This window comes from Phaseolus vulgaris, chromosome 2 (assembly GCF_000499845.2).
Source record: "Phaseolus vulgaris cultivar G19833 chromosome 2, P. vulgaris v2.0, whole genome shotgun sequence".
In the NCBI taxonomy this organism is placed as follows: domain Eukaryota; kingdom Viridiplantae; phylum Streptophyta; class Magnoliopsida; order Fabales; family Fabaceae; genus Phaseolus; species Phaseolus vulgaris.
Genome location: NC_023758.2, coordinates 23992733 through 24060413, shown reverse-complemented (window position 1 = coordinate 24060413; position 67681 = coordinate 23992733). Strand labels below are relative to the sequence as shown.

General features: G+C 30.6%; 3 protein-coding genes and 1 non-coding gene across 6 annotated transcripts; all 4 read left to right on the top strand.

Annotated features, from left to right (window-relative positions):
- Window positions 1–2042: 2042 nt before the first annotated feature.
- LOC137811001 (agamous-like MADS-box protein TM6) lies at window positions 2043–4874 on the top strand. Of its 3 annotated transcripts, none has more exons than XM_068612540.1 (7): window positions 2043–2704; window positions 2807–2876; window positions 2994–3055; window positions 3161–3266; window positions 4099–4140; window positions 4252–4296; window positions 4467–4874. In XM_068612540.1, the coding sequence occupies exons 1-7, from the start codon at window positions 2517–2519 to the stop codon at window positions 4542–4544; spliced, it is 591 nt and encodes a 196-aa protein (XP_068468641.1). In that variant the 5' UTR covers window positions 2043–2516; the 3' UTR covers window positions 4545–4874. The 3 variants fall into 3 exon arrangements, with proteins under 3 accessions (XP_068468641.1, XP_068468639.1, XP_068468640.1); XM_068612538.1 differs by having other exon boundaries at window positions 2048–2704; window positions 4421–4874; XM_068612539.1 differs by having other exon boundaries at window positions 2161–2704; window positions 4424–4874.
- Window positions 4875–8881: 4007 nt separating this feature from the next.
- LOC137811000 (receptor-like protein 43) lies at window positions 8882–10536 on the top strand. Its single transcript, XM_068612536.1, has one exon. The coding sequence runs from the start codon at window positions 9267–9269 to the stop codon at window positions 10518–10520; it is 1254 nt and encodes a 417-aa protein (XP_068468637.1). The 5' UTR covers window positions 8882–9266; the 3' UTR covers window positions 10521–10536.
- Window positions 10537–12351: 1815 nt separating this feature from the next.
- Window positions 12352–12422, top strand: TRNAG-GCC (transfer RNA glycine (anticodon GCC)). Its single transcript has one exon. It is a non-coding gene; the product is annotated as a tRNA-Gly (tRNA).
- Window positions 12423–21410: 8988 nt separating this feature from the next.
- Window positions 21411–23366, top strand: LOC137810999 (GATA transcription factor 5-like). Its single transcript, XM_068612535.1, has 3 exons — window positions 21411–21962; window positions 22105–22391; window positions 22472–23366. The coding sequence occupies exons 2-3, from the start codon at window positions 22107–22109 to the stop codon at window positions 23144–23146; spliced, it is 960 nt and encodes a 319-aa protein (XP_068468636.1). The 5' UTR covers window positions 21411–21962; window positions 22105–22106; the 3' UTR covers window positions 23147–23366.
- The last annotated feature ends 44315 nt before the right edge of the window (window positions 23367–67681 follow it).

Below are 67681 nucleotides of genomic sequence, written 5' to 3'. Positions count from 1 at the left end.
CTGCCTTTATTTTCAATGGAATTCTGTACTGTTTTTGAGATTTTTTTTTATTAATTTTGCAATTAATTATATAAATATATTTAGTACCAATATCCTAAAAATTTCATTATCCTAATACAGGGACAATAACTATATTTTATTCATAAAAACAAAATAAAAGTGTGTTTATAATATTGATTATTATTATTTATTATTCAAGTAAAGATTAACTAGTTTATCATTATACTCCAGCTTATATAATAAGGGTATTTAATTAGCCAAATAAATCTATTTTGTCTTATTCGCTAGAGTAATCAATATTTTTCTTAAGATTTGCATTTTATCTTCCAAGACAAATATTATGATATGAATAATGTAAATTCAGTTTAAAGATTTAAATATCAACATTCTACTGATTCAAGTCGTGTCTCTGAATAATTTTTTGGGTTCAATAGAGAAAGAAAATGAGAAAAAAGACCTTCTTAAAATTGATGAATGCTTTATTTAGCATAAATTTAATAGTTAATTTTTTAAAATAAAAAATTTGATTTATAGCAATGAACATGTCTGGATTTCATAATTTTTAAAATTATTTGCCACTACTGTCTCTCTTATTTAATTAATATAGGAAAGATTTTATGAATAGATAAAAAGAAATAATCATCACTTTCAAACTAAGCCTTGGGAAATATTTATTTTTTCCACAGTTGTTATTTGTAAATTTTTGTTTAAGAAATAATATTATTTACATATTATAGATAGATTGAGACGATGGAATGATTGATTGATGAAATTGGATCCTTGCCCAAATCATGATGCAGTCAAAACCTTGCAACACCTTAACCTTACACTAGTTATTGCACAACAGAGACATCAGAGGTTCATAGCATACGCTTGATTGTTATCCAGTGATTTATATATTTACTTCTTTGTTGGTAACTCATCACACACATGTCTTTGTGAGTAATTTTCTAACGTAAAATTTATAGCAGAAAAAGTAATTTGTAAGATTAGAGAGGTTGAAATTGAAAGAGTGGTGAAGTATGAATGAGAAGGAGGCATGTGATTGAAGTGAAAAACAGGAAATAGACAGGCAAGAGTGTAGGAAGTGAGTTAGAGAAAGATGGGACGGGTCATATGCAACCAAACAACGTTAATATCTTCGAACTTTCTCCATCACATTTTCATGCCTCGATATTGACGAGAGATAAATAATTTGTAACTAGTATAGTACAGTACCAAGCTAAGCCCGCTAGCTACACCTATATACAATAATGACACCACATGCTCATACCAGTCCACTACTCACAACACCATGTACGTGCTGCTGTAACACCTTTCAACATCAAACTCTTTCTTCTGTTGCTTCTGCACTCCATTCCACCCTTACAATTATATCTCTTAATCCTTCATTTGTCTCATTTGCTTCAATTTCTTCCATCATCTGTTCCCTTCTTAACATAAACACACAGACCAAATGTTGGCCTGGGAACCATACTTAGTATGGTAAAGATATCCATGTGGTCGTGTGTAGTAGTAATTCAGGGTTAAAGATGCTTTGACTCCTGTTTTATTGTGATTAGTGAGTTCATATTTCTCCTCTCACCCTTCATAATGAATTAACTAATATACATAAATATATATGTCTCTGTCTTACTCCGGCAACATTCTGTATCTGTTGAGACATAAATACCTTTGTAATCCCAGTTGTATGATTTGTAGATTAATCTTATATCGAATTAGAATTCCTTTTCCATGATTTCTTGGATGAATACACATGGAGTTGATGTTTGGTGATATCATGTGTGGAGTAATTATAAAACTTCCACTGCACTCATCATGACAGAAATAAAAGCAATCAATCGTGGTAAGGTAGTAGGTTTCTTGGACGGAAAAATGACTAGCAAAACTCAAATGCAGAAATTTATGGTACTATACTATTGACCAATTAAACCAGTGATTACAACCTTAAGCAAATCATTAATCTTAAGTTCTATCGGAAATAAATAGTACTTACTTAAGACTGCACTGATATATATATAGTTGATTTGTACTTTCGCCCTAGCTAGGGTGCAGTTTAACAGAAGATGGAGTAATGATTTAAGGAAGTGAAGAATGAAGGTTATTTGAGAATGTGGCATTGTCCAATAAATTGAAGTATGAAGAGGGTCGCTGGGTATTAATTAAAGGGGTACCAGCTGTCCAATAGTGCGTGGCTATGCTTTCCACACACTTACACCAATTTAGAATTTATTCGGAGTTACACTCCAAGCCTACTTTTTCTTTGGCAGCTTAGCCTTCCAATTTGGGAAAGCCTCTTCACTGCTCTCCACCTTTTTCTTTTTTGTTTGTTAAGAGTTTCTATTCACTGAACTCCTCCTTGGCCTTATTATTGCCTTTGCTCTTCCCTCTATTAATATCTGTGCTTGGAAAGGGAAGCAAAAGAAGATCCAGAGCAGTGTAGAAGCTAAGCTAAGCTAAGCTAAGCCAAGCCAAGGTAGGTTAGTTGTGAGAGAGATCCATCCATCGATCTTCAGATGGGTCGCGGCAAAATTGAGATAAAGTTGATTGAGAACCCCACCAACAGGCAAGTCACCTACTCCAAGCGAAGGAATGGTATCTTCAAGAAAGCTCATGAACTCAGTGTTCTCTGCGATGCCAAGGTTTCACTCATCATGTTCTCAAAAAACAACAAGATGCATGAATATATTAGTCCTGGCCTTACGTCCGTACCCTACTCTCTATCTCTTTCTATCCATCCAATATCTGCTTTCTCATCTTTTCTTTTTCTTTTCTCTTATTTCACTTCTTGTTTCCTGTGAATCAGCACAAAGAAGATCGTTGATCAGTATCAGAAGACTTTGGGGGATATCGATCTGTGGCGTTCCCACTATGAGGTTAACTAACCAACCACTCGGCTTTCTCTCTCTCTTCTTCTCTTCTTCTTTTTTGTGACTATTTTCTGCTTGTGATTTGCTTCCTGATTTTGTTATTATGTGTGCTCTTGCAATCAGAAAATGCTTGAGAACTTGAAGAAGCTGAAAGATATTAACAACAAACTCAGGAGACAGATCAGGTAAATAACATTACACATTAAAATAGTTAATGTCTTTTCTACTCGTTTTCACTGTTTTGGCATGGTTTAATAAAGCTCATTGCTGGAGTTGTGTGAATTGAAAAGGCACAGGATTGGTGAGGGTTTGGATTTGGACGAGCTGAGCTTCCAGCAACTGCGCACTCTTGAAGAGGATATGGTTGCTTCCATAGGGAAAATACGCGAGCGAAAGGTAAAAAAATTCACACTTGCTTCAGTTAAGTAGCTTTTATTCATCGGCAAAAATAACAATTTATAATAAGGGCACTCCAACTCTTACATCAACCTAAACAGTAGCCCAACTTTTGAACAGGATTAACAAGCCAGTGTTAAAAGGGAAAAAGACCTCTTTAATTGTAAAGTTTGAAACAGTCAGAAATTCAAAATCATGATCTAACCTTTATGTAAGGTTCAATAATCTGATTGAATCAAACTTTCTTTCTTAAAAACTAGAGCATTTGTATGAAATCAAAACACACCATGTGAATACCAACCATATTGTCATCCGCAATTGCTTCAGTTGACTTTTCCCTTTCACTAGATTAAGACAACTTCTTAAGTGACCTCTAAAATTGATAGCTGAAGAAACACAAGTCAGACATAAGTATCATACATGTGAAGAGAATATGCAAAGAAAAGAAGGGTGCCAAGATATTCATCCTTACAAAATGAAAAACAAGCAAACCTTATCCAGCTGGTCAAGATAGTGTTTCTTTTGTTAAACAATGGAATGGGAAAGAAATTTAAGAATTGTTGCTTTTCCTCCTTTCAAGTCTGGAGTTTCCCATTTCTTCATCCTTTTGACTAGAATCATAAACTAGCCTTAAATTGGGTCTTGGTTATTTTGAAAACTATTTCTGAGTTTATCTGCCAATATTTCTGTGTTTATTTTCTGTTGTTTCTTCTCAAGAATGAAATAAAGGAGATATAAACCAAAGTGAGGTTGCTAAATTTAACTGCCTGACATGACTATTTATCCTTTAAGGCTTTCAACTGATATGTTTCTTGTGCATTTTATTTCACAGTTCCACGTGATCAAAACTCGAACTGATACCTGTAGGAAAAAGGTCAGAAATATACTGTTCATATGTATATGAACAGTGAGATAGTTATTAATCAACGTTTTTCTTAGTTATGGTTCAATCTTGATAATGTGAAGAACATTGAATAATATACAGGTTAAAAGCTTGGAGCAGATGAATGGAAATCTTCTGCTTGAACTTGTAAGAACTTTGAATATGTTGGTAAATTAAGTTGAGTTGAATAGACATGAAAGTTAGTTACATATACATATGTTGTTGTTTTGATTTGGTTTCATTGATGTGTGATTGACAATGGAATAATAAGAAGGAAAAGTGTGTGATCCATCCACAATTTCTTTTGCACGATGAAGGAGACGAGGAATCAGCAGTTGCACTGGCCAATGGTGCCTCCACCCTCTATGCATTCTGTCAGCACCATACTCATCTGAATCTTCCCTCACATCAACACCAACACCATGGAGAAGAACCCTTTAAAACTGACGATCTGCGCCTCGCTTAATTGACTGCTACTTCAATTTGCATGCCTCAGTAGTAACCCATGTAAATTATATTAATGTTAACTAGCTGCTACCACTTGTTATTTATGCATGCATGCTTTCTGCTATCTTCCTATTGGATCTGTAAACCCAAAAACCTCTCTATCTCTATCCAGGTAGAGAATTAACTAGCTTATATATGGTGTTTGCCTAGAGTGTGGTCTGAAAAACAGCAAGAATGTATTTTATTTGATATTATTTTAAGTTCACATTGAGTGAGTATGTTATGTTCCTTGCTTTTAAGTATATATAATCATATTACTTAGATACACCTAGTCTTCCTAATCAAGATTTATTCAAAATTAAAGACCTACATATTAAAATTAGTTCCAAATCTTAAAATGAGAAATGATATATAACACTATCTTAACCTTAAGATTAACTTAAAAGGGTTAAGATAAAAAAATTGTTTAAATCTAAATCAGCCACCTTTCTACTCTTTCTCCTGTTTGCTTGCAATCTCACAGTTGCATGCTGTTACACACATTTGTATGCAAGTTTCTTCATTTACGTATACTGTAATAAAATTAGAAATCTGTATAAGGATTGAACACTTCACCTGATCAGAGAGAACTAATTAACAAGGGATACTATTAAAAGTTTATTCACCAAACCAGCTCCTTCAACCTACCACTTCAGGTGTCCTTATATATTAAATCGTATCTCGTTTTAGTCCTCCAAATTGTGAATAAAAAATAAGCTTAGGATATGTTAAAGCTACGAATTTAGAAAATTGGGGATTTTTTTTTTATACTTTTTCTTTGGGTGGGCATGCCAATTCAGAATCATTTATTTATTTTTAGGTGAGTTATTGGACATGTTGACACAGCGGCCATTGTTGTAGCACGGAGTGGAACATTGAAATTTAAGAGGAGAGATAGGATAGGAGGGTAGGTAATTAGGTATGTTGAGAACGTGAGAATGTTATTTTTTTATGCTTTATGCATAAATCCTGAAAATACTACACAAATTTTTAGTCTCCCACTCAATAATGGAGTTCAAAAACTGGTTTAGTACAGGCCCGGCCTTAGACAGCCCTCTCTCAAACTGGGCCCAACTGATCAATTTATTAAACGCAATTGCTTCCTTGCACCCAATTTCAATGGAAAAGACGAAAATGTCTTTAATGTATTATTTTTTTATTACAGATTTTCTTATTGGGAATGGACTTTTGATTTTTATCCGGATTTTTATATCTGGAACACACAAAGCTCTTCCAGATCTATTTTTTTGGAATGTATTATTTTTTATTCTGGATTTTCATTTTAAAAATAAAGATTATTTTTGGAATTTTAAAATTATGTTGGGTTTTCATTACCTTTATTAAATGGGCTTCAAAATTGATGTTTCCTGCATCATATCATTGCACCCGATTTTAGTAGAAAAGACGAAAATGTCCTTAAAAATTATACATATAAAAATACATTTCGAATCTCTTTTTTAGAATATGTTTCCAGATTTATTTTCTTTATTATGGACTTTTTTATCTGGAATTGGGCTTTTGATTTTTTATTTTTATTTCCATAACACAATAATCTCTTTTCCATATCTACTTTTTTGGAATGGAATTTTGATTTTTGTTTCTAGATTTTTATTTACTAAATACAATAACCTCTTTCAGATTTATTTTTTCAGAATTATTATTTTCAATTTCAGATTTTTTTCCAGAATAAAAATATTTTCAGAAATTAAAAAAATATGTAAGGTGGAGGTTAAAAATATTGAGTGTAGGAAGAATTTGCGCCTAACTTATTCATTTAATAGGTGACTGTTAGATATGGATAGAAAAAAATATTTAAGTTGTTCAAGTCATGTCAAGGAGGTTGATTGGTAACTGTTTAAGTTGTTGTAAAACTTTCCTTTTCTATGAATAAAATAAAAAGTGGTTTAACTAAGAAAATATGTTTAACGGAATAGGTAATTCACTTGCAACAATTCATCGACTTGACATAAGCATTTTAATTATTAATGGGTAGTTCAATTATTGACATTCCAACACCTGCAGAATTTGTTATAAATGTGTTTGCAATATAGAATACTAATATTAGTGTCAAAAACTAATATAATTTATTTTACTTTTTTTAGTAACTCAAGGTGTTTTTTTCTTCTCTTTCTTTGTCTATTATATTTTTAGTAATGATATTTTAACACTTTTTTATTTCACAACTTATTACAATAATATAATAATATGAATATTTAAATTCAAAAGATGAGTGTTGACAAGTAATATTATCTATACAATCATTTATATAGTTATTTGTCAAAATACTATTTATTAAAATGCTACTATTATTATAAAAGAGTTGTGAATTGGTTGCACATAAAAAATGGGATTCGAAACTACCATTCTCCTAAAAGACAATTTTTAAATGTTATATTATTATGATATTATAGTGAGGTTATTAAGTAATTGTGTTCAGAGTAAAGGGTGTCAAAATATTATTGGTGCTTTCTTTCTTTTTAATTTAATACCATCAATTTTAGGTTGACAAGCATCTCATGTTGAAATTTTGTGTTCCATCCCACTCATAATTATAAATAAATAATCATCTCGTCACTTTTAAAGTGTGGTTTAATTTTTTAAAATTAAGAAATATAATAATTTGTTATTATGATAAAATAGTTATAAGATTTTTCATTTTATATTTTATAATATATATATATATATATAAATTAATTATAAATTAAATAAATAAAAAATAGACAATTTTTTCTTAAATTTAAAGATAAACGGAGAAGAAGAGAATATTTTTTTAAAATAAATATGACAATTTGAAGCGTAATTAATTAATAGAGTGTATGACAATGTTTTTGGGTTAATGATAAGTGTGAGATTTAAGTAAAAGATAGAAGTTAAAGAAAAGTTGGATTTACATAATTGTTGCTCATATAACTATTGTTGTAGTGAAGAAATGATGCATGTACCAAATGTATGACTTAGGGTGACACCTAATCTATCAAATCCTGTGTTTTCTAGCAATGGTTGGTTGGAAGCAACAATAGAAATTATATATTTGTAAAAGATAGAAAAGTGATTTGAATGAGTTTGCGAAAATTGAAAGTTATGATAAAAATGTCTAAAGCACAAATAACTAAGCTTTAGCGTTGGGACCCAAAGTGCAAACGAAAGTTGGACTTTACAACCACGTTGCCTGAATATTCACCAACCTACCGAGTAAGGTGTTAAAGGTAATGATATATTCACACTGATATATTTTTTATATGAAGTTATAATCCTTAATATTATTATTTTAATATTTTTTATATCATTTAATTATTTTTTATTATATATATTTATATCTAAATCATAGCATACAATTTTTATGATTTTCAAAGTATCATTTCTATAAAGAAAAATTATACTTTAACAATCAAATCAAGAGAGTTATATACAATTTTTATATAATGAATATATATAAATATAAATATACATAATAAAAAATAAATTTGTAATTAAATGATATAAAAAAATATTAAAATAATAATATTGTACTGGTCAGACCTCAGACATCGACGTCGGACTTTGACATCGGACCTTGGTGGTTTGGTCACATTAATGAGCAACATAAGTGAATCCCAGAAATAATAATGAGTTATCATCCAGACATAAGAAGGACCTAAATCATGGGAGGGTTCATACACGTGGTGTGTATAGTACGTTCAGGCCTAGCACACACAAGTAAATAATCATTGGAAGTGTTAAGGCCCATAAGAGTTAGGGTTTCCAAGGAAAGACTGCATTCATGACATGTGAATACTTAGGACACCCATAAAACAGATGGCCCCACAGCGCTCTGGGGCATGAGTTGGTACCCTGGCGGCCATACTGTTAAGATTTTGCACTCCAGAAGGAAGAGGAAAGTCCTGTGCAGCGGCTGCGCTAAGCTTGTGCAACGCGTCATACGATGCCTCGCTAATTCCACTTAAGAAAAGATCCTCGTGGGACATGGAGTTGACCTAGACACAACCTATATAAAGGGTGGTAAGAACCCTAGACAGGTACGTCGTTTCTAAGATTTAAATTGCTTTACATACTTATTGTTTCTTAGTCCAGTACTGACTTGATCGTCGGAGTGCAATCAACCAATAGGATCCCCTCTGTTTCAACGAAACCACTCTCGACCATCCAAGGAGAGAGCAAAAACCACCAAAAAAATAGGAGGAGACATCATCTGCTTTTGAGGAAAAAACAACTGACCGACGAAAATAAATATTATTAAATAAATATTATTAAAGTTTATAATAGGATTGTATAAAATATATGAATTTTCAATATATCATAATCATTATAAAATTATTAGGAAACATAACGGCTAAATTTAAATAAATAAATAAAGTACTACTAATCCAAGATTCATACATATAAATATCCACAACACTGGGTAAACCCTGTACAAACTGCCAGAAAAAGGGTTTGTACCTTTCTTGTTTGTATAAAGAATAAAAATAATGTGAATTTAGAAAAGGTTGGTGCACCGGACAAGCATCTGAGTTCAGTTCTGTCGTGAAGCCACTCACCCAAAAGTGGAAGAAGCCTACGCTCCACAAAAACCCACCTTTCTCTCTCTGCTCGTTTCTTCCATCGCCATCAAAATCAAAAAGTGGAAAGCAGGAATGGGGTCTCTCTGTGTCCCTCTATCTACGATCATCGCAATTTGGTGTCTATTATTGGGTGCTGAATCGAAGACACATTGGGGAGATGCAGAGGTTCTCAAGGAGTTAAAGCAAGGTTTGGAACAAGCTTCGGTGATCCCAGGCTCTTGCGTCAGTTCCTGGGACTTCACCCTCGACCCCTGCGACAACCTATTCGCCGACAAATTCACGTGCGGCTTCAGATGCGACGTCGTCGTTTCAGGCCTTAGTCGAGTCACTGAACTTGCGCTGGACCAAGCGGGTTATGTTGGCTCTCTCACCTTCACGTGGAACCTTCCTTTTCTACAAACACTCGATCTCTCCAAAAACAACTTCTCCGCCCAAATTCCTGATTCCTTTTCAAACCTAACTCGCCTCCGCCGACTCAGTCTCTCGTCCAACTCCTTCTCCGGCGAGATACCCCCTTCCCTCGGCACACTCCCCAGCCTCGAAGAGCTTTACCTCGACAGCAACAACCTACGAGGAACAATCCCACAAGGCTTCCACAACCTTAAAAGACTCGAACTCCAATCCAACAATCTCAACACCCACCTACCAAACTTTGACACATTCACAAACCTTAAATACCTCGATTTCAGCGATAACTCCATCGCGGGAGAGTTATCGGCCTCGCTCCCTGTCTCGCTGGTTCAGATATCAATTCGGAACAACAATTTAAACGGTGTCTTATCGAGTGAAAGCTTCAGGAATTTGAAGAGGTTGCAGGTGGTGGATTTCAGCTCCAACCGAATGAGTGGTTTAATTCCTTCGGTTTTCTTCGAGCTTCCGTCGTTGCAGCAGTTGACGCTGTCCTTCAACGAGTTCACGAAGGTTGAAGCACCTTATAAGGGAGTGGAGTCGCGGAGCAGACTTATAGCGGTTGATTTGAGCAACAACAGGCTTGAGGGGTTTTTGCCGTCATTCATGGCGATGATGCCGAAGTTATCGTCGTTGTCCTTGGAGAATAACGAGTTCACAGGGCGAATAGCGACCCAGTTAGCGGAGAAAACGGTGTCTCCCAAAACGGGGGTGACTCCGTTGGAGAGGCTTCTGTTGAGGGGGAATTACTTGGTGGGAGGGATTCCTCGGCCCTTGTTAACATTGAAACGCGATTCTGCGAACGTGAGTTTAGTGGATAACTGCTTGTACAGGTGTCCTCATACTTTCTTTTTCTGCCAAGGTGGACAACAGAAGTCATTGGCACAGTGTAACAGATTTGTCTCAACTACTGAATAATTTTTTATTTTTTTTACTTTCTCCTTCTTGATTTATGATGATGATATATCTTATCTTAAATCTTAAATAATGTACTAATACATGAGTCTATGAGAGGGTTTTGGTCAACGATAAGATTTTGTCCCTCGCAGACGTTGCAACTTGCAGCCACGTGAACCATGTGGAATGCATCGTGACCATTCAATACTAGTCGTCAACATTGCATGACCACTTGCTTTTTATTGGTAAAAACATTACATGACTACAAAGAATCATATTATAAAGTATGGAAAAAAATTAGTCACAAAGTTAAGTTTTAACAGTCTTTTTAAATTATGAAGAATTTAAGGTTTGATAAGCACAATAGGTTTGGCAAATAAATTTTCTTGGTTTAGGACTTTTAATGAATGTACTTTTTTAAATTAGACTTTTAACTCTACGCCCAACAATTTTCAAAATTATTATTTTACTTTTCTTTAAAGTAATTTGTGGATTCTTTCTTGAACATGTTTTACAGAATTTATAAAATATACTCCATAAATTTTAAAACAAACTTTTCAGAATGTATATAATACTTTATAAAATGTGTTTTTCTAAAATGAGCTTTTCATAAAAAAATATTTTTTGCTTACTTCTTCTTCTAAGTGTAACGTTCTCATTCTCTTCTTCTTCTTCTCTAGCGGTGATGGCACAAAAGCAGTTGAAGTGGTTTGTGAGGTGCACAGAGAGAAAAGTGGACAGGGTAATTCAGTCATTTCAGCCAGTTATGGGGATGCATGAAGTAAAAGCCATTAAAGGCCTAGCACGAATAAGATATAACCCATCTTCAAGTAGCTCCAACTTCGGCCTTGGATCAAGCTCAGATGGTAGTCCATTAACAGTTTTCAAACCTGGTCATGGAGTTTGTTTAACAAAATGACTTAGATAAGGGTCTACCTATGGGTTTAAGAAAAAAAGAAAATTAAAATGTGAGGATTTTATAAGTTGTTAAAAATAAAATTAAATAGAAAGTTATTTCTTACAAAGAAAAAAATGTACAAGTACTAATCGGCACGACCGAGACTATGACCTGACCGACATTACAAAGCCAATTACGTTTAAGCAGAAGTAGTGAGACTAATCAACAATCAAGAGATAGGTAATACACTTCTAAACATGACTCAACTCTCTAACATGACCCAATAAGAAAGGTCCATCACAATCATATAAATAGGCACAAAATATAAGAATCAAGTACGTCATTATACAGTACTTAAAATATCGAATGTCGAATACTAAATTTGACTTGAGCGTCGGAGTGTTCTTTACGGGTGTCATCCGAGTCTGGACTTTGTGGAGGTCGAGAAGCAAAGGAAGAAAAGAAGAATGAGGAGCTTGCTTAGAGAGAAATAAGAGTGTATATCGACCAATCGAGAAGGCAGAAAAGAGAAACAACTTGAATTCTTGGTTCCAACCCCGTTCAAAAATAAAATATAATAAAAAATTAAATATAAAACTACACAAAAGTAAAAACAAATTAGTAACTTACATAAGGAAATCAGCCTCCCCTCTTATTAAAAAAAACAGGCTTATTTTTTAAAAGAAAGAAAAATGAGATTATTTTATAAAGTCAAAATATATTCAGGTGTAATTACAATATGTGATAAGATGCATTAAGAAAAGAAAAAAAATGTCAAGAAATTTTAATATTGAGATCTCAATATTTCATTGTTCATATATTCATTTTCAAAACATAGAACTGATGAAAGTATTTTGTTTGTACAAATTAACTTACGAAATCTGATGAAGAATATGAAATATCTCAACATAATACTATGATTAAAAATAAAACAAGATAGATATGTAACAAAAAGCACCAGTGGTCTAGTGGTAGAATAGTACCCTGCCACGGTACAGACCCGGGTTCGATTCCCGGCTGGTGCATTTTGTTTTTTATTTTTTTGTAAAAGCTAGTAGTTGTCAACTCTCTGCCTCGTTGTGTCGCTGTCTCGCTGAACTGTGCTTTTCATCCAATGTTGTGAACCACAACCACATGAATGAGAAATATTTAGTACATCATGTTTATTCTTTATTATGAAATGTAAATACTCCAAGATTATTTATGTATATATACAGGAAAAATATGTTTTTACCCCACTGTTTTGATTTGACATTCTTATAACAACGTAAATAATAGCCATATATTGAATTAAATTATCTAATTAAAAAATAAAATAATTTTTTTTAGAATCAACAAATGAGGATTATATATGTAAGAGAAAATAATAAAATCTTCTAACTGGGGTTATCACCGAGTCATGAGTTTCCCACTTTTGTTATTTCTTAAAGTTGCTGGAAATGAAATGTGTCCTGATATGGTGGCACTATTAAGTAGTCTCACCTTCCATTCAATTTATTTAGTTAGCATACTTAGATGCTACTGCTACACCATTAATTTACAAGTGCTCCTATACTTATATTATTTCAAATATTGGATTAACTCAACTAGTTAAAACAAGAGTGTAATTAAATTGAATAAGACGATATAGTAAATAACATTGAGTGAGGTTCCTTAATAGTCTAAGATTGTTTCACTTCCTCACTCTTTCTTGGTGTTTACTTCTGAGGAAAAAGCCTTTAGTTGGAAGCTCCACAAAGTTCCGTATTCTTTATCGCTTTTTGCCTTTACGTACAAACAAACTCAAGCCAACAAGAGCAGAGTAGTACCATACAACCCACACCCACCTACGTTTAACTTCAACTTACTTATTTTACCACTCATTCTTTCAATCTTACGCTACCAAAACACAACAACCCAATATCCTTACCCTTCACTACATCAAAAATGTTCTGCAAAATTCCTCAGACACATTTCAATAGGTTAAAAAAGTACTCTCAGTCGTATATAAAGCACAATAATGTTAGTTTAGTGTGTTTGAATAATGAAATTATTCATTTATGTAGCAATAATAATTCTTTGATACCATATGTAACGAGGAATTTTCAAGTGTGTAACAACAAATTATGGTATCTCCAACTCTGTTGTCACTCTTTCTTGGAGTCAGGCTTCACGTGCGTAGGAGTTTCCTTTCTCATTCCTTTCTTGCTGGTTTCTTCTCTTTTAGGACTAGGGTAAGTTCGATGTGATATAAAAACTGCTCTGAAAAAATAAATTATAATTTTTACTAATCCTTCTTAAATCAACACTCCATACAGTATCACTTTTGTCGTCCAACCAAAATGAGTTTTTCTTAAATATGGGTTTCACAAGAGTGAATTTTCCACACAAGAATGATAAAAATAGAAAATAACTACTTTGAGATTTTTTTTAAATTTTTCTTTAAAAAACCACATACCAACTCTGTTTTACTAATATATAATAATAATAATACTTTAAAATTATATATATTTGTAATATTCAAAAAATGATATTTTTACTATTCAACAACTAACAACTACTTAACAACCTACATTTAAGAATAGTGTGACTATTAAAACGAAAAATTATATGTTCACAACCCTTTCTTTTTTTACATTAATTGACAACTTCAAAGTTATTATTTTATTAAAAAAAGCAGATATAAAGTGAATGTATTTTTTAATAGTTCGTTAAAGAATTATTTCCCTATTCAAAAAAATATTTTTTTATAGTTGGATAAAAAGATGAAAGACAAATATCAAGTAATTGTAAAAATATATTAGGAAGTTAAAATATCATTGCCTGTATTATTATTATTATTATATTAATAAAAGGAGTTGTTAAGTAAGTATCTGAATTGGTATTTGCAATACATAGAAAACAATTGGATTCCTAGCTAAGTAGACTGTGAGTTGGTATATTTTTTGATGAAAAACTAATAAAAATGCCACATCTAGGCAGTTCTAAACTGGTTATGGACAATGGTGAGTTTGCATTTTTTAATAAAATCATGAATGTAAGTTTTTTATACTTTCAAGCGCGTGAGTCAACTCATATACATAACCGGTGGGTTTTGTGAGGGTAAATGTGAATTCTTAAAATTAAAGTTTATTTAATATGCCTACTATACGACAAATCTTCTTTTATAATATGGATTTTATGTGAATGTGAGCCCAAAAGAGACTGATGTTAACATAACGAGACAAGTTCACCCATATAGGCAAACTCTAATTGTAAGTAAATTGTGGTTCATCTTTTCATTCTAGTTAATGACATCACACCTCATTATATGTTTAAAATAGTTTTTTTTTTATAATTTACCCCTTTTTATACGTTACAAAATCCATGAAATTATGTTTTATAATTTTAGTTATTGAATTACTTTTATCCAATTGAAATTTCTTAATTTAAAATTTTCTATAGATTTTCTCTTTATTTTAGTTCAATTTTTCGTAATTTTTGGTGAGATTGAGAACAACATATTATACGTAGAAAAGGATAATAAAGATAGAAATTGTTATCAAGTATAACTTAATAATGACTTAATATATTTTTTAAATTAACATCGAACAAAATTATCAATAATAAAATAAAGAAATCAAAATAAATAAATAAAATAGAAACAAAAATGATAGATGATTACAAACTAGGAACTAAATTACAGATTTTTTAAAATACAGAAATTAAATTTTAATTAAAGAAAATCGTACTTAAAAATTTGTGTTAAAAATAAAATTTACTTAATCTAATCCAATTCTTCATAGGCGGTAGATTAAACATAATTGCTCTTTTTAAGATAAATATATTAAAATTGTTTTTTTTTAAATAAAAAAACGATGAATTCTTCTTCAATAATCATAGGGAAAAAAACTAAACATTTGAATTATAAAATATAATAACTAATTATATTACTTAAGAAAAATAATATATATCCACTAAATAAAATTATCCTAAAATCAGTAGTTTCTAAAATAATATGCATATACATAAACTCTAAAATACAATACAGAAAGAACATAACACATTCATTTTGTCTTGTCATGCTCCATGTAGAATACCTCTCATTATACAAAATATAATGCATAAGGATAAAATAATATAATAATTATTAATTTTAAAATATTTTTATTTGAAATATATAAAGATAATCAATTCAATACATTCACTCTCTAAACTAAAAAAAAAATCACATATCTATCTACTTAAAAAAACAAACACAACAAAGTACACTTATTATCTTTCCAAAGAATTATGTTAAACATGTTTACTAATACTTAACACATAAAGAATACCATTGATAACAACCACTTTTAATTTTTTATATTCAGGATTACTTGTATCTATTACATAACCTTTAATGTAAGCATCATCTTTAACTTTTTTGTTACATAATGTCTTGATTTATATAATTTGATATTTTGAAAGTTATGATATTTTCTCTCAGGATTGCTAAGAAGTGGGCTTTAAGTCTAACTCGACCTCATAAAACCGGCTCATGAGGTTGAGGTTTGCATCCACTTATATACAAAGAAAGGCTCTATTCTCTAGTCGATGTGGGATCTCCAACACACCCCCTCACGCCGAGACTACCAACTCGTGCGTGGAGATATATGTTATGGGTGGTCCGATAACGACCCGATGGCGGGTGGCACGATAGGCCCAACAAATACTCGTTAGGATAGGCTCGAAATGGCTCTGACACCATGTTAAGAAGTGGGCTTTAAGCCTAACTCGACCTCATAAAACCGGCTCAATGAGGTGAGGTTTGCACCCACTTATATATATTATGAAAGACTCTAATCTCTAGTCGATGTGGGATTTCCAACAAGAATCAAAATAACACATCACATATCTTCATAAAATGATAAACATCATATTATTAAAAATAATTAATATTTTTCTTTTCTTAAATTTCAGAAGCCTCTAAAACATAAATTAAGATATTGATGAAGTAATATTTCTCCATTATTATTTTTAGAATTTTCAGGTGATATTTGTTTTTTATTTCTCTTATGGGCATAATAACGTCATATGAATGTTTTATACACATAATTATTGCTCAATGTTTTAATTATAAAATACAAAGTATATTCGATAAAAAAATGATTAAAAAATTAGTTTAGCAAAAAATTCTTTAAACTAAAAGCTATCCAATAAAACAATTATAGTTTTTATAACACGAGAACTAATATGAAATAATAGAATAATAACATGTATAAATTCATATTACAATGACACAAGAAAAAATTTCACTCGAGCATATTAACAGAAATGTTGTGTTAAACCTTAAGAAGTTGATTGGATAAGGTAAAAAAAAAAGACCTAAATAAGGTGACCTCGAAATCGCAAATTGGTGAAGAAAGTCACTTATCAGTTGGATGCTGAATCATTGCAATACATGTACATGTAAAACGACCTTGGGTAGGTGGGTCATCTGAAAACAACTTAAGAGTGGAAATCAAACAATTGAGTTTTTGTTTTTAAAAGTTTTTTTTCTTTTCTGTTAATTAATAAAAAATATATTACCAATTTTTTTTAACTTTTCAACTAAACTTAATATTAGTTCCTTTGATTTTAGTTATGCTTGTTTCTTTTTTTCAATTGTATTTTAATAAATGATAACAATAATTATAATTTATCATTAAATTATAATAAATGCATTGTAATTAAATTCCTAAAATTAAATAAACAACTATAGAGCTTTTAATAAATCAAGTTACTCAATTTGACTTTAGTAATATATTGGGATGAAAAAAATTAATTTGTATTTTTAAAAGTTTAAAATGTTTTATGGTAAACTAAGTTATTTAAATGAAAAAAAATTAACAAACCATTCCAATTCTATTAATTACAAGAGTGTTTCGAATATTAAAAATAATGTGCAATTTCAGATTTAAAAAATATGGGTAATTCTTAATATTATGTGCGACTCTTAATCCTATTTTTTTTTCTCTCTCTTTTATTATCTTTAGTCTCTTTATATTATTTCTCCCTCTTTTCACTCTTTCTTTACCTTGCCTCTAATATTATTTTTTTTTTTCTCTCTCTCTTCTTTCTGGTCCATCACTCTCCTATGTGGTAATATTGGTATAAAAATGTCAACACTGTGATGTAATTACTATAAATTGTTTATTCTTGCAAGAAAAATGTATTGAAAATGTGTTATATATTGTTTATATGAGTTTTAATTAAGGTTAAAAAATACTTTTTCAACATTTAAATTATATTTATTTTAAGAAATTTGAAGTTATTTATCCAAATATTTTTTTGGAAACAAAATAAACATACTTTAATTAAAATTTAAAATCTTTCATCCAAATAAGTTTGATTTGTCCTACTCGATTTCCTTCATTCTATATTTGACAATGTATAAAAAAAATTACCTCTCCATTTATCTAAAATAAATTATTACGTGTATAAGTAATTTACTAATGCCTTTTTTAAAGTTTTCAACCTAAATTTCTATCTACGCCAAACGCATAAACCATGCCTTGGTGGTATACCAAGTCAATTCCGTCGATAACACAACTTGTAATACTCAACAGCTGTAGTTAATGTTTTTCTTACACTCAACAGCATTGTGTTGGGATAATTTACTAAAATCGATTTTGATTTCTAAAACTGCATTTAAGAATTAAAAAAAAAGTAAAAATATTTCTTTATCATTCTGACATTTATTATAAAGATAAAATAAATTATGTAAAAATTTAATTTAATTTAAATTGTATTTTTTAATAAATTCTGACAGTTGTTATTAGCATTATAATAAACTAGCCAAAACATTTCTATTATATATATATATATATATATATATATAATTTTATTATTACGAATAATTAATTAAAAATTACTATAATTTTAAAAATATATAACTTGTTGTAAAAGTATTATAAAAATTTATATAGTTATTATTTAAAAATATAATTATTTAATTGTTTATATTATTAAATAAATAAATAAAATATTTTTTATTAAGATATAAAATAAATAAATATTTTAATAATTTTATAACGTAATTAATTGATTTAAAAAAATAATTATAAAAATTTAAAAAAGAAAATAATAAAATAATAAAATAAGGTATATTAATAGAATAAAATACAATAAAAAATCATAAAATAGAAACAATTTTTTTTCAAAAAATAATTAGTTAATATAGTGATTAAATTAGAGATATTTTAGAGACTAAAAAAATTTTGGTTTTTAAATTAGTTTATATTGGTAGTTAAAATCTTGATTAGATACTAATTTAAAAATTATTTAATAATAATAAAAAATAATTTAAATTTTTTTAATAATTTTTTTAGTGTGAGTTGTGTATAAAAAAAATAACTGTTATAAAACTGTCACTACAAGAAAAAAAGGTTTTAGTGGAGGTTATTTAGCGGAGGTTAACATAACCTTAGGAATTGATTTAATTAATTGAGGTTTTTTCTTAAAACCTCAACAAAATAACGGAGGTTTTTTAACCTGATTTAAATTCCTGTGGTATTTTACGGAGGTTTTGAAACCCATGATATTTTACGGAGGTTTTGAAACCCATAGTATTTTACAGAAGTTCTTAAACCCATGGTATTTAACAGACTTAATGGAGGTTTTAACCCTAGATAATATAAAAATAAACCCTCATTAAAACTATTTTTTCTATAGTGTGTTACAAAGAAAAAAAAATATTTCTTGATAGGTATAGATAAATGTGCTCTTAGTGGGTCATCCTATTTTGAATATAGTTCATTATCTATTTGTAGAATGTGAAGACTATTAGTTTATCAAAACCCGTGATACTAATATTAATATTTTTTTTTCTGAATATAGTTCATTATCTATTTGTAGAATGTGAAGACTATTAATTTATCAAAACTCGTGATACTAATATTAATATTTTTTTATTTAATTTGGTTTTAATTTTTTTAATATCTATTATAAATGCTAAAAGGAAGAATAACGTTATTCGTAGTTGAATACAAGCGTTACGACATATTAAACAAATTCTCATTAAAATATATTTTAAATAATTTTGATATTATCTTAAAAAATAAATTTTTTAAATTTAATTTAATCTTACAAAATTAATTTTTAAGATATATATTATGAATATCTAGTTTACATAATCTAATTTAATGTTATAAAATTAATTTATAAAATATATATTGTGAACTGATATGATATTATTTTTAGTTGACTTTAGAAGCTCAATAAAGTTTAAAAGAATTTTAATATAAGAAAAAAATAATTATATTCTTAATCCGTATTTTCTTTTAAAGTACATGGATAAAAAAAGTAGACAAAATGCTTTACTATAATTGTCTCATAAGCACACAGTTTAAGTAGTTTCTGTATGAAAAGAAAGTAGTATAAAAACTTGGTATTGATTTATTGTATCTTTTAATTAGTGAACCTAATTGAGGCTAATTAAAATATTTAATCATGGTGAATGAATGAATATTTAGGCATGAGAGTGGTTATTATGGATTAAAATAGGAAGGGGGAGTGAGGAATAATGTCAGTAGTGTTACTGAGAGACAAAAGCTGAGTTGGTGTCATTGCTGGGCTCACTTTTTTAACTCACTTTGCTTCTAAGTCATGCCATGTCCCAAATCCAAACTCAAACTGTATCATCACGATCAAGGACACACTGGGAATTTCAACCACTTCACTTTTACTTAACTTATCACCTAATAAAGTTATACATTCAAATAAATACCTAAATTTTTTAAATACTATATTCATTTTATCAGTAATTTAAAACTTTTTCACATATATTCAAAAAAATAAAATAACTAATAAACTTTTTATTAAAATATTCTTACACTCTTCTCTATATATTCTCTATAATTATTTTACATTAAGGATTACTCTCTCATCTAATTGGTTTTGAGTTTGAACGGTGTTTTATTTCTTTTGGAAGTAGAAAAAAAAGTAATCAGATCGTACTCTCTTCATCTGTTTCTACGTCTCATTTCAGTTTTTTTTTTATATAATATTTTAAATTGATTTTCAATTTTATTTCAACGGTATTTTAAATAAATACTCGTGTTCATTATATATATATAGAGAGAGTGAGAAAGTTATTTAAAAAATATCTTGGGTGAAAAAAAGGAAAAAAGATGCAAACTAGCGTAAGGTCAAAGGATGCCATTTTAAAATCAAAATATTTTTTCACAATTTTATTTATCAGACATTGAATATTTTTTATATTTATTCAATATTAGTCTTGGAATAATATTATCCTTCTAACTATTTCATGAAAGGTAATTGAATAAAATAAAATATTTAATTTGAAATATATAAAAACTATTTAATATTTCACCAGTTATTGTTGTCACTATTTAATATAAAAGAAAAAAACTGACACGTTATAAAAAAGATCAAATATAATAATATTAAGAAGAAGATGCATTAATAATAGTAATCCTAGAAATAAGAATTTAATTTTTTTCATCCAATACTCCCGTGAAGTAAATACAGTCATTGTCGGAACATTTATAGGTTTGTTGACAATTATTCTACCCTCCAATTCAAATTTCAAACCTTAAACTCTTTTATTGTAAGCGGGTTAATTTTAAAACCAAAAACGGTGTGGTTTAATTGGTGAAAGAATATACTTCATAACTACCCTGATACGAATATACATATATACGTATTAGTGTATAAACAAATAAATGTATTTGACGGGCAACATGAAATTTGTATTAAGAGACCATAACTCTGACATGCTTTCAATTAACCTCTGCCTTCACATACATACTAGATTTTCATTACTGTGGAGAAACCTATGAAAAAAATATGTATAAAAACTTAAGGAAAAGTTCACGTGTGTTTTGAAATAAGATTAGGGTGTGAATCTGCTTTGGCCTTTAGCCTTTTATGGAGTTATCTTTGGCAAGCGATAATTAGAAAACAGAGAGCGGGAAAAGTAACGTTAGATGGGAAACAGCCAAATGCAAAATGAGCGGCGACAAGCAATCAAGCATAGACGCAACCACTTAAGGCAGGTATTTAGGTTAATTTATATTCACGTTTTCTACCAGAGAGGAAAACAAAAAGTTAAAAGAGAAGAAGGATCATTTTTTTTAAGTTGTGGTTTCCTAGGTCTTCACAAATTTTGGCTTCCGCTGGGAAATCACTTCTATTACATGCTATACATCAAACTTGTTTCAGTTCTTTCACTGCTGGATAGTTACTGTGGCGGTAGTTCTACCCCTCCAAAACGCAAATGAGATTTGTGGGTAGAAAATTTAGGGATCATTTCATTTGTTTATGAGCATGTATGTACGTTATGTGTGTACACAATACAAACGTATTTGAAACGTATAAATACTATAAAGAAAGGAAAAAGCGAATAAGAGACAGTGGAGAGTGAGAAAGAAACGGGCGCTTTTAGTAATTATCAGGACGCTTTTATCCCTCATTCAATGCTTTACCAAACTCCCTATCCTCAACCTTCTCAATTTCATCCCTTGCCTTCTTCTTCTTCTTCTTCTTCTTCTATCTCTCTTCTTCTCCTCCCTACCTCATTACATATCTCCCCTCTATATTCCTTCTCTCCTATCTCTCTTCATCAGGTATTCATTATTTAATATCTCTTTTTACCATTTCTTTTTCTCAATTCTTCTAAACACAGCAAATGTTCAGGTGTTTGTTAAAGTCTATGGTCTTTTTCTTATATTAGGCTATGCTCTTGATTTTGATGTTAAACTGAAACAGGCATGGAGTGCATGGAAGCAGCTTTGAAGAGCAATTTTAGGAAAGAAATGACTGTAGAACTCAGTCCAGAAACCTTCATGGAGGAGTTCAGTGTGCAAAACGGTACCACTTGCGACGACTTTTTCGTGGACGACCTTCTTGACTTCTCGCACGTCGAAGAAGAACCAGAACAACAGAAGGAACAAGACTCGGTTTGTCTATCCCTTCAAAAAGAAAACCCAAGCCAAGAACCCTATGCTTTCAAACCCGATTATTCCTCTGTGCCCACCACCGAGCTTAGCGTTCTGGTATTTTTTTTCTTAATTTTATTTCTTCCCAGGTTTATCTGTTTTGTGTTGGTGGTTGACGAAAGTTGCAATTTTTACAGGCGGATGACGTGGCCGACTTTGAGTGGTTGTCTCATTTCGTGGAGGAATCCTTCTCGGAATTCTCTGCGGCGCTCCCCACCGTAACAGAGAGCAACCCGACGGGCCTTGCGGCGAAAGAGCCAAAGCCCGAACTGGAAAGCCCAGTTTTCACTTTCAAAACCCCGGTTCAGACCAAAGCGAGAAGCAAGCGAAGCAGGAACGGTGTTCGTGTTTGGCCGCTCGGTTCCCCTTCCTTCACCGAATCTTCCTCTAGCTCCACCACCACCACCTCATCATCTTCCTCCTCCTCCCCTTCCAGCCCCTTGCTAATTTACACCAACATCCCTCGTAGCCTCGACCACGTTTGCTCCGAGCCCAAACCCAATAAGCCGAAGAAAAAACACTCTTCCGACAGTGTGGGCACCCTGGCGCCGCGACGGTGCAGTCACTGCGGCGTGCAGAAAACCCCTCAGTGGCGAACTGGGCCGCTCGGCCCAAAAACGCTCTGTAACGCATGCGGGGTCCGCTTCAAGTCGGGACGGCTCCTACCCGAATATAGGCCCGCTTGCAGCCCAACATTCTCCAGCGAATTACACTCCAATCATCATCGTAAAGTGCTCGAGATGCGGCACAAGAAGGAGATGGTAACTGGGACTGAAAATGGTTTTACACCTGCTCCTGTTCCCAAATTTTGATTTACTTTTTTTAATTTTTAAAAAAGTAAAAGGAAAAAAAAAAGGAGAAAAGACTAGGTAGAGAGAGATTAGAGAAGGTAGGGCAAACTTTAGACCCGGTTCAATGGGAACCGAGTTAGTGTATATTTTTTTCCTTGTATTGAGTGCTGTAGGTGTTAGTCTTTGTAACTGATTAGGTGACTTTGATATTGAAGTTATTTCTTTTACCTTTTTATTGTTAGTTTTGATTTGTTTTTAACTTTTATTTTTATTCTGACCGCACAATAATTAATGTAATGGGTTTGGGTATGGAGGGTTAGTGGGTGGTTTTGAATGAAATTGTTTGGGTATGGGCGTTGAGAGGCATGAAGATTGTGAATGAAAGAACGCAACGAGAAGTGGTTAAACGAGGGGTAGTGTCGTAAGCTGAAGGTACATTGGAAACCTAAAGAGTTTGTGAAAGTGCAGAAAGATGGGTTTCGGTTGGCATGATGACTCCCAACAAGTGAGAAGGAACGTGTCGGGGGCATAGTATTCTTAAATTTGAAGTTTATTTGGATTTTTATGCGACACTAGATTTTGGACTCGCCTATTCCTGGGGCGCCACCTTTATTTATCACACAAACTACTTTCCTTCCCCTTCATACACCCACTATATTCCATCTCTTACCATTACTCTGTTGCAAAACCAGATTTTGAATTATTACCCGCCAAATACGAATCTCAATAATTTGAAAATGTTCCACCAAATAATGACATTTGGGTTTTGTTTGTCATTTATGTTTTTATCAACTATCATTATGGAGGAGTAATGAAGGAAAGCTACACACACAAAACACCTCCATCTGCCACTGATCCCACACACGAACCCGGTATCTTTCCTACCCAACATACCATTGTGCTATTCAACACATCCTCCTCCATATAAAATTCACAACTAAACTCTTCTCGTTTAAAATTATTTCAATTTTAATAGAGAATTTTTGTATTGATTTGATATATGAATGAATAATATCACATTTTTAAATAGAGTAAATATATATATATATATATATATATATTTGATTATTTTTATTATTTTTATTGTTTTTAATGTTTTTATCTTTTGTGTTCAATGATATAAACATTTAGTTTATTAAATAATTCTTTCAGTGTTCGACTCATTTTATGTTGACTGAGTTTATTAAAATTATAGATATTTTTTCTTTTAACATTGTAAAAAGAAATAATAATAATATTTTATTTTTTGTGAAATTTTAATTATCTATAATAATTATTTAATATCATGTTTTTTTATTGTAAATTTTCATAATAAAATTCTTTACTTAATATTTGAGATGGAAGAACGGTTGTGAACAAAGTATGTGTACCCTTGTCACTCTATGGAAACAGAAAAACAGAAATGAAACATAAATTTCATACATACTATTTTTCAAAAATAATAATAGGCATAATTAAACTTCCCCTCTTCTCATCATGACTACTCCCATCTTAATATTTCACAAAAAGACGCATAGTTAATTTAGATAGTTTTTGAAAATTCAACATCCAAATACATTTGAATGATTAAACTTGACAGTTTGAATTTTTTAATCTTAACTATTTTGATAAAAAAAATATTTTTAATTTATTGAATTTTAATTTTTTAACACATCATTAAATGTAAAATTATTTTATTATTAAACCATATTTAATAATATAAATATATTAGTTGAGAAAGATTTTCAATTAATATTGATATTGATTAAATTTATTTATTTTTACTAAATTTCATTAGAGTTTTTTCAACATAAAAATAATTCTAACAATATCAATTGGAAAATAATCTTAATTAATGTTAATTAAAAAAATCTTATCTGCATTCCAAATATAGCACAATAATTTAATATATGGTAAAAAACTATAATTCATGTTGGCTAAAAAATAACTTCAACTAACATCAAGTGAAAATAACCCAGTTTGTGTTTGTTAACTGAAAATACCACTGAGATTGACAAACAAAATTCTCACTATTATGGGATGAGAAATAATAGTAGCATGTCAAAACAACAAATAATCTTGACAGTGTGAACTAAAAAATAACTACAATTCACTTATAAAAACTTTTAAACATCAATAAGAAAAAGGTTGAAACAGTTTCAATGTCAATTGAGTTGATAACTTGAACGCATATGAAAAGAATAAAACTTAGATATGAAAGATAAAACAACATGAAAAATTCTAAATTTTATTATATATATATATATTAATTTTAAGTGCTTTAATTAGTAATATGTACCTTTTTTCCGATTTTTCTACGAAATAACATATTTTATTATAAAATATTTTAAATTCTATCTGAAAATAAATTACTTTTTTCTTTTGAAAAAAAAAATCATCCCAACATAGCTGTATTTATTAGCATTTTAAGTGGCTGCAACCAGACCATTCTAGTTAGACGAACCTATGACTATGATGGATTATGTATGAGGTTATTTCCATTAATTTCAGCTTATGATGTTACAGAAAGTCAATCAAATGAGTAATGATGACACTCCATCATCTTTGTGTAGCATTTCAGTGACAATCATAAAATTTTGAAAATAAAATATTATTTTATTTGAATTTAGAGAACACATGAGTGAATAATTGTATCTATTTAAAGTGAATTGAGTGATAAAGAATTAATGATGGGATTAAGAGGTAAGAAAAGAAAAAGCTTTATGTAACCAATTAAGATAAAAAAGGATGGAGGTTTGCACATTGTTTTCCAACTTACTCAAGCTTTCTTCATTCAGTTTAATTTTAGTGTCTCTTAAGAGAATTGATTATTTGGAACTTTATCTGTATTTGGTAGCCTTGGTTTTTAGTAGGTAATCTTTCAAATTTTAGTATTCAATGCAACCAATAAGGTTACTAGAGTGATTAATTTTACCTCCATACATGATTAATATTTTGTTGCCAGAAGCTTCATGTTTATATATACCTTGGAGAATCAGTTTAATATGATCATAATTTTGTTTTATCTCTGTGGGTTAGGACAAATAAAATTATGAGAATTATAATAATTCTCAATTTATTCTTATAAGAATATTGGGTTGTTAAGAGGTTAGCCAAAGTTTAACTTTATCTTCAAATCTTTACCCAACTAATTATTTACATTCAAATATGATCATCCGGTTAAGATATGAAAATGGAATAAAATAAGGTGAATGTGGCTTTTTTAATACAATGTATTAATTTTAACATTTGACTAGTTAAATAGAAAATAGTACATGACAAAATTATAAAATAAATTAAGATATAATTTATAATTGGTATTCTAAAAAAAATAATTTTATAAATTCTTATATATTCTTTCATTATTATTATTATTATTATTATTATTATTATTATATTCCTTTTGAGTAAGAAAATGTTAATTCTAAATTAGATTAGAACAGTTTGACATACAATTTAAACTCCTACAAATTAATATTTTTAAAAAAAAAACTTGAATTATCATCTACTGAAAAAAAAACTTGAATTATCATCTACTGAAACCACATCTCACACTGAATTATTAAACTTCAATTATTCAATACGGTGTCTAATATGTGGTGAAGTTGTTAGGGTAGGCTCCTTCTTCTTTAGACATATAGTGTTAGAGGTTAGACATATAGTGTTAGAGGTTATAGCGGTTATTATCAGTATAAAATATTAAAATAAATATATAAACGTAATATAAATGTTTACAATTTTTTTTATATGTTTTAAAATGTTTTTTTCTTTATAAGATTTTAAGTATTTACATAAAATTAAAATAAATTTTTAAAATAAAATACAATATTTTCATTATTTAGTTTTTCACTGATGAGTTCTATCACCTCTAACATCATCTGCTTCCGTGTAAATACACGATTATCACAGATTAAAGAAAACAACCACAAAACAAAACAAAACCACAAAACAAAACAAAAGGGTAAGCTAGTAATAAAAAAAATTCTATATAATTTCAATTTCAAATTAATACACAAAATTCATCAAGTCTCATACCATTTCTCAAACATTTCACATAATCATCAAGTATCTATCCAAGAAATTCACAACTCATCTTTCTTATGTCAAACTTTTACTGACTAGCAACACATAGACACTTGACTCTACTTCCGGAAGACTCGTGTATTGAAATTAGAATCCTGAGACTTGCACCTGTCATACTACTCACGGTGAAACCACACAACCATGTGCATAAACATCTCAATATTTCATCATCTCATCATCTAGTATGACAGGGTAAATTCATATGACCTTAAAGACCATATTATATTTCAAACCGCAGACAAAGTCATATGAATCTCCATCGACTCTCACCAACCGAATAACTTCATCTATATGATTTCATTATATCAGTAGAGTCAGGATCATCTCATTGGATTGAGACCTAACAGATCAATACACCCTAAAATAATCTCAACACGGTATTTTCTTTCCTGAAAATACTTTGTTTTGATCACACTTTCTCATCATTACACACTTCATATAACACATCAATACACCATTAAATCACAACATATTTTAAACTTTCTAAACAATCCAAACATATCTCAAAATTCACTGAAACACAAAACTAAGTTTTTTTAATTATATTTTAAAATAAGATTTAGAATTTTCACTTAAAAACAATAAACAATAATACATTAGGCTTTCAAAAGCAAAAATAAAAAAAAATAAGTTTTTTTACACCCAGGGATTCTAGCTTGAGCGAGAATAGGTCTCGCTCAAGCGAAAATTCTCTCGCTTGAGCGAGAATCAAGCCGAGAACACCTCTTTCTTTCCATTTTATTCTCGCTTAAGCGAGATATGCAGAAAAATTTGCATAATTTTGTCAAATTTCACCATTCATAGTCAAACAAAACAATTTCAACAACTCATTCATTTAAAAAGTAACTTGCATTAATCCACTACACAAACCAACTAAATTTTCATATTCAAACAAAATCCTCTACCATAAATCATCTATATCAAAATCAACATTTTTCATATCTTATTTCAAATAATACCACATTACTCATAAACAATAAATCCTGCAAACCAAAACTTGAACTGGTGACCACGTCACCCCACATCCTGATCTTCTAGCCTAGGGTTCTATTGAAAATTTATACTAGCTTCCCTTACCTAAACTTGAGCAGATGCTCCCTGAGAGCTCCAAACTACCAAAAGCTCAATGGTAGCCTAACCTGCACCACAAATTCCTTATAAAAAATCTAACTATACCACTAGGACCCTGAGCTAACAGAGATTAACCCTGAAGCTAAAAGAGTCACATGCAAAGCCTATGCAAAGACAAACCTAACAAGTTCAAAATTTGACTCATAGAGAAGAGCAAAAATGAACTTATTCTATTAAAGATTCTGATCAAGTAGTCTTGTAGTATTCACTGCTAGGAGTCAGATGATGGACTCTGATCGTCAAATTGATGAGCGAGGTGGTCAGAATCTTAGAGAGAAGGTAGAGGAAAGGAAAAAGGAGATTTTAGAGAGATGATGATTCTTTTTAAAATGAAACCTGAATAACCAAATTTCTATTTATATACTCTTTTAACTTTAATAATAAAATATTCCGGTGTCATTTTAATTGTACCACTTCTATTCTAAGACTATTTTTCTTGATCCTTACAGATATCTCAGCTAAGCTGACACCTCAAGTAACAACAATCATCTATCATCACATGAAAAAAGTATTATTACTAAAAGGAGAAAAAAAGAAAGAAAATACAAAAATATGGGGGGACTAGACCAAAACCCAAATGTTAACAAAAACGATACATAGGTAGATTATACCTATTAATAAAGAATTCTAAGAACAGACTAGATGGAAGCCTATTATACCAATGAAATGATTCTTTATGAATAAATTTTAAATTAGCCAACTTATCAACACATGCATTCCCTTGAGTAACCCTAAACCTGATTTTTCCACAGTAATTAAGACAAGTGTACCATTGATTACGAAACATCCACATAACATTAGTCATAACAGTAAACACAACACAAACCAAGGCAAAATCACATTCAAGCCAGAGACATTAGTAAGCCCCATCTTTTGATCTTCCTCCATAACATGTATAACTTCATAAAACTCAGCAACCATAACAATCTGAACTTCAAGAAACACATAGAATGCACCAATAAACTCCCCCATACTCCCATGGAAAATACCTCCACAAGTAGTAAGACCAAGATACCCCTAACAACCTCATCAGTGTTAATTTTAACCCAACCTGGTGAAGGAAACTCTCATCTAATAGGAAGAGGACGAAGAATTTTACCACTACGAGTATTAATACCAAAAAACTTAATCACGTTTTAATCCAACATATAATTCTTCATTGAAGCTTAGACGAATTTCCCACTAGACAAATTAAATCTTTAATTACCGAAATAGCCCTATAAACCTCAATCGTATCCTGAAATCTAGCATAATTCCTCATATGCCATATCATCCAAATAGAAAAAGTTATCACAGTAAACTTAATCAATTTAACCAAAGGACTCCCATCACTCTTAATAAAAGAAAGAAGATCATCCTTATTAGAGAAATGAGAAGTAAGAAAAATCTTTTGAACCCAACTCCAAATATGCAAAGCATTAGAACATTCAAAAAAATAAATGTTGAATAAATTCCTCATGATTTTCGCAAAGCGTACACAACTATGTTTCCTTGATTCACTGTATTGGTTATTAGTTTCTATTACTTAGTTTAGTTTTAGTTGTGAATTGTTGGAAAATGTTATGTTTACTGTTTTGCAAGAAACGTGAAAAAGGAGGAGGTAAGCCTATTATACTAAAATAAAATACACTTGCAACTCACGATTATCATGGAACTTAATTCCTTTACAACAGGTTGGGTTAGTGATGTGACCCAAAAACACTTGAAGATGACAAAGGATGCTAAACTTGAAGGATCATCTCAACAAGCAAATAAAGATGCCATCAATAGGAGGAATGGTCAAGGACCAAAACATTTGAAGTTCTTCCTATTAGTGTTCTTAATATGGAGGCCCAAGCCCAAAAAAATCCCAAGTCCAAACTGAGGCCCAAGTCCAAACATGATTTCATCATCCATCATGCCTCAAAATATTATTAAAAGCAAGGGCACAAGCAATAATAGATGAGCATAAATTGATGTATCTTTTTATAATTTCTTTAGAGTAGAAATTAAGTAGAACATAAAAGGAAGGTGTAGATATAGATATAAGGGGTGCCAATGTACAAAGATAAGTCACACCTTCCATGTGACATAAAAAGAAGGTGTAAGTGTAGTTTTAGGAGGTGCCAAAGAAAGAAACCAAGTCACACCTCCCTTGTGACATGTATTAGGCGCCAAATTCAAATGCTTCTCATTTGAATTTTCCCACTTTAATTTCAGTCCTCTCACACTATAAATAGAGGTGCTATGCTCATGTAAATTGAGATTTGGAATTTTAAGAAAAGTTATTCTACTCAAATTGAGAGAGAATTGTGTGAGACTTGTTCTCCTTCTACTAGTCTTATCTTGTGAGTTTTGGGAGCTCCAAGTCGCGACATTCTTGCACTTATCTTGGATCAATCACCTTCCAAGTGGCGTGTTCTTCCCTTCCATGGCTTCAACCACACAAGTTCTTGTTTCATCTTCCATTTCTATCCCGACCAGTCCTCGATCATCGATTCCAGTGACTAACCTTAGACATCGCACACCGGTGCCTGATAGTAAAGATGGGCAACGTAAGGTGGGTCCTAAATACACTTATCAGGGTGTTGTTCAGTCTTCGGACATCGGTACCATAAACCTCGACATTGGAGATCGACATCAGACCTCGCCAGAAGAGGGAGAGATCGGACGTCGACAGTCTGAACAGTTATACTGGGCCACGTAAGGTGGGTCCTAGATACACATATCAGAGTGTTGGTCAGTCTTCGGACATCGGTACCATAGACCTCGACGTTGGAGATCGACATCTGGCCTCGCCAGAAGAGGGAGAGATCGGACGTCAACGGTTTGAACAGTTATATTGGGCCACGTAAGGTGGGCCCTAGAATTATACTAACTTATCAGTTAAAACATCATATATGAGAAAGGCCTAAGTCACGTGGGATCCATGCATGTGGTGTGTATAGCGCATTCAGACGCGACACGAGTAAATAATCCTTGGAGGCGCTAAGGCCCATTAGGGTTAGGGTTTCCAAGGGAAGCTGCATGCATGGCACGTGAATACTTAGGGCCCCCGTAGAACAGATGGCGCCAGAGATTAGGTGCACAAGTTGGTACCCAGGCGGCCACTCTATTAGTCGTTGCACTCTAGTTAAGGGAAGTTCTAAGTGCCGGATTACGTGAAGATTATGTAATAGCGGCGCAAGGACGTTCCCCAAGAACCCTAGACAAGGGTAACAACACAGAGGTAAACCCTAGTTTCAATCTATATAAAGGGTGCTAAGAACCCTAACAAGGTACACAGTTTCTAAGACTGAAACTACTTTATACACTAGGTGTTTCTTTGCCCTTATACTGACTTGAGTGTCGGAGTGCAAACAACCGTCAAGGCGCCCCTTTGTCTTTGTAGGTGAGAGATTCTTTGATCAAGGAAGTACGATTCTCAGGTGGAGATAGGAGGGCCAAAGGCTGCCGTTCGAGTTAACCGGCGAAGCGAGTCAACCGACGAGAACATTTGGGTGACCACTCTGTTAGTCATTGCATTCCAGTTAAGGGAAGTTCTATGTGCCAGATTACGTGAAAATTATGTAATAGCGGCGCAAGGACGTTCCCCAAGGAACCCTAGACAAGGGTAACAACACATAGGTAAACCCTAGTTTCAACCTATATAAAGGGTGCTAAGAACCCTAACAAGGTGAGAGATTCTTTGATCAAGGAAGTACGATTCTCAAGCGAAGATAGGAGGGCCAAAGGCTGCCGTTCGAGTCAACCGGCGAAGTGAATCAACCGGCGAGAACAATTTCCATTTCCGCACCATAAAATCAATTTTCATTCGGTTGTTTGCTTTGTTCTTCAATTCTAATCGATTGACTGTGTTCTTTGTCCAATCTAATCGGTTCAATTGCTTTATAATGTGTTTCTATTCAGTTTAATGTCTTGTTCTTATCTTTTCTAAGCTTCTGCATCCTTACTTTGTTCTTTTGTTGTTATTTTTGTGTTTTTACTATTCAATTGTTGTGTAAGGAGATGACACTCATGTTCATGAGTTTGGTTCATCATTTGGAAGGCATTGAACTCCATTGATGTTTTATTAAGCCTCCTTATTGTGTTGCACCTTGTCTTCTTCTAGTCAATTCTTCATCAGTTAGGAAGCTAATAATAGATGAGAAATAGAAAATAGTTTATGTCTAATAACATATTAATAGACAAAAAACTAATCAATACTAAAGAAGGTGACTCGTATCAAAGATGTTCATTTATTTTGGCTTAACAGATGAATTTCTTTGTATAGTTTTAGTTGGTAGTTATGTCCGCTTATATTAGTTTTATTGAATCTAATTTTATCTTTTGAAATTGTGAAATTTTAGGTCATGTAGATCAATAAGATGTACATAATATGATATGTTGTTTTATGAACTACATTCAATCACTTTTATGTAGAAAGGTTGAAGTATCCCTTAAATATTCAATTTATTATTTTTTTTTCTGATAAAAAATACTATATCATTAAAGATAACCTAATAATAACTCAGTACAAATATATTCAAATCAATCGAATAACCTGATCTGGCTCTGGCTTTTAGAATGTGGTTATATATTATATTAAGTTGTGCAAGTTTATGAATTGACTGGTAGTTATTTACATTCTTAGTTATTAAAATTATGTTCACTGATTGACTATGATGCACCTAATTATTAAGATTGTATTTGTTGATTGACTACTTGTGATGTACTATATTATTTCACGTGTATCTATTCTCTGATGATTTTATTTATTTATTTTCACACTTAAATTAATTATATGATGTAAACGCTTGTATAAAAACATACTAAATTTCCCTATAAAATTTAACGCATTTATAATTATCCAATAATAAATTAAATGACAAATATTAGTAGTGTTAATAAAAAAACTCCCATTTCTCAGGATTAATTCATCTTAGACTAAATAATAACTAATATTGATTATATTTGTATTATTATTACTAGCGGAAATATACGTTGTATCACATTTTCCTTTTTTACTCAATTTTCATGATGATATAAATTTAACATACATAAATAATTTTAGATAAATAAAAAATAAAAAACAAAAAAAAAATGTTAAAGAAAAATGATGAATTGATTAAACAACCTCATTTTTCTTCTTTGGTTTGAGTCTCTCTTCTTCCAATGGTAGTTTTGGGATTGGAGAGTGTGATGATATTCATGCTAAAGTTAAGATTGACTTGATGGTAGATAGAAAAGAATAATGATTTTACCAAATAATATAGTTGCTTGAAATGGAGTGAAAAAGGTGATTGAAAATGAAAGTTATTTTATTTTATGTGAGATTTGGTATACAAACGTGTGAGAGTATGCTCTATCTTTCTTCCAGTTGTTGCCTTAAAATAAGAAATTAAAGAAAGAGTGGGACAGTCAATTTGCTTATAAAACATGTACATTAATATTAAAATAAAATATAGTTTTATTTTTAAAATAATTCATATGAAATGATAAAATACTTCATTGTACAAATAAAATGAGATATATTAAATAATGGTAGAATTGGAAGAATTTTGTATACACCAAAAAGTGGTTATAATGGAGAATTCCCTTTATATACATGTATAGATTATATTTGGGATTTATATGTAATGATATATTTTTTACTTTTTATCATGTTGGAAACAATTAACATAACCGAAAGACTAATAATATTTTTATTTAACTTATTTACTAAAGAATTACTAGTTGAAGTGAATATATATTTAAAACTTATTTTTAAACTTTAAGTACAAAAAATTATATTTATTTTTTTTTAACTTTTTGATTTTTGAATTATAGTTTTTAAATTTCAGATTTTGATATCCAGAGTTGAGAGTAATTTTGAAAAATTTAAAAGTGTGCAGATTCAAATTGGTTTGTGCAGGAAGAAATTGCCCATATTTTATTTTGTTTGTTATTATTGCAGAGATTATCTTTCGGCAATTGCTTCCTGCATCCAACTACAGATTAAAAGATGAAAATATTCTTAAAAAATAGACTACATATAAAATTACATTCTGGACCTGCTTTTTCGGACACAATAATCTCTTTCCAATAAATTTTTTCATAATATATTATTTTCAATTTTAGATTTTTTTTTCATAATGAGATTTTGATTTTTTTTACGGATTTTAATATCCGAAACACAATAATCTCTTTTGGATATATTTTTTCATAATGTATTATTTTCAATTTTGGATTTTTATTTTCAGAATAAAGGGTATTTTTGGAATATTTTAAATTGGGTTGGGTGCAGGTTCAAAAATGTTGGGTGCAGGAAGCAATTGCCTTATCTTTGACAGAAACTAATAATAGAATCAGAATTTTAATTTGGGCCCTAACAATTTGCACTCTTTTTTCTAAGCACAACTCTTGATGGGCTTTTCTTCTATCTGCTAAATGGTTTCTTTTTCCTGCACCCCCACGTTTTTCTTCCTGCACCCCCACAATTTTAAATATTTCACATTAACCTTGACCTATTCAAAAGGGCTACCGGATATCGGAATCCGGTAATATATTCCAGATTCATGAATCCAGAATTGATTAAATTGTGTTTTTTGGATGAGGGGGTGTTTCGGAAGGTAAAAGGTCATAAATTGTTATTTTCCAGAGTGCTGAATCTGGAAGCCTAAATTGCATTACGGATTGGTGGATCTGAAATTGTTTTTTTGTGTTATGGATTCCTGAATTTGGAATGGTCTTTTTGAATTATGGATTGTTGGATCTATAATAATGTTTTTGACTTATGGATTCATGGATCCGAAATGCAATGATTTTGTTTCATTTGTAAAAGCATGAACAATATTGATGAATTTGAACAAGAATTATATGATGGGGTTGATCTGTGGGATGATGATGATATCGAGAAGTCATTATCCATGTTCTTCATGTTTTTCATCTTCATTAACATGTCTTCTTCTAACAAAGGCTATGGGACGTAGACGATCACCTTGTAAACCTCCTCCCCCAGTCTTCACCATTACTGTTCAATTACATCATTCAAGTTAAACCAAATTACAAACTAATGAATAAGATGTTGAACCAATACAAACAAAAAACAACAAATATAAAATTCTATTGAAACCAAAAGAGAGAAAAAAAGCATTGTATCATTTCTACTAAACAAATATAAATAAACTATAGACCAAAAAAAAATATTAAAAGAAGAAAAAAAGAAGCTCATTGCAAATCATATTTGAAGATAGAAAAAATCTTTTGATGAAGTTTTATATGTTGAAGAAAGGATGACCATAAAAACACAAATATGGATCCACAAATTCGGAAGCTTCCCGGATCCACAAATTCGGAACCTTTCCAGATCTACAAATTCGGGATTTTACCGGAAGCAAAAATTCAAGATTTTACCGTATTTTGTGATCCGAAATTCTATTGAATTTTATAATCTGGAATGGAAGAAAACACTTACGGAAACAAAAATCCATAAAAAAAAATGGATGTGCAGATCCGAAAGCAAAGAAATTTACTTACCTTTTTTAAGAGCACTCTGAATCACCAACAAAAAATATGAGATTGAAGGAGAAGGATTTGGAGGTGTCGCACTGCTGCTAGAACATGAAAGCGTGTTGCTGCTGGAACATGAAAGACACGGCTGCGCATCCTTGCTTGCACCTCATTAGGGGTTTTTTAGGCTAAGGATATTTTTGGAATTTTAAAAACTAATAAGGGCGATTTAGTCTTTTCATAAGAGTGTGTGGTGCAGGAAGAAAAATGTGGCGGGTGCAGGAAGAAACTGGCCTGCTAAATTTGTGTAGCTTGGCCCAAAGACATTGATTGAGTAGGCCATGTTTTTTAGGGAGTTTCTTCCTGTACCCCTATGTTTTTCTTGCGGCAGCCTCACAATTTTTAAATTTGCAAAACTAGCCTTGATCTTTTTATTTGAAAATGGGCACTTTGGATAAGTTGGTTTGACACTGTTGTTCTTCTTATTATTCATTCATCTGAGTCGCTGGTGGAGGGTCATTTTAATTGTGCGGAGCAAGGTGGAGAAATGACTTGTGTTGCCGAAGTGTTGGTTGGCTTTTAGAGGTAAGAATTAAGTTTTTTTAAGAGCTTGGGTAATTAAGGAGTTTTTATGGTTCCCAAAAATCAAGATCCAAGATTGCGCTACATATTGCATTACAAATTCTGAAATTTGGAAACATACTACAAATCCACAAATCCAAAAGATTATCGGACTCACAAATCTAGAAGATTTACGGATGCACCTATCTGGAATTTTAGCGAATTCAATATTCCATAAGACAAAAAATAAAGTGCGAATTCTCTGTTCCATAAACTTAACGGACTGCAATGTCTGAAATCACAACATATGTACTGCAGAAACAAAAATCAGCAAAAAAATGGAACTATAGACCAGAAAACCAATATTTTTTTTTACTTACCTTCTTTGAACAGAGAGCCACCAAGAGAAACCACCGAACCACCACCAAATTGCCGGAGACACCACCGACTATCACTAAGAGAAATGTCTTCCTTTGCCAAGACATGGAACAACGCCACCATTAAGAGAAAAAGGAAGAAGAAAGAGTAGAGTGTGGGTGTTGTGTGCATTTTAGGATTTTTAAAAAGTATTAAGGATATATTTATCTTTGCATAACATTGTGGGAAGAAAAACGTAGGAGTATAGAAAGAAACTAAGATCTCTTATAAAATAAATGTCACAACTTATAACTCTAAACAATGAGGAACACTCCTTTGAAACATGTTCATTTCAAACTATTTGAAAAATATTTTGTAATTTTCAAAATCTCATAGTATTAGAGATTCTGTCAAAAATTTAACATTAACTATATTAATTTTAACTGACATGATATATTTTTATTCTTTATCTCTTATTGTCAAGTTAATTAAATTAGTTTCATCAACTAATAAAGCATCAATTTAGTTTAAAACATAAACTTCAAGGAATTAGAAGGAAACGTTTAAAATTTGAAACATAATTTTAGTGAAGACTAGAATTTTGTTTTACTCTACTTTTTTTAATATTTATTGTCAAACGAAATAATTTTTTTAATGTTCCTTTCCTCAGTTTGTCACGTGATTCTAATGTATTATTAGTTTTTCATTTTATTTTTTTATACATAATAAATATTTCTTAAATTTAATCTTAATTTGAATTTTAAACTTAGTACATTATTTAACAAAAAATATGTATGTTTCCACAATATTAGAGTTATCTAAATGTGCTTAATTCTAATGTTCTAAACTTTTCACATAAGCTTGAACAAAGACTATTAAGTATTTGCTTAGGGAAGACTCATTAAGTACGGATTAATTTAACTGAAGTAGAACGAGTTATTTTTTTTTGCATAATTAACTCAAGCCTAATCCCAGTTAAATATAACTGATTTTTCTACGAATTAATGTGAAACCCAACTCAATTTAAATATATTTTTTAAAATAATAACGATAAAAATTCATTAAATTTAATTAATTATTTTTTGAACTAAATATGTATTTTAAAAAATTAATTATTCAATTATTAAAATACAGGAAATTTAGTTAAATTTTTTCAAATAACAAATTTTGAAAAAAAAAAAAAAAACGCATGGCTCAAATAATCTAATTAATCCAGAATGATAAAAAGTGAGTTGATTTTTTTTAAAAAATTATAAAAAACGTAATTTAATTAAATTGGATTATGAGTCTGTTCAAAAACTCATGTATACTCCCTACATTATAAATTTTGATTTAAATAATTTATTTTTATAGTTTTGTTCTTAATGTTTGAAGATTTTTTCTCTAATTTTTTCTCAACAAATTAAATAATTAAAATTTTGTTACTATTTATAAAGAAATATTTTATTACATTTTCATATTTTTAATACATTATTTGTTCTTACTGGACCTAAAAGCAAACTTCTTCTTTTTCTCTTTACTTGTCGGTTTCTCGGTCTTTTATATCAGGTTTTGGACTTTTGGCTTTATTATTTATTGATTTGGGCTTGAATTTGGATATAAGTTATGGACTTTCACTCGCTGGGTTGGATTAACTGGAACTATCGGTCTATGGTCTCTGTACCTACCCGTCCTCCGACGTCGTTGATTGCTAGTAGATGTGGGGCCACCTAAGTTTGGTCTCACGAGCGGCATGGGCCAGTGCCTTGCAGGTAGCACGCCCAAGGAGTCGAGGAGTGGTCAGGCGTCAGTCACGTAAGTTGGGTCCCACAAGCGGTACGCCTAGAGTGCCTTGCAGACAACACACCCAGGGTGTCGAGGAGTGGTCAAGCGTCGGTCACGTAAGCTGGCTCCCACAAGCGGTACGCCCCAGAGATTAGGTGCATGAGTTGGTACCCAGGTGGTCATCCCGTCAGAGGTTGCACTCCAGTAAGGGAGCCTTACGCGCTAGATTTCCCTAAGAGTGGGTGATAGCGGCGCTAAGGCACACCCTCAGTAACCCTAATTGCGGTTTGCGAAAATAGCGGAAACCCTAAAGTATACTAAGGGAAGTAACAAACCTAATAAGGTACGCAAATTTTACGCAACACTTACGCGAATACACACACAGTTTACAGAGAGAGCTTTTCAGCTAAGTTTTGGTGTTTCCTAGCCTAGTACTGACTTGAGCGTCGGAGTGCAAACGACCTCTAGGGCGCCCTTTGTCTTTGCATTTTTAGGTGTTTGATCGAAGAAAGGCACGAACGAAGGAAGAGATAATTGGGCGCGTGATCGTCGTAGACGTACGAAGGCAATCGAGTCAACCGGCAGGAACAATCTCGATATCAACTTTCGAGTAGGTGTGTACCCGCAAGGAGCTCTGATGATAAAGTCAGAACTGATTTTAGATAAAATTCACTCTACATACCTCTTGAGTGATCACCTATTTATAGTACTTTCTTATTGGGTCTTAAATCTAATTGAGATTTTACTCTTTGTACCTAATATTCTTTAAACACTGTCTATGTTTGTGTCTATTTAATGGACTTTATTACAGTATTTTACTATTTAATTATTTATTCATATCTGATTAATTTTTAGTCTTATTGTCGTTCTTTCAACCTTTCAGTAATCTAGTCTAGAGAGCACACTATTTATTATTGTCTAGAAATTATAAAAGTATAAAAAATAATTAATATGATTATTAAATAAAATATGAAATCTATAATATGTTATATTTTTAGTAAAAATTATGTAATAATAAAGAATGTATTTAGAAGAAAGATGGAAATAGTGGAAATACTCTTTAACTGGCTACGTGTAATATAAAAGTAGTTAGTGACCTCACATGCCATTATCCTGATTATGTTATTGAACATGCGCAATTGCTTTCTGCACCCCAATGTTTTTCAACCTGCAACCAGTATTTAATGTGAAATGATAAAAATGTTTTTTTTTTTAGTTTTTAAATAGAAGTGGGGTGCAGGGAAAAACATATTTTGAATTTAGATTTTTGAAATATATTTATGTATTTAGACTTCCATAACAGTTTTTCAGATTTTTCAAATTTAAATTTTTAGAATATATTTCCAGATTTAAAGTTCTGACACGCTTCTTCAAAATTTATTTTCTTAAATATATTTTTGGATTTTGTTTTTCATATTTTTATTTTCAGAAACAAAATGCCATTCCAATATTTTTTCAGAATATATTTTAAAATTTCAAAATAAAAGATAAATTTTAAATTTCTTGAAATTAATTTGATACAGGTTCAAAATTACTGGATTATTGGGTGCAGGGAAGCAATTATTTTCATGATTGCTGGCCCATAAACATATATTTCTATCTGGTGTCAAAATGGCAATTTGATACACCCGTGTGTAACACGTTTTTTTTAATTTTTTTTATTAGAAAAAAATGTCAAATAGATTTAATTTAATAGATATTTTTAAAATTTTTCTAATATACTTAAAAATCAAATTTAAAAAAAAATATCATTAGTTATTATATTGACTAAATTAGATACTTTAGAAACTTAAAAAATTATTAATATTTAAAATAATTTTTATTATTAATTTAAAAATTAAGTTAGAATTTAAAATATTAGCATTTAAAATTTGATAGTTAATTATTAAATATTAATTTAAAAATTAATTTAAATTTTTTTTATTTATAATAAAAATTACTTTAGATACCAATATTTTTTTAAATTTATAATATAGATTTTAATTTAGTGAAATAGTAATTAATTATTTTAGTTTTAATAATTTTCTTGTTTTTTTTTGTTGTTTTATCATGAATATAATATTTTTTTTAGTACATACAATAATAATAAAGACAAAATTTAAATATAATAGGGTAGATGTTATTAGTGTTCTTCTATATCATCATTATAGTTTCACTTAGATAGTTTATATAGTAAAGGATTCCAGAAAATTGTCGTGTATTATCGAACTGAAAGTGTTAGAATAAACCCAATAATAACTTGCATCTTATTTTGTCCTAATAACTGTTACATTAATAATTATAAATAATAGAATTACTATCTAAATTTTGTCTTACTAGAAAGTGAGCTCAAGGTTTTGTGATATTAATAATTATTTTCGGTGATGAATAACTCATACGTCAGATTAAAAAAACACAACTAATTATATAAATTCTATACTTATTAAAGATAAGATGAATTTATATTATTAATTAGGAACAATTCTCATAACATGGATTACATTTTAATTTACATTTTTAATATAGTATAAGAATTTTAAGTTATATTGCAAGGGAAGAGAAGGTTTGAAAGCAAAATTGGGAAGAGGTTGGTACTTGGTAGTGATTTAAGTTAGATAAGCATACGATGAAGAGGTGAGTGTTTCTGTGTTTTTCATGTTATTCTATGTTTAGTGCTCATCGTACCTGAACACCCAACTTCTATGTTCTACCAAACACTGGTTCGTTACCATGTGACAGACATAGATTCTTTCATAAATTTAGTGGACCCATCTCTCTTCATAATCCAAATTAACGTCCACTTCAATATCATCACCTATTAAACACTCATATGCATGAGGTTTAAACATTATAATGTGTTTTATATGAACTCAAATTTAGAAATATTATCATTAAATTAATAAACGTGGTATTCACTAAAAAAAAATCATGAAATATAAACTAATTTTAGATAAAAAAAATAATTAGTTACAATAACAACTAAATTAAAAATTATTTTAAAAATTAAAAAAAAAAAATTTTTAAACTAGTTTTTATTATTGTTAGATGATTTTTAATTTAGTATCTAATTAGCGATCAATATTTTTCTATCAAATTTAAAATCTAAATAATTTGTAATTAAAACACTGGTTGCTAATTAAATACTAATTTAAAAATTATTTAATAATAATAAAGTAGTTTCTAATTTAGTTATTATTATAATAAATTATTTTTGGTTTCTAAAATTGATTTATATTTCATGAATTTCTTATAGTAATTGTTTATTTTGAAGATTAATATCATGTTATAATTTTATTTTTAAAAAAATAAAAAAAGAAAGAATATATATTATTCTTAATAATGTGAGACGATATTCCTACCGGAACAACTTGTGATAGATTAAAATTTTAAACAATAAAGGAATCTGTACAATTATTTTAATTACTCATTTTGATCCGATATTATCTGATTGGAGGGTGAAGTTAAGTGTAGTTGGTCATATATGTACAAAAGATGGTTATAAAACACACAGGTGGATCCCTACACTAATATTTCTGAATGAGCACAAAAAGACAGTTCAAAATATGTCATTTTATTAATTTGGTGCATGCCAAGTATATACTGCTAAATCCTTTTGCTGTCACCACGTCTCCATTATCACTAGTGAAGAAATATTATACTTTTTTAGAACTTCAAAATAATTATATTATAATAATATAAATGAATAATTGATGAATTAAATAAAACTATTATCTGGTTGTAGGTCTGAATGAGGTAGTCTTAATATTATAGTTCTATAATAAATTGTGAATTGTTGACCTGAGATTATATTTTCCTATTTATTTTTTAACTGCAAATATAATAACATGCTCATTTTATATTCCTTTTTTAAACTTTGTATAAAAAATGCTAAACAATTTTTTTACTATTAAAATTTATTAATTTAGTTCAGTTTTATGTAACTACTTTATAGTTGAATATAAAATTACTTTTAGATGGCATATATGTATTTTAACTAAAATTATAAAACAAAAGTGAGTATTGTTTCAAGCATATTTATCTAGAAAGTTGTAACTGCTAGTTTAGTTTAGATAAAAGTAATTTAACTCTCAAAAAGTTGTAAATATGTTGATAGTTTACTTTGGTAAAAAGAGTTTAGTCTACAAAAAAAAGTTTAATTCAGATTAAATTTTTTAGTATAAAATTTAGTATTCTAAATTAATTTTCCTAATCTAATAAATGATTGAGTTCACTTATTCACAATAAATAAACAACGAAACAAAACTACGAACAGAACTAACGAATATAGCCATCAAACGATAAATATTTTTAGTTAATTATTATTGCAATTCATTAAAGGAGAATATAAATAAAACCTTCTTGTAATTATTAAACTGGGCGTTTTCACTTAATATTACTTTTTTTAAATAAAATATTTTTATACATCCTTATGAATTTCAGCATGAAATATAAACAAATGGTCATAATCAAAATCCTTTTTCTGCAGTATATTGCAGTATTATCCTAAAAAAAACTTATCCAACCTACGAACTTAGTCAATTATTTTGTGTGGACAGAAAGAAAATGGGTCGTTCTAATTTTCTGATAAGAGCACTATAGAAGGGGCGAATTGATTGACGTTCAATTTTAAATGCTAATATGGATGTCTAATTCAAAATTCATAACCATCACACAACATTACTGCTACAGCACCATCCACTTTGTCCCAACCCTGAGGTGAGACTGACCAATGCATGAAGTAAGAACTTTAGATATTTTTCTTTTTCTTTTCCTCAGCCCCACCATAGTCCTCATACACTAATTAAGATATTAAGTTTAAACCATTTTTAGGTTTAGGATAATTTATCAATTTAAATTTAATTATTTTTTAAGTTTTTTATGGGTTAAAAGAACATATAGTAATGGGTTACATTAATATTGTCGAGTTTACATGTTGAGTATGTATTAAACGATTATCATCTACTATGTTTTAAACGATTAATGTGTACTCTGTGTTAGATGATCAACGTCTAGTCTTTGTTATCTTCCTATATATAACCTAACTTTACTCTTGTACGTGTATGTTAATCAAATAATACAATATTATAAAGTGGACTTTAAACCTAACTCAAGCCTATAAAATCGGCTCATGGGGTGAGGTTTGCACCCACTTATATACAATGAAATGTCCTAATCTCTAGTCGATGTGGAATCTTCAACATACAATTTTTTTTGTTTTACGATATCAAGAGCTACTAATATAGAAAAGTTTTAATGTGGTATCTTTTGATCTTCGTTCTTGTATCTTCTCTTTCTCTCTTGTTTTTTTCTTCTTCCATGGTATAGGAATTTCAACTTCAATGCATAATTTTCTATATGTTCATCCTAGTGAGAATATATCAAATGGTCTTGTCTTGCTTGTTCTTGGTGGTAACAATTATCATTCTTGGAGTCGATCCATGGAGACTGTTTTAAGTGCCAAAAAAATAAGCTTGATTTCATGGATGAAACTATGGTCGAACTTGGGAAAAATGATCAAATGTATTTGGCTTGGCAGAGGTGCAATAAAATGGTAGTTTCTTGGATTTTACACTTTATTTTTGAACAAATTCGCCAAAGCGTTTTACGGATGACAAGGTTGAGGATACCTGGAATGATTTGGAGTTCAGATATTTTCAGAGTGTTTCACAATTTTTAGTTGAAAACTAATGTTGTAGCTCTCAAGCATGGGGATCACTAAATACTTTACCAAGTTTCAAAAATCACGTGGGATAAGTTGGATAATTTATGGCCAGACTCAATTGTTCGTGTGGTGTTCTTGTTGTTATTGCTTAGAGGAAAAGAGATGACCAAGCTATGCAATTTCTGAATGGTATCAAAGAACAATATTCCAATGTGAAGTCCCATGTTTTGTTGATGAACCTGATACCCACCATAGTAAAAAAAAATCGTATGTCTCTCAACAAGAGAGGAAACTCAACTAAAGCTTTATCCAGAATAAAATAAAGGTCAATAATACATGCTCTATAAATTTAGTTAACGCTAATACATGTGAATTTTGTGGTCATGTAGAGCACATAAAGGTAGTGTGTTATAGGAAGCACAATTTCCTCAATCAAGAAAATAAGGATACGAAAGGCAAGGTGTGTGTTCACTATGGAAGGAGTGACCAAACATTTGACATATGCTATAGGAAACACATGTTTTCTCCTGGTGCAAATTCAAAAATTCCAGAAACAACATGCATAGCATGGAAACTGTACGTGAAAATACTGGAGATTCCATTTTACAAAATTTTGGTGAATAAAATGATTTCAGACTATCACATACAACAATATCAAACCCTATTGAATTTGATTCATAAAACTGGGGTTGATAATAATGTTGATTCGACACATGCTCAGATAAACCAAGTTGGATATGTTATCACTTGCATTGATTAGAACTTTAATATGAATGATAAGCATAAAGGTAAACATCTTTCCATTGATAATTTTAGCAAAAATAAAAATTGTTGGATTATTGACTCTAGAGCAAAATATCATGTATCTTGCTCTTTAGAGAATTTTTTGTTTTATGATACTATTGTGCCTATCATTGTTAAGCTACCTAATGGAAACCATGTTAATGCAACTCATAAAGGAACTATTAAAATTGTTGGAAAAATGTTTTTACAAGATATTTTGTACATACCTAATTTTAGCTACAATTTGATTTCAATTTCTAAATTAGCTTTTAGCTACAACCTTGAACTTATCATCTTTTCAAAATCTTGCACAATTTAGGATATAAGGATCAAAGAGATGATTGATGTAGGTGAGGTTGAAGCTGAATTGTATGTTATATGTTCTTAAAATAATGTTTCATGTTGCTTAAATACTACTATTCTAAATTTTATTTATGATATATGGTTTCTTGAGAATGGGACATTTGTCTACCAAAAGACTTGAGATAATGAAAAGACAATATCCTTTCATTAGTGTTAGGAATTACTTTGTTTGTAACACATGTCATTTGCCAAAGCAAAGAAAACTTCATAATAGTAACTCTCGCACAACTTGTAGATTTGATCTTATGCATGTAGACATACGAGGGTCATGCTCTAGTGTTTCTAGGAATGATAATAAATATTTATTGAATATTTTTAATGGTAATACTCATTTCTAGTATTTTTAGGAATGATAATAAATATTTTTTTTTGAATATTTTTAATGATAATACTCATTTTAGCTGGTTGTTTCTTTCAAAGAATAAATCTAAAGCTAAGAAATAGTTTATTATTTTCGTTGAGTATATTATGACTCAGTTTTAGAAAGCTGTTAAATGTATATATGATCTGACAATAAATTAGAATTTAAAATGGAAAGTTTCTATGATTCCCGTGGCATAATACATCAAACCACTTGCATTGAAACCCTTGAACAAAATGCTATTGTTGAAACAAAACACCAATATATTCTTAATGCTGATAAAGCTTTACTATATCAAACTAATCTTAGTTAGCAATTTTGGTGTTATACTGTGAAACATGTTGTTTTTCTAATAAACATAATTGTTACTCCTTATCTTGATAACATTTCTCCTTTTGAAATTATGCATGATAAGTTGTGTGTTATTTCTAACATAAAGCTTTTTGGTTGCCTTTGCTACATTAGCAATATTACAACTTAAAGAAAGAAGGTTGACCCGAGAGCTAATCTTGAATTATTTTTAGGCTACAAAGCCAACATTAAAGTATATTTGGTTTTTACTTTAGTCAATCATAATATATATATATATATATATATATATATATATATTTATTTATTTAGAAATGTTGTCTTCTACGAAAATGTTTTCCCATCATAATGTTTTCCTATCATGATCATAAGCAAAAAGGTAATTCTCTTCAACCACTTTTCTGCCTTTGTATGACATCTTTAAAAATATTATTTATGATGATGTTACTGATTATAATGAAAATTTGCATACTATCAACACTGATAAAAATAGTGCTAATAATGATTTAAATCATGTTGAAAGATATACCCATGTTAGAAATCCTCCTTCATATTTTTAAGATTATCATGTAACGATTAATTCAACCAAGAATGGAAAAGCCTTTTGCAACAAAGACCCAATTTCTTCATTTATTTCTTTTAGTTGGTCATCTTCTGATTTTAAACATGTTATTCTTACAATTTACAGTGATCATGAACCTATGAGGATGCTTATAAGTACTCTAATTGGAGGAAAGTTATGAGTGATGAAACTAGTGCTTTAGAGAATAATAACACACACTTGGAATGTAACTAATCTGCCTCATATAAGGTGTAGATGAATATATAAAATAAGAGAAAAGTTGATGGTAACATAGTAGGTATAAGGCTAGGCTTGTTGCTAAAGGATACACTCAATTAGAAGGCCTAAATTTCTTTGATACTCTTTTCCCTGTAGTTAAGTTGACCATTGTTAGACTTTTTGCATGCTTGTTGTTATTGCTATTAATAATTAGTAGCGTAAACAATTAGATGTTAATAATGCTTTCTTGGATAGAGAATTTTACGAAGAAGTATATATGTAAATTTCTCCAAGTATGCACAACAAATCTAAAGGTCAGATTTGTAGCAAATCTCTATATGGGTCAAGACAAGCCAATAGGAAATGGTATTGAAAACTTTCTACATGTCTTTTTTCACAAGGTTATACATGGTACAATGCTGATCATTATCTATTTCTTAAAATAGTAATAACTCTAGCACTGCTTCTTTAGTTTATGTCGATGATATCACATTGGCTGAAATTGAAAATTTAACCGATCTTGTCCATAAAACTTTCAAAATTAAGAATATGAGAAATTTAACATATTTTCTTGGATTAGAAGTTGGGAACTCACTTGTGTTAAAGAAAATATGGTGTACATCTTCTTAAAGATGCTAGAATGATGGATTGTGCTCCTAGTGTTATTCCATGAATCCCAAATTTGCAACTAACATGGGAAAAGCCATTTTTGATCCTTTATCTTATAAAAGACTCATAGAAAGACTGATCTACTTAACAAATACTACTTTAGATACCAGTCATGCAGTTCATCATCTGAGTCAGTTTTTTTCTGCTCAACGAATAATCGTCATCAGGCTACTATGAGAATCTTGCACTACTTGAAGCAAACTCTAGGAAGGGATTTATTTCTTGTCCCCAACAATGAAGATCACATCAAAGGTATAGTGACTCCGACTGGGCTGGTTATGGTGATACCAAAAAATCTGTCACAGGATACATTATTTACTTTGAAAATTCTCCCATTTATTAGCATTTTAAAAAGAAACCTATGGTTTATATGAGTTCTTCAGAAGCTGAATATAAAGTCTAACTACTACAACTTGTGAAATACAATGGTTAAAATATTGATGATATTGGTGTCATTCATAAAAGTCCAGCGCTGCTATATTGCAATAATTAGTCTATTATTCATATAGCTTCTATTCATGTCATCCATAAAAGAACAAAACACATAAAAGAACAAAACACATTGAGATTAATTATCACATTGTGAAAGAGAAGGTTAACAATGATGTTCTAAAACTTCTACCTATATATATCAAAGTTCAACTTGCTAATATTATCATGAAATTCTTACCTTGAGTTGAGCTCAAAAATATATGTTCCAAACTTAGAATGTTCAATTAGTACTCCCAGCTTAAAGGAACTCTTAACTTCATTTATTTCTTAAATTTTTCTTGTATGAGTTATACAATCATCGTCTAGTGATGGATTAAACGAGCATCATCTAGTGATAAATTAGACGATTATCCTCTGATCTATATTAAATGATTAACGTTTATTATAAGTCAGACGATCAACGTTCAGTATTTATTGTCTTCCTATACGGTCTAACCTCTCTCTTCTACGTTTATGTTAATTCAACAATGCAATTCTCTTTTCTTTACTTTGCTTTTTTTTGACTTTTCTACCCTATCTTGTCATGGTAAATAGTCTGTGTCAGCAGTAAGTAGATTATGTGACTCGATCAATAATGTCGTTGGGCAAAGGTTGGTGTTTCAAGGGTCGCTCTCATTCCAATTGTCATAATGAATTCGTAATTATTTTCTACCCAAATTAATGACGCAGGTTTCTCTCTTCTAAGTCAAATTAAAATCAAAAGGATTAATTTGTAATAGCGGAATTAATAAGCAGTGACATGTTATGTTTCATTGACAATGAGACGCTAATGCAGAATAATTCAGATGTGCAATAGTTACAATTGAATTTTAAAGTGAGAAGAGAAGAGTTATCAGTAGTTGAAAGAAAAGTAATTTAATTGGGATTGAACACTAACTTTCATGCAAGTTATTGCATTTTAAAAAGAAACTTGTCCTTTTTCCAATCCCATTTAACTGTGCCAAATAGAAAGAGATAAATATCTTCCTTTTGCTTGAGATATAATAAAACAAAACAAAAAATTATTTTTAGACGTTAGATGCTGAAAATCTCACATTAATCAAAGATAATAAATAATATTTTATAAAAATAATAGTATTTTTGTAAATCAATTTTACAAAATTAGTTAAACTTAAATAATCTGTAAAAAAATCATCTCTTACCTCTGTTAGCTTTAGATTTTGTTTCTTTATTACTCATTTTGATACAAAATGAATAAACAGATAAATAAGTATGCGAGCATGATAACAATGTGATAAACAGATAACCTGCAAAGTAAGAAAGCTGGTAAAACGACAGCAAATCTTTTCCGTGAGACCTAATTAATAAGAAATAAAATAAACCTTTGAGGATGGCTCAAGGGAAAGCTTATTTAACTCACCAAACTCGACAGCTACATCTTTTTCCTCATCGAATATGATGCTTCGGTAAAAATTTCTTTGACCTAATGCATCACATAAACCAAAATGGCAACTATTTTAAGTGGAATTTGATTCTCTGTATATATGTTGATAAATGCAAGATTTGATTTAGTCACATAAATTATGCGAAAACAACATCAGCCATATTGTCAAAAGCATGATGAAGTAAGATTTAATTTTATGTGTCATCTTAGTGACTAATATGGAAAAATGTTTGTTGAAATCATTTCATGCAAGGAAATTATGGGGTAAAAATGAAAACAAAATTATTCAGACAGATTCAGATTAGCAATACCATGGATAAATCTTACGTCTCCATCTAAACAGAAGGATGAGGATGAACCGATGAGAACAATTAATAAAAGGTACGTAATGCTTATCTCACCTAAAACCTAAGCTGATTCATCACATTAATTTAAGCATGGCTCAACTGTGGCCCTTTTTATTCCATTCTTCACGTTAAAACCGATCAAATATGCGAACCCCATAAATAAAAACTTATTTCTATATGTACAAACTATAATCTTTAAAAAACGGAATCTAAAGTTCAACACACTCTCCTTAAAATAAACCTAAATAAATATTATCTTAAAAAACGTGAATAAATTTAATTCAATCTTAAAATATTTTTTTAAAATAATATTTGCATTTATTTATATATTTATATATTATGAGATGTTGGTATAAAGTGAGATATTATTCGATTAAAAATTTATGATGTTTTTAGATAGACAAAATAATTTTTGGTGTCTTTGAGAGGTGTTAGTTTTGTGATAACTTTGAATGGTAAGATATTTTGGTTGGTGCTGGTGTGTAGTAGATGATAGTAAAATTATGAAATTTATTATATCTGAAATGAGATGGGTATATTCTTGTATTCTGTATAAGAGTTGAATCATCCTTTAAATAAATTATATTTTTTTTTTGTTAGATAAAAAAAAACTTTACCAAAAGAAAAATATATGGATGTATATATTAAGTATGCAAATATCCATTAAATACTAAGATGATAACTTTTTAAAATTTCTATATCTTCCCTCTTACGTATACAGATCCCTGCAGTATCCTTTCGTCTTTATATATTTAGGCGTTTCTCAGGTGGGTTGGATGTGTGTTATATATATATATGTATATATATATATACATATATATGTATATATATATACATATATATGTATATATATATGTATATATATATATACATATATATGTATATATATGGTGGAACACCTAATATTTCTATACATTATATTTTTTATTGATAAACAGAAAGGAAGAAAAGGAGTTAACTCGTATATATAGGAAAATATTTTCTTATTTCGTTTTCTGAACTTACTGACTAGAAAACAAAAACATAATAATTAAAAAAAATACTAAAGTGTATATAAGAAATATTTTTCTTAACTTGTAAGAATATAAGAGGAAAAACAACAACTACAAAAGATATATAAATATTTTTAACTTAAAAAAACTTTCTCAATGTTAGAAATAAAAAATCTTTATAATTCAATCAAGCTCCACTAAAATTAAATAAGGATATTAGATAATTAAATCAAACAAACAATAAATACTCATAACTAGTGATCAATACATCAAAATAATAACTTTTTAGCTCGATCTAATAGTAAAAGAAGCGGAATAAATAACAATTTTAGTAAAGGTAATTGGTGAATATGTAAATAAAAGTTCTGCAATTTTTTTTCTACAAGCTGAAAATTTAATATATATTTTAAATTTAGAAGACCCTTCTCACTTAAGTTAAGTAAAATAAAACGAGTTTAATAAGTTTAGACTTTTAAATATTGGGTGCCCAAAACACTTATTTTTTATTTTAATTCTCACTGTTTATTCCTTTTCTTTCATATTTTTTATTTAACAAATAATATATATGGATAATTATTCAATCATAACATACAATAAATTGTTAATGTTTATAATAAATTTATTTTAGAAGTCATATTAAAAAATTGGGTTTGAGAATATTTTTGAGCTAGCCTCCTAGCTTCCTATTTAAGTCTTTTTTTTTTCTTACTCACTTGTTAAGTGTGGGAAATGTTGCTTATTAAAAAATTGTTTAAAATGTTATGAAAATGTATTATAATTAAGAGTAGGATAACTCTAAGACCTAATGCAGAGAAAATCAGTTTGACTGGCGTTAGACAGAAATTGGATTTTCACCAAACGACCAAACTCTTTGAATATCTGTACAGCTTAAAAGGTTTTATGCATCATGTTTACATAATTTGTAAACAGGTTATAACATCCAATCCAAGTACTTCGTTATTTATATATATGCATATATAATTTTGTTTCGCGAAAAAACAAAAGACACTCTATGGTTTGGGTAGAAGGTTGTGTGTGTTTGGTTTTATGTGCTTTCCATGAAGATATACCTAAAAAGCACTTGGTGGTCTCCATTTATGGTGGGAATCGACCATCTCAATGTCTTTTTTGTATCAAACCTAAAATAAGTGAAACGATGAATTGGAAGTGTGATTTGTACATAATCATATGCAGCATGCTGATGGCTACGTGATAAGCTCTCTTTGATAAAATATGGTCCTAAGTTCAACATCAATTTGTTAGTTACTTATTTTTATCAGTAAAATTAATAAAATATAGTATTTAAGAGATATTTTAATTTATATCAAAATATTAAAAATAATAAATTTTCTCTACCCAACAAAATTTTTATAACTTACAGTAAAAAAACACTTATCCTAAACTCTAAATCTTAAATATATTGTTAATTTAGGAACAACTAAGATATGGAGTGCAATTAGCATAGGTGTTTTTTTTAAGGTTGCTGCATAATTATGTAGCAATAGCTGTCATTTTTTTTAGTTAGTCTAGTTGCTTCCACTATATGTCCACTGATGTTTTTTAAAAGGTTGAAATACTCCTAAAATACTCTATTTTAATTTGATTTATTATTTATCGATAAAAAAAACCCAAAACCTACAATAGAGCACAACATACAACAAGAACAGTACAAGACCATCCCTTTTATAAAAAACCAACAGAATAACATGTGTAAATATATTCTCTATTTACACTAACTTTCTATTTATTTATTTTGTAAAAGAACAATCATATTATAATATTATAATATTTTAAAATATCAAAAATTATATTTTGTTTTTAAATATTAAAGATAGAAGATTCTAATTTTCATAAATAAAATAGGGCTACAAATTTTTTAAAGAAAGCCTTGTCTGTTGTGGAAAAGAATAGAATATTTACTCGTGTGATGATATGGAGACATGCCTCACAATAGTTTCCAAACCATTTTGGTTTTTACGTTTTAAAAATACTTTTTTTTTTAAAACAATAAGAGATATAAAAAAAAATAGCTTCAGCAATATGTTATTCCTAAATATACTTGTACCTACCAGTCCTCGGACGTCGTTGACTGCTAGTAATGGTGAGCCACGTAAGCTGGGTCCCATGAGCGGCATGAGCCAGTGCCTTGCAGACGGCACGCCCAGGATGTCGAGGAGTGGTCATGCGTCGGTCATCAGGATGTGATGACGTGAATGATGCGTTCAGGCGTAGCACAAGTAAAGAGCCACTAGAAGAGCTAAGGCCCATGAGGGTTACGTTCCAGGGGTAAGCTGCATTCATGACACGTGAACTGCTAGGACACTCCCAGGACGGGTGGCCCCAGAGATTTGGTGCACAAGTTGGTACCCAAGTGGTCATACCGTCAGAGGTTGCACTCCAGTAAGGGAGCCTTACGCGCTAAATTGCCCTAAGAGTGGGTGATAGCGGCGCTAAGGCACGCCCTCAGTAACCCTAATTGCGGATAGTGGAAACAGCGAAGACCCTAGAGTATATAAAGGGAAGTATCAAACCTAATAAGGTACGCAACTTTCACGTGAATACGCACACAAATTACACAGAGCCTTACGGCTAAGTGTTTTTGGTGTTTCCTAGCCCCAGTACTGACTTGAGCGTCGGAGTGCAAACAGCCTCTAGGGTGCCCTTTGTCTTTGCAATTTCAGGTGTTTGATCGTAAAAACACGAATGAAGGCAGAGAGAATTGGGCGTGTGATCATCGTAGACGTACGAAGGCAATCAAAGTTAACCGGCAGGAACAATACTCACTCACACACACACTCTCTCTCACACACACACATATATATATATATAATATAATATAATGAAAAATAAATATTAATAACATTTCTATCTTTAACTTACCAAACTTAAATAATAACCAGAATCTTTCTCTTTATCTAATTAATATGTTAAAAATTGATTTATAACAAAAAAAACCTCTTAAAATTTAACTTATTTAAATTAAGGGATATTTATACATATATTTGGCACATTCTATAATACAGACAACGAACATTAAAAGTGTGTACAACTTTAGGGTTTGGTTGAATTATTTTGAGTTGCCTTCTGGGTTGAAAGTGAATTTCTCAAAGAGTAGAATCAGAGGGGTGGGGGTCGATCAAAATGTTGTCCTTCGCTTTGCGTCTATTATCAATTGTGAGGTGACGAAGACCCCTTTTAAGTACTTGGGGTTACCTATCGGGGGTTTCAGAGGAGCGCGTTTTGGGACGTGTAGTTGACATAATCAAGTCTAGATTGAGCACCTGGAAAGGGAGATTTATCTCGATGGATGGTAGGATTTGTTTGATCAAGTTTGTTTTTTCGTCTATTCCATTGTTCTTTTTATCCCTGTTCAAGATGCCTTCCACGGTTGTGAAGAAGATTGTGACCCTACAAAGAACTTTTTGTGGAGTTGGGGTTCCGAGGGGAGAAAAATTGCCTGGATTGCTCGGGACAAGGTGTGCGAGCCTCTGGATGTAGGAGGCCTTGAAATTATCAATATTAGGTTCTTTAATCTGGCTTTGCTGGGGAAATGTATTTGGCATTTGAGTCAGACTAAGGGATGGCTCTGGAAGGATATTCTAGAGTCTAAATATGGTGGGTGGAGAAGTCTTAAAGAGCAACGACTACACAACTCATATTCATTCTGGTGGAGAGATCTGAAGGAGGTCGGGAAGCAAGAAGTCTGGGGAACGTCCTTTGAAGAACGTTTCAGGTGTTATTTTTTTTGGGAAGATAATTTGTTGGGTTCTGGCAGTTTGAAAAGTATTTTCCCAAGATTGTTTTCATTGTCAGTATTGAAAGATGCTAAGATTTCTTTTTGTGGGGCTTGGGTTAATAATGTTTGGGTGTGGGATTTGCCTTGAAGAAGAAGACTTTTCACTTGGGAATCGGAACAGGTTAGTCAGCTTCTTGGGGTTGTGCATATTTCGAGTCCCTCTTTTGATTTCGAGGATAAATGGATCTAGAAGGATGGTGATAACATTGAATATTCAGTTAACTCTGCGTACGATTTTTTTAAAGGGTTTGTTAGAAGGAGATTCTTCGAGTTTGTATAACTATTTTTGAAAGATTAATGCTTTGCCCTTAGCTCACATCATTGCTTGGAGAGTCCTGGAGAACAAGATCACTATCAAGGTCAATCTGGAAAAACGTGAGGTTGCGGTGGATAATATGGTTTGTTGCTTTTGTGGAGAGAAATATGAGACTACAAGTGATTTGTTCTTTGAATGTAGTTTTGCTTGGCTAGTGTGGAATCTTGCTATGCTTGGGTAGGGTTGAACTCGACTGATCTTTTTGAGCCTGCTTCACATTGCTTGCACTTTAACTTGATTGACGCTCCTGCTGCTGTCAACTTAACTTTTGGAAATATTTGGATTGTTTTGGTTAGTGAGATTTGGCATCATAGGAATAAACATATTTTGAAGGGAGAAGTGATTGATCATTTTGAAATTTTCTCTTTGCCTCAACTGAAGGTTTAGTCTTAGGTTACTTCCAAAGTTCCTTACGCTTGTTTTTCCTTTTCAAATTGGTGTCTTGAACATTTGGTTTGTATGTTTTTGATTAAAAACAAGCGACTTGTGGTAGGTTGGGTTGGTGTTTCCTTCTGTGGTTTGTGAGAAACTGTTGTTTTATTTGTACTATTGTGAATTTTCTGTCCAAGATTTATAAGGGTTGAATCATCCCTAAAATGATTCATATTTATTTATTTTATAAAAAAAAAACCCGTCATCCTATAACCTTTTTCTATTAGAAATTATAAAGGGAGAGAAACTGCTATAAGAAACTCACATCACATAACTTAGCTGATGAGGTAGGAGACGTACGCATAAGGAAGGTTTGGTGCAAAGCAAATAAAGCTTTGACTTGATTATATGTTTCGAATCTTAGTGCTCTTGAATTGTAAGTTATTGTACGCATACACTAAATACATATAATACAAATTTTATATGTTTATTCAGACACCCTTATATTGTGTAAAGAACCTTTAGATTTAGAAGAGTATTGTAGAATTGATTTTTCTAAATGGTTCTAGTTTTAGTTTTTAATTTTTTTTATATATATTATAAGGCTGAAGTATTTCACCTATACTTTAATTTATTATATTTTTTTTATTATGGATAAAAAAAAATCACATCACATCACATGATAGCAGTTACCGATCGTAATAAAAAAAATGCAAAACAACCAAAAAATTTAATGAAAGCTAAAAATTTGATACACGTATCCTAAGTTGTATGTATGAACCTCATCTTTCAAAATATATTTCCCATCTAGAGCACATTTATATTACATATATACAGAACGTCGTCTTCTTCTTTTGCTTCCCTATTCTTGTTTTAAGTTCTCTTAGTCATTGTCATGTTGAACTGATTTTTTGTTAGTTTTGTGGGGGAGCTGATTAGGTTATTTTTATAAGCTAACTCAAGAATCTTTAAGCATATATCGTAAGAGTTTCTAAGATTCTCTTTTTAAGATGTTTTGTGTTGATTTGAACTAGGTTTATTTTTTAGAGTGAAAGAGGAAACCATTTTTCTCATAAGCTTTCCCAAATGACAAGATATTGAAAAGAGGAAGCCTTTTAAATTTACTTTTATTTTTAACCAATATATACTCAGGGCCAATTAATTGGATTTAGGGTTGCAATGCATAAGTAACCTACTTTTTTGGAGACGTATTCGTCAATAAATTGTAATAAATGTTTAAAGTGACGTATTGAGCAAAGTAACTTAGGAGAGGCACGATGATGATAATGATGATCATCTCTCCCATTTCAAATACCAGGTCTATTTCCGGCGGTGTTTGTTCACACTGATCTTTATTTGTTAGCGTGTACGGTTTAAAAGAGAATCTTTGATAGTTCATACTAGACATCCAGGTCAAATTTATCTTTATTTCTATCATTTCATTTATTTTACTTATGTGTTTGCAACATAACTCAATTTTTTTAACCAAACTTTTGAATTTGAGTTTTATTGATGAACCAAAAAATAGTTAGAAAGAGATATTATTTTGAGAATTATATTCTCCCATATCCTTATCCTTATTGAATTTTTTTCTATGGGTATCCTTAGATAAGAATTTACTTTCAACCCCTGATGTCACTTCAAAATATCGTAATATAGTTTTGAAAGATATAACATTTTGTATTTTATCTTGACATATAGAAAGGGTGTCATTCAAAAATTATATCATGTTTATTTCTTTTTTACCCATCTTGACTCCTAACATTTTTAATTTTGTTGTTTGTCAGCATCCAAGTCCTCTTAGTGACAAAGAAATTTTAACCACTAAACCAAACAAGTTTTTTTGTCATGCTATGATTTTTATTATACTTATTATTAATGTGGGACACGCGAAAATTTTCTTAAATATGTAGCTTAAATATAATTTAATAAAAATTATATTAAAACTTTCAAAAATTCAATTCATTTTATTTTAAATTTATACAACAAATAAATAAATTTAATGTATAAAAAATGTATATAATTTATAAAAAAAAATCTTTAATTTATACAAAAACAATTAAATTCAATTTATACAAGCTTCTATATATAGTCCCACGCACGAGCTTCTATCTATCACTCTCGGCGTGAGGGGTGTGTTGGAGATCCCACATCGACTAGAGATGAGAGCCTTTCATAGTATATAAGTGGGTGCAAACCTCACCCCATTGAGCCGGTTTTATGGGGTTGAGTTAGGCTTAAAGTCCACTTCGTAACACAAAAATAATTCATTTCATTTATAGAACAAAACAAAAAGTTATTTTAAAATATATAACAAATAATAATCTATATTGTTTAATTTATATATGACAATATATAAATAAAATAAATTTAAAATAAATAATCTTTAAAATATTAAAATATTTTATATAACATTTAAATAATTTAAATACATCTTTTCTTTTACTCAATTAATTTTAAATCAGACACTTAATTAATATAATAAATTTAATTTAACTAATTTATATTAAAAATTGATAAATTAAATAATTTATTATAATATTAAAGAAATAATTTTAAAATAAATATAATAAAAAATTAAATATTAAAAAATTTATTATACATTAAATAAATTTTAATAAATAATTTTAAAATTCTAAAATATAAACATGTCTGGACTGTGGCGGACGCATATGCGTGGGCCGCGGCCGACGCATATGCGTGGGCCGCGGCCGACGCAGACTGGACTTTAAAAAAAAAAATTTAAATCCATAAGTGCGTCCGTTTTGCGTCGAATGTCATTGTTGCGTGAGTTTTTCGCCATTTTGACCAACGATAGTAGCGTCCGTAAATGGCCCACGCAAAAATTTGGAAGCTAATTACTTGTTTTCTTGTAGTGCAGGATTTATATAAAAAATTTACATTTACATAAATCTCCGCATATAAACCTTCATTAAATTTATATTAACAGGTTAACAAATAAAATGTGTTATGCTTATTAAAAAAAAAAGTCTAAATTTACATATATTATGTTATCATATTATGCATGCTATATATATATATGTACTGTTAGATTTTTTTTCACAGTTTTTTTTCCATGTTCAAGAACAAAAGATTGTGTATTATTTATAAAATTGTTTTTAGAGGATGATATATACTTTAACAATCCTTTAGACTCATACCTCTTAACAAGTTTATAATTTTGTATTCAACATTTTAATTTAATATTTTATTATTAAAAAAATATGTAGATTGTATTTATAAAAGTGGGTATCAAATATTTTTTTTATTCAACAACTTTTTCGTCTCGAGGAAAGGGCTCTTTAGCATTAGGTATTTTCCGACCTAAATGATAGCTTTAATACCAAAGGCATATTAGGTTACATGGCCATTAGATCCAATGCAGTCTGGAAAATCCTAAATTTCCGAGATTAGTTCTCCTACAAAAATATATTATGTAATTCCCTGATAAATAGTAATTAAAGATATAAGAGATTAGTTCTCCTTCAATAACAATAAGTTCTGTGATTCACTAAAGATGAAAAAGAATCAGTTTCCACATCGATTATAACTTTTAAGTCAAATCAATGTAATAATAAAAAAATCAAATAAGTAAGATAAAAAAAAAGAGAAAACTAGGACTTGCACCCCTAAAAAAATTCAATCATAAAATAAAGAAAATATAATTACTATAAAATGAATGTTCTAGCACTTTGACTCTTACGGTAGATGTTCTCGGTCGGTCTCTCTAGATGTTGGATGTACATTATTATAGGTTGGTGTTTGGAACGATAATGGTTGATCGTGGAATCTGTGGTAGAGAATGACTTCTGAGTGAAAATTTTGTCAAGTAGAACAATTCTTACAATTGTTGGATGATAAGAGACTAGTGGAAAATAGTAAAGGTATGGTCGATAAGTAAATTTGGAGGAATACAGAGTTTATAGTTTACACAGTGAAGACAACTTATAATCATCTAAAGGGGATGAGTAAGGTGGTAATGAAGATTTTCTTGCGGAGTTTTGTAAGGTAAAGACTCTATCTTGGTCACAAATTACAACTTGGAGGGTGTTGACTAATACAATTACTACTAATGACAATCTTATGCGACGTGACATAGTTCTGGTAAGTAATCTTTGTCCCTTATGTAGTGAAGAAGAGGAGACGGTAAATCATATTTTCTTCGAGTGTAAGATTTCTCGGGGATAATGGGGTCTTTACTTGGAGTGGCTTGGTTCTACTCGATGTATCATTTGAATGCAAAAATACATTTCATGTTGTTTATGTTAGAATGTATGGCTTTAAACTAGAAGGGGGGGGTGAATGGTTTAAAGAAGGTTTTCGCAAACTTTTAAGTCTAGAATGAAATTACTTTGAGAAACAGTTGATAAGGAAATCAGTTTGCCAAAACACAAAGCAAATAAGCACAACACCAGAAAAACAATCGGTTGTTTCGCAGAAACAATCGGTTGTTTATACCAGTTCACAAATATTAAAACTGAATTTAAAGAGATTAAGGATAGAGAGAATGCACACAGAGGTTTATACTGGTTCACTCTAAACCCAGAGCTACATCCAGTCTTCTCAGAAACCACTGAGGAAATCCATTAAGCAATCAACCCTATATCACTTACAACAACAACCAAAGAAGTGACCTTGATCCCCTCAAGACACACATTTCCCTTGGTCAGCACAACAACACTAAGAATGCTGATATTGATCCCCTCAAGAACACACAACACTTCTCAGCAACACACAAAAAGTTTCTTTCAAAGTACAAAGGATTACACTTGTTATAGAACAAATCTGAAATCAATACAAGTAGAAAATCCCATCAAACACTCTCTGATCAATCTCAATCTCTAAGCAATTCTCAACTTTTTTTCTCTTAAGCAAAATCAGTGAAAAACTCAAATCTGTTTTTCTGTTATAAAAAAAAGTTGTTTGTTGCATAATCTCAACAAACTATTAATTGCATTTAAAGATTGGTCAAAGCATTAAAAACTGAAGCGTAAACAGTTGGAAAATCATTTAATGCTCAGTCAAAGCACAAAACAGTTTTTTGTTATGGTACCAAAACAAACAATCAGTTGTTTCCACGAATCAATCGGTTGTTTTGGTTTTGACAGCAAGTCAACCATAAAAACAGTTTTCAACCTTTCTAAAAACACCTAAGTATAAAACAATCGGTTGTTTCGAAAAAACAACAGGTTGTTTTTCACTTAGTTTGAAAAACACTTTTCTTTTAAAAGGATTGAGAGTGCTTATGCTTTGGATTCAATCAAGAGTGGATTATACATAAAATCTACCCCAGATCCTATCTAAAAGATAGCTCAACAACAACGAGCACAACCAACCTTTCATCATCTTTCAAAGGGTTTGGATTCTTCAAAGCTTGAACACACTTGGTTCAACAGTTTAAGCCTATAGGTATGAAGGAAGCTTGCATTAGATGCTGGGGGAATTTGGGTAGAAATGTAGGTGAAATATGGAATCATAGGAATAAATGTCTATTTAGGAAATGGGAGAGTATATTTTTTGTAGGTTTTCATTGTGGCTCAAAGGAAATATGTTGGAATATATGACCTTAAACAAGAAAGGGGGGAGGGAATTGTTTATGAAAGATTTTCGAAAACTTTGAAGATATAATGAAAGTCAATGAAGAATCACAGAGAAAGAATCTAAGGAAAGCAATGGACAAAGCTGTTTTAGTTGATTTCCAGAAAATCAACCGGTTGTTTCTACGATTCAACCGGTTGTTTTTATCAGCAGTTAATAAAAACAACTTAAAACAAATATATGTGAGATTAAGGAAAGAGAGAATCACACAAATAGATTTATACTGGTTCACTCTTACACCAAGAGCGACATCCAGTCCCCAAAAACCACTGGGTAATCCACTATGAAATCAAAACCAGATTACAAACACCACACACCAAAGTAGTGACCTTGAACCCTTCAACAAACACACTACCTTTGGCAAACCACACCAAGAATGTTGATCTTGAACACCTCAAGAACACACAACACTCCTTGACAACACAAATATTGAAATACAGTAATCAAGGAAGAAGGGAATAGAATACACCTGAGTATTACAAAGCTTAAAGTTCAGAATTACAACCCAATCCTATTCCACACACTTAAAATGATCCAAAGATCTTTTAAATCTTGAAAAAATTGTTTTTGATAAACTCTTTTTCTTACTCCAAGATTAGAAGCGTAACCACCTTTATATAGACCAACCAAGTGGTCAAAAACATTTAATAAAGGAGCCAAGGTAGTTAGGATCATTTAAAACATATTAAAACCACTTAACATGAGTCTGTTAAGGTTTTCATGAAAACAATCAATTGATTTGTCGAAACGATCGGTTGAATTGACTTGATAACAAAGTCAAGCTTTTCAAAACCTTTTTAAAAACTACTAAGGTAAAACAACCTGTTGTTTCGAAATTTCAACAGCTTTTTATAAAACCCATCTTTTCAAAAGGTTAAAGATTCAAATGAACTTGGATCATCTTAAGGAGTGAATTAACAAGTTTCAAACAACTAGACACACACACAACAACAACAAGGTCTTCAAGTTTTCCACTTGGATTTGGAGACATCAAAAGATCTTGTTCAACAATCTCCCTCTATTGGATGAAGACAAATCCTTGGTTTGCTTGTGATGTGCTTGTGATGTTCTGTTTGAATTTTTTAGTACCTGCAAAACATAATTTGTGCATGTACCAGCAGTAATCATATCCATATATGATTAACACCACATAACCAATTTTCACTAGGTGGTTTTCATAAGGAAAACCAGCAAAATTAGTGTGAAAACAAGTGAAGACAAGATGCAAAATCAAGTGAAGACAAGATTCAAAATCAAGTGAAGACAAGGTGCAAAATCATGTTATGCAATAGCTAACTAAATCATATAAACCCAGTTTTAAAGCAGATATGTAGCAGATACATAGCAACATACAAACCATATAATTTTCCCCCTATTTGTCTTCACTAATAGAATAGAAGAAGGGGTAAAAACAGAATTAAGAAAAACCAGAATACCAGTGTGTGTAGCAGCACCATTGCAACAACAAACCTGTGATACCATATCAGAACTGCACCAACATTCTATGGTGTATCAGAGCGATGACAACAATAGAATCAAAGTACCATAGACCCCAAAAATTTTAGCAAAGAGACCACAACTTCTCTCCCTATCTTTTCTTCATCCAGCAGTTCAAGTTGGTCAAATGATTGCTTAAAAGGTGGATTTGGTAGAAATATTCTTTCTTCTGTTAAGAGCAAACCTTCCAGACGTTCCAAAGATACATTCACAAATATTCATCAACCCCATGACCACCAATGTGGTTGTCATTCATAAAAAGCTTTGAATTTCAAGGAAAACAAAGAATATATCTCTTTATGATCTAATTCAGAGGCACAAAGAATGCATATTTGACTCATAATGGGTTATGAAAGAAAAGAAACAACTATAATCATGCATAAGAAATCATAACAGCTTTATTCAAATGTGCCAGAGGTAAAACAATCGGTTGTTTCGTGAAAACAATCGATTGTTTTTATGAGACAACAGAAAATGTTATTTTTCAAAGAAAATCATCTTTCAAAGTGATGGAAAATGCATAATGAAATACATTCATACCTTTGCATTACCTCAAGCATGTTTAGAATTTCATTTGGTCTTATGAAGCCAAAAGCATAGGATGAACATATACAACTTACTTTACATAGGTCATGAATTTTGACTTGTCAAGAATTTGAGTAAGGTGTATGCTCTTGAACCATAAGCATCACTTTGATTATTCTTCATCATAGCACTTGTACTTGAAAGATCATGCAACATAGAATTGATGCATATACAAAGCAAGTATAGCAGCAAGATAAAAAGACACACACAAACTGGTTTTCTGCATATACAACATTAGTAGAAAAATCAGAAAAAGTGAAGTGTTCAAGTGCTTTCAAGTGCAGAATAACAACAACATAATGCATAGTTTTAAAGCTATCTATACAACCAAATCAAGCATAAACTTCTCCCCCTATTTGTTCTCTCAAATACACAATGAGAACAGTTGTACAAAGTAGAAATCAAAATGATAATACAATAATCCAATAGTACAAACAATGTTGATATTTCAAGAATAGAACATGACATTGAGCTTTCAAGAAAACAAGTGGATATAATATTTTATTATCAGATTCTGAGGCACATTCAATGTATATTTGTCCAAAAGCAAGATTTGAAAAAGAGGAATGGTTTAATCATGCATAAGCAAACATGACAACATTATACAAAGGTGTCAGAGGAAAAATAATCGGTTGTTTCGAAAAAAAACAATTGATTGTTTTACTGTGACAACAAAAAGAACATTTTTCATAACAAAAAAAATACATTTTAAATTGATGAAAATGCAGTATGCAATTTGTTCATACCTTTGCACAGAGAACCCCAATAGATTCACCCAAAAAGAAGACTTTGAGATGTTCAAATGGTCACAAGTCATACTTACATAAATTGAGAAATAAAAACACACATACTCTCTTTGAAGTTTGTTTTGATCAACATTATGCATATGAAGGATGTCTCTTGACATTCAAAGAACCCTGCAAGTCATATACAATTGAAAAGTGTAGGTACAAAGATTGTCTTTGCTTTTGATATTCTTCCCTTTAGCAGTCATTCTTCAAGTCCAAAAATGATTCTTGGCTGCCAAGAATACCTACAAGAAAAGATTAAGAAGCAATATTTGGTCTCCTTATGAATTTGGGTCCAATTATGTTAGTAGAAGTCTTAGGAATCTCAGAAACCTTAGGAACATAATATTTCCTAATATTGCATAATCTAACAGAGTGGCCTCTCTTCATGCAATAAAAGCATGTAACAACCGGTTGTTTCGATTTTTTAATCGGTTTTTTTCTGGCAGTTTTGAAAAAGACTTTGAAAACTCAGTTTTCTTGCTCTGTGGATTAAAACCTAAACCTGCTTTTCTAAAAACACAATTTTGAGATGCCAAGACAGTCTCAAAGTTGGATTTACCCTTTGAAAGCCTATCCACAGTTTTCACAAGGTTGTGAACCTTCTTTTCAAGAGATTCACAATTTTCACAAACAAGAGAGACACACTTGCAAGAAGAGTTCTTGTAAAGCATTTCAAGATTTTCAAAATCAGTTTTTGAATTCTCCAACTCTTCTTCTAGTGCTTTGTCTCTGTTTTCAAGCCAGTTATTCAACCCTTTCAATCGATTGTTTAAGAGTGCCAAACGGTTAGCTTCCTCGTGTGTTTCTTTAAAAGCTTGAAGAAGTTGACTGTAATTTTCAACATTTAAAGAAGTACAAGAACTTACACTACTTGCATCATCTTCTTCCTTGGCCATCAAACATAGATTGGCTTCTTTTTTTATTTTTCTTTCTTTTCCTTCTTGCTTGACTTCTTCTCCTTGCTCTCTTTATTTCATTGGTTCCCTCATGAGTTACTTCAAGTGTATCCCACATCTCCTTAGCAGATCCACATTTTGAGACCCTGAAAAACTCATTAGAGTTTAAAGTAGAGGTAATAATATTTTTTGCAATGCAATCAAACTTTGTTCTTTTGTTTTCTGCATCAGTCCATTGGGACCAAGGCTTTTCAACAAAAACACCATCCTTTTCAAACTTAGGAATAAAAGAGCCATTTTCAATTGCATTCCATATTTCTTTATCAAGATATTCAACAAAGATCTTCATACGTACCTTCTAAAATTGGTAATTCAAACCACAAAATAAAGGTGGTTTAGGGGGTGAATTGTTTATGAAAGATTTTCGAAAACTTTGAAGATATATTGAAAGCCAATGAAGAATCACAAAGAAAGAAACTAAGGAAAGCAATGCACAAAGTTTTTTTAGTTGATTTCCAAAAAATCAACCGGTTGTTTTTGCGATTCAACCGGTTGTTTTTATCAGCAGTTAATAAAAACAACTTAAAACAGATATATGTGAGATCAGGGAAAGAGAGAATCACACAAATAGATTTATACTGGTTCACTCTTACACCAAGAGTTACATCCAGTCCCCAGAAACCACTGGATAATCCACTATGCAATCAAAACCAGATTACAAACACCACACTCCAAAGTAGTGACCTTGAACCCCTCAAGAAACACACAACCTTTGGCAAACCACACCAAGAAATGTTGATCTTGAACACCTCAAGAACACACAACACTCCTTGGCAAAGCAAATACAGAAATGCAGTAATCAAGGAAGAAGGGAATAGAATACACCTGGGTATTACAAAGCTTAAAGTTTAGAATTACAACCCAATCTTATTCCACACACTTAAGAATGATCCAAATCTCTTTTAAATCTTGGAAAAAATATTTTTGATAAACTCTTTTTCTTACTCCTAGATTAGGAGCGTAAAACCACCTTTATATAGCCCAACCAAGTGGTAAAAAACATTTAATAAAGGAGCCAAGGTAGTTAGGATCATTTAAAATATATTAAAGCCACTTAACATAATTCTGTTAGGGTTTTCAGGAAAACAATCGATTGATTTGTCGAAACAATCGGTTGAATGGACTTGACAGCAAAGTCAAGCTTTTCAAAACCTTTTCAAAAACTACTAAGGGAAAACAACCTGTTGTTTCGAAATTTCAACAGTTTTTTATAAAACCCATCTTTTCAAAAGGTTAAAGATTCAAATGAACTTGGATCATCTTAAGGAGTGAATTAACAAGTTTCAAATAACTAGACACACACACACACAACAACAACAACAACAAGGTCTTCAAGCTTTCCACTTGGATTTGGAGACATCAAAAGATCTTGTTCAACAAAATCTTGGTCTCGGGTTACGACTAAGGAAAGGTTGACGAACTTCTCATACTTGAATCCCATGTGTTGTAAGAAGTATTTGAAAAAATGATGTTGTGCAGAATATTAATTTCTATATCCAGGTTTGTTGGATTTTTGTGCAGGTTCTTGTGGTATATAGTTACTCAGGCTGTGAACAGGTATTGCAGCTCCCGGGCAGGTTAGTAGGCAGGTAAAGTTTCTTCAGGTTTGAAGTAAGCAAATTCAATTTTGAGTGGGTTTTTGTGAGATTTGTTTGTGGGTGAGGGAATTTTATTAGTAAATGTGTTTGTGAGCTTCTGGTTGTATTAGATGATGTTTTGTTAGTATTGTTTTGATTAAAGACTAGTTACAAAAACTCTGATAGGGTAGATGATGATTTCTTTTGTTGTGGCTTACCATTCCTTTCAATCTTGAGGATTGGTTTGGTGGTCTATAGAGTATGAAGAATGTTTGTAGGTTAGATGTTGAGCAGGTTGACCTTGACCACTTTCTGTATAAAGGTTGAGACACCCTTGAAGTGTCTCGTTTTATTTTATTTATTCTTTGTTGATAAAAAAAATTGTGACTCCTACTACTCTCTTTTGGAACAGATTATTATTGATATGAAACGTAAGGTGTTTTTTCATAATTCTTTATCCATAAGATTACATTCACCAAACTCTCTAGAAAAATTCAATGAGTTATCGATCCCAGTTATAGAAACCGTGTCGATCCGTAGAAACAAACCATCGACTAAAAATAAAATAAAAATAATATATATAAATGGGGTGTAAATCTGGTTTTATAAATCAAGTTTTATAATGTTGAGTTAAACTTAAAGTTCATTCTTAATATAATATTAAATTTACAATCTACATTAACGAGAGTTTGTTGATTTTATTGGGTCACCCGCTATTAGAAAAATTCATAAATATATAGTTTGACAGATATTGGTAGGATGAGATGTGTTAGAGATCTTACATCGATTAAAGATAAAAAAAAATTATAATATAAATTAATACAAATCTTATCTTATAAATCTTTATAAAAATTAAACTTAAAATGAACTTCTTAAAGTAAGTTTGCACGATTATATGTAATGAGTGCGACAAATCTGGCAATTTGGTTCCTGGTAAGATGTTGCTCGATAGTTGGTGAGTAGTTCAGCAAAATGTACAACCTTGATTCAAGTGTGACAACGAAGACTGGTTGCAATATGTAATAGTGGCTACATATGCGTTCATGGTTTGGTTGGTAGACAAAAACTACCAATGTGGGGTAGATGCTAAAAACAGTTGCTTATAAGAAGTTTCAAAGACGCTTGATTTCTGAATCTTGTTGGGATGATGGTTGTTGCTCTACTATGGGAGAAAATACGAAGGTTTGCTTTCGTTCTTTTCGAAGGATTGCTAATAGACGTACTTTTTGCTGGGTTATGGGAATTGGATCGTTGTTTTTGTTGGTTTGTAGTTATGGAGAAGTGTAACATTGAGAGTTTCTACATTTTGGTTAAGTGGTCATTTGTAGAATTTTTTTTGTGAAGTTTGGAACAGTGTTGGTCAAGGACGAAGATGTTTTCTGAATTATATATAGATTGGACGTGATTTTTGGAGAACTTTAGTTTGATGTCATTCTTGTTAATTTCTTCTTTTAAACCGATTTTTTGTGTGATTCTTTTTAATTAATGTTTAAGAGTGATCATATCTTTACAACTATGTAATTTTATACTACCATCTTATAATTTTTTTATTAATTTTTTACATTTAATATTTATTATTAAAAATGTCAAAGATTTTTTCCCTAATATTTAATATTAAAAAT

Excerpts from the sequence above, each read along its gene's own strand:
- LOC137811000 (XM_068612536.1), top strand. The coding sequence starts at position 9,267 with ATGGGGTCTCTCTGTGTCCCTCTATCTACGATCATCGCAATTTGGTGT.
- LOC137811001 (XM_068612538.1), top strand. The coding sequence starts at position 2,517 with ATGGGTCGCGGCAAAATTGAGATAAAGTTGATTGAGAACCCCACCAAC. Across the intron at positions 2,877-2,993 it reads TGTGGCGTTCCCACTATGAG|AAAATGCTTGAGAACTTGAA; the intron begins GTTAACTAACCA and ends TCTTGCAATCAG. Across the intron at positions 3,056-3,160 it reads AAACTCAGGAGACAGATCAG|GCACAGGATTGGTGAGGGTT; the intron begins GTAAATAACATT and ends TGAATTGAAAAG.
- LOC137810999 (XM_068612535.1), top strand. The coding sequence starts at position 22,107 with ATGGAGTGCATGGAAGCAGCTTTGAAGAGCAATTTTAGGAAAGAAATG. Across the intron at positions 22,392-22,471 it reads CCACCGAGCTTAGCGTTCTG|GCGGATGACGTGGCCGACTT; the intron begins GTATTTTTTTTC and ends CAATTTTTACAG.